This window comes from Dermacentor variabilis, chromosome 1 (assembly GCF_050947875.1).
Source record: "Dermacentor variabilis isolate Ectoservices chromosome 1, ASM5094787v1, whole genome shotgun sequence".
Lineage (NCBI taxonomy): Eukaryota > Metazoa > Arthropoda > Arachnida > Ixodida > Ixodidae > Dermacentor > Dermacentor variabilis.
The window spans coordinates 166,589,945-166,662,033 of NC_134568.1; the positions used below are offsets into that span (position 1 = coordinate 166,589,945).

Here is a 72,089-nt window from a genome sequence, read left to right on the forward strand (position 1 = left end):
TAGCAGGCATCAAACAAATGTCATGAAACAAAACGCCGACATCACATGCATTTAATCTTAAATCCTCTTAGACTTTAATAGTAAAACGGCGCAACAATAACTGAGCTCAAACCTTAAAATGATGTAATTTGATTGGCGCGGCTGTGCACAACCTCTGGGATCGGCCCACTAAAGAGGTTTGAAACATTCTCGGTATGAAATAGTGGTGGTAAATTCGCTAAGAAAGACGTTGGCATTTATTTTATTAATAAACATAGACGACATTGTCCGATGGCATGATTCAAACAGAAGACTCCTAGCACAACCGCTCGTTGTAACTTAGCTAACGTTTACTTCAATTCATACTGCCACTACAGTTGCGGGTCGTACACTTCATGTAATATTCTAACATGTTGCTATCGCATTCATTGCTTCGCCCGTATGGGGAAACTTTGCATTTTTATTTGCAAACTTCAAGACCGCATTTGTTGAACGAAATCTATAAACAACAGACGTCTAATTGTTTTTTACCATACTAATCGAATCATGCAGAACGACCATCTACCTTTTCACAACCCGCCGGATGTAGACAGTTCCTTTGTGATGGACACAGACACGGCGTTCTCCGACCTTGTGGGTGCAAGAGTAGCTTACGAAGCGTACACGTCGGTTGAGTCTGGACTGCAGAAGCTCTCCGTAGACCCGGAGAGGCTCAGTCCCGCCATGAAGCAATTCTTCGTAGGCAACTGCGTCAAGTGGTGCCTGGATGCAAATTCCAAGTTGGTGAACTACGCCGGGCCCTTTCGTTGTGTGCTTCCCCTGGTTAATATCGGAGGCTTCAGTGAAGCGTTGCGCTGCAAGCGTAGCAGTGGTTACGCCTCCATGCTCAAGTGCTCCTTGCTTTGAAGGAGCGAATCTGTGGGCTGCCGCTCTGGCTAGTGTCTTTGGACGTGCACTTGAGAGCGGCGAGGACGTTAAAAGAATGAGATGTGCCTTTGAGACAGCGTATAGGGGGTAAAATGAAATAGACGTCGTGCCAAACATTTGTTTCATGCCAAAGTGAGGGGAAAAAAGAGCGGTTGTGTACGAAATAGCTCTCACGAAAATCCCGTCATGAGTGCCTCAAGCGCTGCCTTGAGCTTGGATATTCTAGAACCCATCGTCTTTTTATCTCTCTACTCAGTGTAATTGGCGCAAACAATAAATGCATCTACTGATGTTGCGCTCTGCATACTTATAACAGTTTTCTAATTGCAAGACATGGCTTTGTTACTGCTGATTAAATATCTTGTGACATATTCTATAAAATAGCAAGGTAAAATAATTGTGTACTTTAAAAGGCACTTTGGTATCAAAAGAGTAAACATTATGGCACAGATGGAAATAAGTGAACTGAAGCATTCAAAGCAAGCAAATTTTCTTCTGTCACCGTTGCGTTGAGTGCTTTAAAAAACATTTCTGTCTTGATTGAACCCATATCGTAGACGGCAGTACGGTTTAAAGGAAATAAAAAAAATTAGCATCGTGTATATTGAAATGTCATATCACAAAGAAAGAAAAAGCGCTACAAGAAATCGCAAAATTGCGAGCGTTCACTAAAGAGTACAGCAGCTGTGAAGCCTGAGGGGTCAGAACGACTGGGAGTATTCAGGACTGTGAACAATCGTTTTTATGCGGTTTCATGGTGACAAGATTCATATCAATCAATGATGATGACGATTAATGAGTTTTCATGGTTCAAGGGCTAGTTCTGGCCAACAGCTTATTCCGTACTTGGTCTCTAGGCACGACAAGTTTGTGTGCTAAGCCTTCTCTCTTTCGTATACTTCGCTCAGTAGTTCACCTGATGTTGATGTTACTCACAAGAAGTATGCAGGGGAGCGGTATATAATTGGAAATAGTGCGTTTATCAAAACTACTGCGCTCGCGCGATCGCCTATCGCTGATGGCACAGTAGTGTCTACAGCTTACGCTAGCACAGACGCCTAGCTTTAGGAATAGGGGCGCTATAGGATCAACCCTTATAACATTATTTTGTTATAATGTGAACTGCACTTTTAGGTAGCCCTTGGGGAAAGCGAGAGGCTAAATAATGTCATATTCGTATCATAAAAATGTCGTAAAAGAACATAATCGGTACGCAGGCGTACGTAAGGTATCCACCGGTGCGAGGCCAACTTACCATCCGCAGGCTACGTTACCGACCGCCGGTTCGTCAGCACGCATCCGTTGTATCAGGTGGCTGTCTTCCTTTCGCACAAACACGGCAAGTACTCACGGGCGACAGGATAAGGGAAGACAATCGTGCAAAGAGATAATGGGCTCGTGTTACATCTACCGATGGCTCGGAAGCCCAACCGGAGATGCGGCGTCACGCGCCTTTGTCCTCTAGTCACCCGACCACGGAGTTGTATAAAAGGGTGGCCCTGAGTAGCCCACACTACTCGCCCACACTTGTCCGCCGCTCGTCTTCCTGCTTGAAGAGCGAAGAACATAGCCATGAAGGTGCTGCTGTGCTTGATCTTTGTGGGCCTGCTGGTCGCCACCGCCAGGAGCAGTGACGAACTCTGTGGTAAGCCTCGGCATGTTGCCTCCACTCTCTATAGACCTCGCAGCCGTCAAGATGTCAATGCAATGTTCGCATACCGCCACTGTTTCTCGCCAGGCCAAGTCCTAGTAAAAAACAGTACAGCTAGACGCTGCTCAAGCAGTGGCACTGGATGTGAGGATTAACCTTTGTGTATTCTTTTTTATACGCGACTCCAATTTTCTGTTCGAGCGAAAGCCGCAATTACAAGAGTGTTTTATCTTTCTGGCGTCATTACAGTCGTTCTATCTGGAACAAGACTTCTCATAATGCTCTGCTTTTGCTCGAGCCGTGTCATTTTTCTCTTCGTAAAGATGACCTCAATTCGTTGTGCGGCGTTATCGCAATGTAATCCGGTCGATGCGAGTCGCGTTATTACGGCCGCTTCCAATCAGACCGACGTATACGCTTAGAGGGAACGAGGATTTCTATTGGAGCACAGCTATGAACATGCGCGTGCACAGAGCACTCGAAATGGCGCTCATATCTGCACGGAGGCTTAACATCTTAAGTTGCAGAACTCAGAATCTGGGAGCGTGTTTCTTTGCCGCTAAAAAAGAAAACGACTTTTCGAAATGGTGCTCACGTGTTTGTCCTATAAAGGAATATTTTAATATAGAATGATATTGGACACATATGATCTTTCCCATTCCAGTGTTCAAAGTTGTTTTAGGTAATGTTCGAATTGAGATAGTCACTCTTTGTCTGTGTTTTAGCGGTGGGATTTTAGCGATGCGCTTTTGAATACCACTATAGCATTATTTTAAACAGAGGGTGCTTTGGAATACACTTTCGTTTGGACTGAGCTCAACAAAGTCTTGCTGATTGATTCGAATGTACACAGACATCGAAACCTCTGTGCAAGCAATTACAGTAAAATATAAATAAATAAATAAATAAATAAATCTTTATTTCATGTGCCCAGGAACAACCGGAGGTTTAAATACCGCTGCACAGGGAAACAAGATAAAAAAGCTAGAAAGTATTAGGGCTGTCACCATTCGTTACGGGGTTAGGGTTTTGCGACCTTCAACAACGTCTGCTTGAAGCTCGAACCAGATTAATCATCGGAGAGGATTCGGCAGGGGAGACGAGATGATGTAATACATCACTGCGGATGAGCGGTGCGCTCGAAGACAAAAAATACCGAAACGTGCGTGTACCTGCACGCAAGGGCAGAAAAGAAGCTTCTCCACGTGGCGGCTCGCTGGTTTTCTTATACCCTCCACCATCCGGGCAACCTCATTCTCTCTTGATCCCTGGTAGGGGACCTTGTGAGGATACGTCGGGTCAACCCACACAGAGCAACACGGAGGGAAACCACTCCTTGGCGTAGAGAGGTTGAACGTAGAACAGAGGAAAAGTGGGATTTGCACATTCCGTGCATAATCCCGTCGCACACACCCGACAGACCAGTCTTTTCATGTTGACGAGCTTGACAATTAGGCACGTCGTGCCTCAGGCGTTTGGCAGCCGTTTCATTCAATGCCGCACAAAGTGAACTTTAACAGACTGCCCCGCCGCCGAAGGAGATCCCGATGGGCAGGGGACGACATCCGCTGGACAGAGAGATGACGTAGGTCGGTGCTTGTAGTCGTCGTCGGTTGTCGTACGGCTCTCTTGAGCACAAAACACTGTGCGCGTTTTCCTACGTCGCTCAACGTCTCGGTCCGAGGCTAGATGCCTCAGAAGGGTCTGCAACAGTTTCCCGTTGATAGCATGTGTCGGCAGTACTACACAACAAGCGCGAGTCATATTCTCGGTGAGCTCCGCCACACTTATTTCCCACTCAAAAGTAACAGTTTTACAGAACACACAGTAGCACTAAATACATACATGAATTTGTTATACGCTTCACAAGACATGACAACCGAAATGCGTAAATCAAAATAAGACCCTTCCAATCCCTACGTCAGGAAGAAAAAAAAACGAGTTTCATGAAACGCTTGAGGCTGATTCTCGATCTAGGGGCTTCGTCTCAAGCCATCGCCATTGCCATTGCCATTGAGAGTCCCCTTTTTATAGCCTATCTCAAAAAAATATTGGTGGAAAGTGAGACTCCAGCACAAAGGACGGCCATTTTTGGAAGACGTTGTCTGAAACCATCTGACAAGACGATGATCCGTTTCGATGACGAACCTCGAGCCCGCAAGATATCAAGACAATTTTTGAACAGCCCATAAGAGACATGCGCATTCTTTCTCAGTAGCACTGTATGCCTGTTCTCGACTAGTGAGTTTCCGAGCGGCGTAAAGGACAGCGTGTTTCTATTCGCTCTCTCCCTCTTGGCACAGTACGACACCCATGCTTTGCTCTATCACTTCGCATTGAATGAGAAATCCCTTCGTGTAGTCCAGCAAACATAGCACGGGCTGACTCGTCAGTGCGCTCTTTAGGGCGTTGAAAGAGGATTCCTTTTTTTGGTCCCACAGGATTCCTTTTTTTCGTTCCGCAGAGCATCAGTTAGAGCGCTAGGTAGTTCAGAATACCTAGGGGTGTACCCAGGCACGTACCCAGGATTTTTTTTTCGGGAGGGGGGGGGGAGGCCCAACCCAAGGTAAATTTTCTATGCAAATGAGGGGAGGAGGAGGTACCTTTACTAGCACAAATGTGAATAATTCCCACAATTCGCCATAAAGACGCGTATACCCTCAAAAGAGAATTGAAATGAGGTGTATCTCCCAGGTGCGCCTGTGAGATACACCTCTCCTTTACTTGGCAAACAAGGAACCATATCAAATGGACTCCCGCATGAAAGAAGCGCAGGAAGAACACTGCCAAGAACAAGTAAACAAGCGAAAGTGTAAAATAAAGACGTCTAGTAGCGCTTTTTAATTAGCTCTGGAAGAATTATAGAGCAATATATATTTGTGGAACAATCACAGTTCTTTTGCACCCCTCGTTTACTGCTCTACCAAGTGGCAAAACCGACTCGCATTATTATTTGTGAAGTTACGTAATCATGATTGGTCAGCAGTCCCGTACAACCGCGTAAAGCGCAGGACGCTGCAGTTCTTAACGTACTGCGTCCGCCGCGGAAGGTTAGAAAAACACCCACATTAGCAAAGCAGAGAAGTGACTACATCAGGCGGCTCGATTGATAACTGTAGAAGCGTCATTCAAAACGCACGGAATCATCCTCCACTTCCGGCGGCCTTGTCTCTACTTTCTTTTTAAATAAAAAGATGTTGCTCGATAAATATTTTCACAAAGAACGGTTAAATTTGTTAATTTTCGCTTTTCCTTCCTGTTTAGCTGTTGCCTTGGCTCTCTCCTTTAGTAGATCGCTTAATTTCTCAACTCATTGCGACTCTTGTTTCCAGTTGTCAATTTTGCTCAAAAACTGCTGTACGATTAGGGAAAAGCCAGACGAGGTACGTAACGGGTGACAGTCATATTGTTTATGGGTTTAAAGTTATGTCAGGGCCTGATGAAGGACGCTGTTTCGCATTATTTTATTTTCCACCTTATCTCACCCATAGCGCGGGTATATGGCTCCAAGGATCTGCCATGGAGCGTCGCGGCGAGCCGTCACTCGAGAAAATAATGACTCAAAAGGAAAAGCTAAACGTATCTGGCGTTTTCTCCGGCCGCAACTCGTTCCACGATTATACAGTCCAGTTGACTACGAACCTCAGTCTAAACAAAGAAGATTGAACTAATCAAGCAACAGCGATGCGCGTGATCGTTGAATAGATGGTGACAACTGAACTCATCTTCAGTTAATCGCGCGGGCACCGAATCGATGAGAAAAGTGGCCGTCACACCCCAGAAGATGCCGGTAACTACCACCATCCAAAAGGAGTGAAAAAATTGAAAAACATTCCACTCTGTGAAGACGGAATGACAGCGAAAACTGACGAAAGTCAAAGCTCTCAAGCGAAAAGCAAAGTGCTTCGCCTCCGCCGCGGGTCGGCCCGAAGACAGCCTGCTTCACCCCCGGTGGCGGTGAAGCAGGCGTTAAGCGCTCCCCATACGTGGGTCCAGCCCGAAGGTAGTACGATGCCGGGCCTACACGCGGCGGAGGTGAAGCAGGCGTTAAGCACTCCCCATACGGGGCCCATCCCGAAGATTCCGAAGGACGTGCTGCAGGCTCCCGAGCCCACAAGTGTATGTGGCATTGAGCTTGAACCCTTAATGCACTATCACCAGGATTGGCCCACATGATCGTTTTTTCTGTTGACGGAGGGAGAGAAAACTACGGAAGGCTAGTCATACACAGCTTTCGATGTAAAAAGCAGCAAAATATTGACCGCCGAATAGATTGATTTGTCGGCGTTTTAGGAATGTGTGTGAGGAGTGGTGGCGTGACGGGGAGGAGTGGGGGGGGGTTGTATGCCACTTAATTTCGGGGGGGGGGGGGCGCTGGGAGGCCCGGGCCCCCTCTTGGTACGTGCCTGGGTGTACCCCTGATATTACCTTGCGGCCTCTAAGAAACATGGGAAATCGGTCTGCGTGCGAGGCTGCGGGAAATCTCGTATCGCAGCCGCCTTTAGCTGAGAATGACGGTGACGGCTCTGTCCGATTGCGTGACCGAGATAGATCATTTCCACTTGCACCATTTGACATTTTGATGCCTTGATGGTTAAGCCTGTTTCACGCAAGCAGGCCAACACTGCCCTTAGATGCTGCATATGCTCTGACAAGGATGTAGAATATATCGCGACATCATCTAAGACAAGTCGAACTCTTCCTGTCCTCGCAACACTTTACCCATAAGGCTTGAAGAACAGTGCGGTGTATTTTTCAAACCGAAGCTTAGGACGTTAGGGCGGAACGTTCCCAACGGAGATAGGAAGGCGGAATATTTGCTAGCCAGCTCTGTGAGGGGAACCTGCCAGTAGCCTTCAACTACATCCAGGGTAGCAATGAATCGGGCGCTACTAACTTTCTAGATGCGCTTTCCGATGCTTCATCATCATCACCATCATCAATATCATCATCATCATCATCATAATCATCATCATCATCATTAGCTTAGTTACGCCCACTGCAGGGCAAAGGCCTCTCCCATACTTCTCCAACTACCCCGGTCATGTACTAATTATGGCCATGTTGTCCCTGTAAACTTCTTAATCTCATCCGCCCACCTAACTTTCTGCCGCCCCCTGCTACGCTTCCCTTCCCTTAGAATCCAGTCCGTAACCCTTAATGACCATCGGTTATCTTCCCTCCTCATTACATGTCCTGCCCATGCCCCCATTTCTTTTTCTTTATTTCAACTAAGATGTCATTAACTCGCGTTTGTCCCCTCACCCAATCTGCTCTTTTTTTATCCCTTAACGTTACACCTATCATTCTTCTTTCCATAGCTCGTTGCGTCGTCCTCAATTTAAGTAGAACCCTTTTCGTAAACCTCCAGGTTTCTGCCCCGTACGTGAGTACTGGTAAGACACAGCTGTTATACATTTTTCTCTTGAGGGATGATGGCAATCTGCTGTTCATGATTTGAGAATGCCTGCCAAACGCACCCCAGCCCATTCTTATTCTTCTGATTATTTCAGCCTCATGAACCGGATCTGCGGTCACTAGCTGTCCTAAGTAGATGTATTCCCTTACCACTTCCAGCACCACGCTACCTATCGTAAACTGCTGTTCTCTTCCGTGACTGTTAAACATTACTTCAGTTTTCTGCAGATTAATTTTTAGACCCACCCTTCTGCTTTGCCTCTCCAGGTCAGTGAGCATACACTGCAATTGGTCCCCTGAGTTACTAAGCAAGGCAATATGATCAGCGAATCGCAAGTTACTAAGGTATTCTCCATTAACTTTTATCCCCAATTCTTCCCAATCCAGGTCTCTGAATACTTCCTGTAAACACGCTGTGAATAGCATTGGAGAGATCGTATCTCCCTGCCTGACGCCTTTCTTTATTTGGATTTTGTTGCTTGCTTTGTGGAGGACTATGGTGGCTGTGGACCCGCTATAGATATCTTTCAGTCTTTTTGCATACGGCTCGTCTACACCCTGATTCGATGCTTGATATAAGATAAATTTTATCTTTAGTGACCGCGTTTAGCCTGCGTTTAGTGACCGCGTTGAGTGACCGCGTTTAGCCACCTCAATTAAGATCAACGGCGAGGTGTTATCGCTCTCGAAACACTCGATCACACCTAGATTCAATATTTTTTCCATCTCCGCATCCATAATCTCACGTTGGCGCGGTGACACTCGATAAGCCTTTCAACGTACCGGTTCGTAAGAAGTGAGCTCGATGTCGTGTGTAAGAACCGATGTCCTTCCTGCCCTATTTATGAACAAGCCCTGACATTCTTGCAGGATTTCCTGCAACTCCGTCATTTGTTCAGGCTCCGGCTGCGCTTTAGAGACTACTGCTTTTCCCACTCAACTAATCCAAGCGCCAGTCAGTTTAATCCACCTGCCACACATCAAATAATAGCGCCAAAAATTTTATGTACGCGCCACGTACTTTAATCCTAACGCCAGTGAATCTAATCCAAAGTAAAGATGTATTTGCGGGGTTGTTCTAGGAAGTTCAAAATAACGACGAAATGTTATAATTTTGCGCCGACCAAACATAACTAAAGAGTCTTCTGGAAGACCATTGTCATGTCACAGAAAATTGCCTTTCCTGCGCAATACATCATCGAAATAATGCACTGTTAAGGACATTATATTATTGCCATGGTCAGGTCATGCAAAACGTAGCTATTTGATGGATTTGATAACAGGCGTTGAAACAAAGGGGCATCCGGCAACAAACCATTGATTTATAAAGCTGATAAAAACACGCTGAAAAGAGCGTCACTTGACATCTGATCATTTTAGTTTCTACAAGCCCCGTTGACATGGATTATTAAATGAACGAGCTTCGAACAAGCTCTGCTATGGTACGCAGGTCGCGCACGTGAGACCACGAGGAAGGCGTGTTACGTGACTTCATGTAACTTTTGCCATCCCAATGGGTCATTCCCGACCACACTAACGTGGATGTTAAACGAATGAAAATCGCAAAAGCTATGCGATGGTACACACGTAGCGAACGTCAAACCAAGTGGGAAAGGCTGTCACGTGACCTGAGGTATCTTTCGCTAGCCCATGTGTGATGCCCATCCATAGGGACATGGATATCTAACGATCGGGTTTTGAACAAGCTGACCACATGAAATAGATTCAAGTGAAACCATCTAACTTTCGCAAGCCCATGGGCAATTAGAAGCCATGCTGACATGGATACCAAACGAACGGGAAACTCAAAAGCTGAGCGATGCTAGCCATGTAACGAACGACAAATCACATGGGAAAGGTTGTCACGTGACCTCACGTATCTTTCGTTCGCTCATGCCTGATTCTCGACCAAACAAACATGGATCTAAAACGAATGGGAATAAAAGCTTTGCGATGGCACGCACGCCATGCACTTCAGACCACATTAAAAATAGTCGTGTAACAACTTTCGCAAGCCCATGGGTAATTCCCAACCATGCCGACATGGATATCATACGAACTGGCTTCGAAAAAACACTGCGAAAGCACCTACGAAGAGCACGTCAGACCGTCTGAAAATGAGTGTCCCGTGAGCTCATTGTCAGTGGGACTGTTGCCACGCAAAGCAAGGGGAATGGAGGAGGAAAGTGCGTCACGTGGCTTCACGTGACTCTGCATTGAACGTGACTGATTGCTGAACCATTTGGCGTGGATATCATGGCGAGAGGAATTCACCTTGAAAGCGATGTGGTTTTGATAGAACTGAATTGGTAAAACTTGCCAGAATTCTTTTCTTCCCTTGCACGCGCGCAGGAAGACTGATATATTTGCAAATCTTGGCTTTAGTAGCTGCTCTTCCCACATTAACGATGCTATCGAATTGTTGTAATGATCTAGTTTCTCGGGATGATGTGCCGCTTTGTGCGTAATTAGTGCACAACATTCCTTTCTATGTGAAAAGAGGTACGTGCGTTTCCGAACCCTGGATGAGCAGTAACATCAGTAGGTGTAAGATATAATAACTGTAATTTCTACTTTGTTAAAAATATTCGCCGTGTTACTTTGGCTCTAACAAGTCAGCGGCCGCTTTCATCGGAATTGCCCACTTGACAGAACCTAAGATGTGAACAGAGTAAAATTCGGTGAGAATAATCCTGGTGCAATTTCTTTGCTTCAAACACCGCAGTGCTTGAACTCTTGCAGTGTTATAATATACATTTCCTAATTTGATCTAGTACTTCAACTCGCCATTTTCATCTACATGAGCGCTTCGCGATAGACTCGAGGCGCAGAAATAGCAAGAGTGTGTCATATCATAGTGTACTGTGCTGTACAAAGGATACAAGTTACAGAACCTTCTCATCCGCATCGCTGGCTTTCTAGTGACAAACTTCTTTCGAAGTTTCTCTACAGTACATGCGGCTCATTTGGGGCAGCTTGCCCTGTTAACCTACATGCGCACGAGAAAAATAAATAGAGTGCCATTTCTGCAACCATCAACCTGGCAGACATCACCAAAATTTAAGAAACATGTTTACCTAATATGTCTATATCAAGTTATTATCCCTTACCACGTCTGTCTAAGCTTCCTAGCAGCTTCATTTATTACCAATGAAATGCTGTTTCTGGGGTGCGGGTGTTGTTTCTGAGTGGAAGTGAAAGGAAAGGATTTCATAAATTTGTTAACACGCAGTGCTTCCGCGATCATTGGAAACATTATCCCGGTGATCCTGACTCGGTTACAAAAAAAAGTGAAACTTTTTCTAGTTTAGTCAGTGTGCAGTAATTATGCACAAAGCAGCACAGCATCCTGAGCAACGAGAGCAAAACAACAATTCAATAGCACCGTTAATGCTTGACGAACAACTACCGAACCCAGAATTTGCAAGTATTTCAGCCGTCTTATGCATGCGCGAGCAAAGAAAAAAATTATGGCAAGTTTTACGATTTCTTCTCTTCTATCAGTGCCACATCGCTTTCAAGGTAAATTCCTCTCGCCGCAATATACACGTCAATAGGTCCAGCAGTCATTCCTGTTGAATTCAGAGTTACATGAAGTCACGTGACGCGCTTTCCTTCTCCGCTTCCGTCGTATTGCGTGGCAACAGTCGCACTGGCTGTTCGACTACCGTTAGTTTAGTAAGCACTTCAGTATGTTCGTGAATCACCCAATGCTTTCAAATTGTCCTGTGATGTCACGTGACACTCATTTTCACGTAGTCTGACGTGCTCTTCGTGGGTGCCATGGTAGAGCTTCTTCGAAGCCAGTTCGTATGCTATCCATGACAATATGGTTGGGAAGCACCCATGGGAATGCGGAAGTTACGTGAGGTCTCGTGACACCCTTTGCCACCTAGTCTGATGTTAGCTTGCTCGGTACCACCACATAGCTTCTTCGATTCCCGTTAGTTAGATATCCATGTCAGCATGGTTGGTAATTACCCATGGGTATGCGAAAGTATCTAATGTCCCGTGGCTCTTTTGCACGTGGTCTGAAGTATGCGACGTGCATACCATAGCAGAGCTTGTTCGGAGCCCGATCGTTTGATATCCATGTAAGTAAGGTGTGGGATCCCCCATAGGCTAGCGAAATATGCGGGAAGTCACGTGACAGCCTCTCTCACGTGGTTCGACGTTCGCTGTGTCTACCATCGCGTAACTTTTGCGATTGCCGTTCGTTTGACACTTATGTCAGTTCGTATCGTACTCACATGTGGGCTTCCGAAAGTTACGCTAGGTCACGGGACATCTTTACCACGTGGTCTAATGTGTCCCGCGTGGGCACTATCACAGAGCTCCTTCGAAGCCCGATCGTTTCTTTTTTTTATTATTCACAAATTCACCAGTTTGCTTGCAGGTGATATGCATGTCAGTATCTTTGGGAAGAAAGCATAAAGAAAGCAACAAAATCCCAATAAAGAAGGGCGTCAGGCAGGGAGATACGATCTCTCCATTGCTATTCACAGCGTGTTTACAGGAAGTATTTAGAGAACTGGATTGGGAAGAATTGGGGATAAGAGTTAATGGAGAATACCTTAGTAACTTGCGATTCGCTGATGATATTACCTTGCTTAGTAACTTAGGGGACCAATTGCAATGCATGCTCACTGACCTGGACAGGCAAAGCAGAAGGGTGGGTCTAAAAATTAATCTCCAGAAAACTAAACTAATGTTTAACAGTCTCGGAAGAGAACAGCAGTTTACGATAGGTAGCGAGGAACAGGAAGTGGTAAGGGAATGCATCTACTTAGGGCAGGTAGTGACCAGGGATCCGGATCATGAGACTGAAATAATCAGAAGAATAAGAATGGGCTGGAGTGTGTTTGGCAGGCATTCTCAGATCATGAACAGCAGGTTGCCATTATGCCTCAAGAGAAAAGTGTATAACAGCTGTGTCTTACCAGTACTCACGTACGGGGCAGAAACCTGGAGGCTTACGAAAAGGGTTCTACCTAAATTGAGGACGACACAACGAGCTATGTAAAGAAGAATGATGGGTGTAACGTTAAGGGATAAGAAGAGAGCAGATTGGGTGAGGGAACAAACGAGAGTTAATGACATCTTAGTTGAAATCAAGAAAAATAAATGGGCATGGGCAGGGCATCTAATCAGGAGGGAAGATAACCGATGGTCATTAAGGTTTACTGACTGGATTCCAAAGAAGGGAAGCGTAGCAGGGGGCGGCGGGAAGTTTGGTGGCCAGATGAGATTAAGAAGTTTGCAGGGACAGCATTGCCACAATTAGCACATGACCGGGGCAGTTGGAGAAGTATGGGAGAGGCCTTAGCCCTGCAGTGGGCGTAGCCAGGCTGATGATGAAGATGAAGATCGTTCGGAATCAGGAATAGGCTGGCGAATATTACGTAAGATCCCATGACGCCCTTTTCCACGTGATCTGAGATGCGCTACGTGGTTGTAATCGCAGAGATTGTTCGAAGCTCGTACATTTGATAGATATGCATGTCAACGGGGCTTGAAGAAAACAGTATAATGAGGTGTGACGTGACACTCTAATGGCCTATTTTTATCAGCTTTAGAAATGAATGATTTGTTGCTGTATTTGTTGCTGATCAGCAAAGCCATCAAATAGCTGCGTTTTACATGACCTATTCATGCAAATAACATAACGTCTGTAACAATGCATTATTTCGATAATGTGTGGCACAGGGAAAGCGTTTTTTTGTTTGCACATGACAACGCTCTTCAAGAAGTCTCTTCAGGCATGTTTCGTCGGCGCAGAATTATAATATTTAGTCGTTATTTTGAACTTCCCCGAACACCTCCGCAGATGCATCTTTACTTTGTATTAAATTTACTAGCGTTAGGATTAAAATACGTGGCGCGTAGATTAAATTATTTGGCACTAGGGTTAAATATGTGGCAGCTGGATTAAAGTGTCTGGCACTTGGACTAATATAGCTGGTGCGTGGATTAATTTGAACGGGAAAACTTGTGGTGCCCTAATTAGTAGTTCTCTAGCCTCTCGCTTACTGACTGACACGAGCCGCGGAAATCCTACCGGAATGTGTTCGGGAACGTTTACCATCACGTATACAACCGCTTTCCGTTCCCTGTAAGGCTTCAGCAGATTGCAGTGATAAGCCTGCTGTATCTTCCACTTTCCTCACAAGCTCATAACGTAGTTCGTGTGAGACAGCTTCTGAACGACGTTTGCGGGAGCTTCCCACTGCACCTCGACTTTGGTTTTCTGCGATGGGCGCAGAATCATTACTGTATCGCCGACTTCAAATCGACGGTTCGTGGCTGTGCGGTCGTAATACTCCTTGTACATATGCTGGGCTTCAGACACGGCCTCTTCTAACAACCTCTGCGCCTTCCTTAAGCGTTCTGTAGCTTAAGTACGCACTCGAGCACAGCTGGGTCTTCCCCGCGTCCTTCTCGTGATTCGCGCAGCATGCGCAGCAGTGATCGCAGCGAGCGGCCGTATACGAGCTTCTGCTGGCGAAAAACCAGTTGCTTTATGCGGCGCAATCCTTAAGGCAAACATGGTAGCAGGCAAGCACCTCTCCCAGTCTGTCTTCCTATCGAAGCATGACGCCCTTAACGCGCGCTTCATAATATAGTGTAGCTTCTCTACGAAATTGGATTGCGGACGGTACACTGAGCTGTGAATGAACCTTACCCCACATCGTTCTAGAAAGGTCTTGGTTAGGGCACTATAAACACGGCGCCTTGGTCGGACTATACTTCAGTGGCAAAACCAACTCGCGCGAATATCCAGAAGAGCACATGAACTATTTCCACCGAACTAAGTTCTTTAAGTGGGACCGCTTCGGAGAATTTAGTAGCGGGGCAAATCGCTGCCACAATGTGAAGGTAACCCGAAGTAGTTACTGGAAGTAGGCCTTTTGTGTTGACTACGAGCCGATGAAGGGGCTCATTCATGGTCGGCACTAGCTTCATCAGCGCTCTTGCCTTTTCACTCGGCTTCGCCACGCGCTGACATGTGTCGCAAGTCCTTACAAATTGCGCTGCGTCGCGGAAGCAATCAGGCGAAAAATACTCTTGTAATCGTCGATGTTTAGTTTTCTTGACACCGAAGTGACTAGCCCAAGGGATTCCGTGCCACCTCTCACCGTGCCACACGTTCGTTTGGATTGCTTCAGGTGTTTCGCAGGCTGGGGCCCTTCTTTTGCTCGAGCGTCAAGGCTGATCACTAACAGCCGCTGTAGGCCTTCCGACGTAGGCGCTACAGACAAATCTGGTGAATGCTCTGCTAAATCGGCTGATGTCACTACCGGGACCTCTGCCTGCGCCGATCCAAACACCTGCGGTTCCAACGGGGGGCATTCTCGATCTCCACTTTCTGAAATTCCAAATAGCCATCCACCTCACATAGCCCCGTTTCCGCGACTGCTTTGCAGTTAACTCACGAGCTTTCGGTATCGTTGTGCCATCATGCTAGCCTCCCCGAACATTAGCCCTTTCTCGCTCAGAATCTGATCCGACCTATTTGAGAACAGGTAAGGGTACTGCGGAGGAAGTGTGGGCGATACGGCAGCTTCCGTCTCAAATTGCCGAAAGGACCTTTAATAGACACCTTTGCGACTGGAAGACATGCATTGTGAGCTTCTACAGATTGCTTGCTTCAGGCGAATTCACCCATGAGCATCACAGGTTCCACATAAGAGCTGTAAACCACTTCCATAGTTGCCGCGGCATCGCGCAGTACGCGACGTGGTTTCCCCACCGAACACGTTTCCCGTTTTGCTCAAGGTTGCGCATGTGCGGTTCGAGCAGCTTCATGTTTTCGTCATTGCAACCGACCCATAAAAACACTACCTTTGCCTTGTTACATTGCGCAGCAATGTGCGCTGGTTTGTGACAGTTGTAGGAAAGAAAAGGTTTCCTCACTTCCAGTTCGTTTTGCTGCTCTGCCTTAAAGGGCCCCTAACGAAGCCACATAGAAAATTTTGGTTATACGCTGAAACTTGTTACGTGCCCTCTAGGGAGCGTTCTGCCGCAAAAATTTCCAAATCGGCTCATTAATAGACGAGATAGAAATATTTCAGTGCCGGGAACCCATGATTTCAGCAGGCGGGCTCCACTGCCAAGCAAGACGCTCTCTCCACTGGCCCCGTCTAGCCTACGCAAGCGCAATTGCTTCCCTGCGTTCGCCCATACCAGACCTCGAGGATCGCGTGACGCATACGTCACAGGCCCCGCCTTCATTTTTTTTTCTCCTCGCTTCTTTTTTTCGGCACTGCGCACTTCCGCTGACAGCGTCGCGCGCGAGCTGTTGTTTCGTTCGCGCAGCGCACGATTTTGTGCGCTGTGTACAAGGAAACATGACTAGCGGTATAAGTTAGTACTACACGAATACTGAGGCAGAACAAGCGGATCGCAGTGCATGATCACGGCGCTGGAGCACGGTAGAAAATGGCATAGCTTCGGTACCAACGGACGTGACCACACCACCGTGGGAACAAGCAGACGAAGTGGAAGTGCATCTCTCTTGCTTCGATGTGAAGTAAAACAAAAAAAAACCACACAGACATTCCGTTTGTGTGTTTTATTATTTCTTTAAACTTCAAATCGTTAATTCAAGCAACAAATCGCACAGATAACGGATGTTGTCTTGAATAATTCTAGAAGTCCCGTGTCGCTACGAGCGACGTCACACTGCGGACACCAGTACCCCCCCCCCCCCCCCCTGGGTACGTGCCTGGTGCGTAGGCTTGCTCAGGAGCAGTGAGTGGCAGACTACATCAAAGGCTTTGCTCAGGTCACAGTAAACGGTGTCGGCTTGCCCCTTTTGAAGTACCGGCGCGGAGATCCGTGTTTGAAACTTGCGAGTTTTCTGATAGTGGAGCGGCTGGTGAGAAATGCAGTCTGATTCGGAATGAGTGAGTTCATCACAGTAAAAGACAACATGTTGTGAAAACCAAGCTCAATAATCTTAGACGAGGCACAGAGAACAGAAATTGTGGTATAATTCGAGACATCAGTTTTACAACTTAAGTACAGAAAAACGCGAGCAGTTTTCCACATGTGAGGGAACGTGGAAGTAGTCAGAGTTGTTAAATATGGATGTCAATACTGGAGCAAATATACTGCCGCAAGCTTTTAGAATGGCGGAGGGGATGCCATCAGGGCCACAGGATAGGGAAGGCTCCAAGCGCGTAAGGCATTCGAGGATGAGCTTTTCATCAAACAACACAGCACTAGATGTAGGAACCGTCGTGTGCTGCTGACTTCAGCGTTGAGACCTGCAGCTTTATAGAATGGTGATAAATGCGCAGCACCCGCCTTGGTTGCTCAGTGGCTATGGTGTTGGGCTGCTGAGCACGAGGTCGCGGGATCGAATCCCGGCCACGGCGGCCGCATTTCGATGGGGGCGAAATGCGAAAACACCCGTGTGCTTAGATTTAGGTGCACGTTAAAGAACCCCAGGTGGTCGAAATTTCCGGAGTCCTCCACTACGGCGTGCCTCATAATCAGAAAGTGGTTTTGGCACGTAAGACCCGAAATATTATATAAATGCGCAGCAAAACAATCTGCGACTGCTTGAACTTTTACTCCTCTAGAGTCAAGCAGGCGAAAACACTTTCCCTGTATATTAGAGCGCTTACGGATGCACTTCCAAAATTCTGCCGGCCGGTCGGAGGCGCTCTTTTCCAAGAATGCAACATATGAGTGTTGGGGCGCTATAACGTAAAGCTATTCCACTTTTCTATTCCAATTCTGCAATAAACCCTCCGCGATCGCACAAAAAGCTTTTTTGAACCACCCCCACTTCGCCTGTTTGTCACGCGACGTCACGAAAACCGCGATAGCTCCCCATCTGATATGACGCGTACACACTGATTATTCACGATTGGACCGAACAAAAGAGAAATAGTTATTTCTCATTCAACGCCTTTTCGCCATTAGCCCTCGGCTATTGGTGAAAAGTTTTCGGGCTGCACCCGCTTCACCCCCCTGTCACGCGACGTCACAAAAGCGCGAAAACTCACCGCGACAAAGGGACGTGTACGTGTTAAAGATGCATTAATATGCCGAACAAAACTGAATTTTTTTTCTGAATAGCCGCACGCTGCCCCGTTCCGAAAAGAATAAAAGGTGGCTGCCACCGATCGCCCAGGCACTGGCTACTCGCACATGCCGGAGAGCATGGGTTTATTTGCGTACAATAAAACTTTTTGCGTGGCTGTGTAACGTTTTCGAGTACTTTCGGCACGTTTACGACCTCGCTCTGGGAACTATTCTTTGCTGAGGATCTGTTTGAGCGGCATTCTTAACGTTCCGTTGCATACCTATGCGATTTTCGACCAGCCATCTCAAGTAAGGGAAAAGGGACCAATCGCAGGCACCGGCACCAGCTTCTTCATCCGGTTATCGATTTTCAATCCACTGGCTAGGCCCCATCAAATCCCTCTCCACTTTTGCGTGCTGCTCGCCTCATGCCAAACAATTAGATAAGACAATCCCGCTCACTGTAGGCAATGTTATTCGTTCTTAAAGCAAACAAAAGTGACCGCTCATAAACGAGGGGAGCGTTTGATTGGTTTGTTCAGACAACCCTGCGGGACACCACCCGATGCTTGCGTCGGCGATCACGCATGTTTGACATCAGGAGATTGGAATAAAAACGTACTGGAATAGTTTTACGTTATAAGGCCCTTGATCCCGCTTATAGAGACGTTTACAGAGAGCCCGGAAAAAGCGGAATTTTTCTCGCCACTCTTTAGTCCCAGGAATGCCGCATTTTTGGTGCGCGTGGTGTTTATGTTTTAGGGTAATTATGAGTCTAGACGAAAACCAGTGGGGATATTTAGAGCATTTGGGTGTGTACTGAGAAATGTATTTGCGCATACTGCTCAAAATAAGCTCCGTAAGCTGATCCACTTGGTCATCAACATTGGCTTTGTCTGTAACCAATGACCTATCAGTGGTGGACAAGAAATAATATAAACGAAAATAATCACCACGCTTGAAAGCAAAGCGAGAGGATTCATTTATGCCACAGGAGGAGCTCTGCCTCAGGGCTGACACAGAGGCAGTTATCTTAATAGACGGATGAAACTTCTCCGGACGCACAAGCGACATGCCAGAAGGAGAGACATGTAAAGCTTTAGAGATGCAAACGTCTAAAACGTTGCCCCGTGAATTGCCTTTAAAGTTATGCCGCTGAAGGGAACAGAAGGACAGAAACTCCAACAACAGGCTGCATTTCTTCTCTATGTAATGATTGTAATTATAATATCTAAGCATGTTCCAATCAATTCCACATGTTTAAATCAGCAAGAAGGATTACAATGTGCTAAATGCGGGAAGATATCATTTTTTCAATAGAAGAGATTACCTCATAAAAGAAAACAGGTGAAATATTCTACTAAGGAAGATCCGATCAACAATTTTTCACAGCGCGCTAGGCTGATTTATAGCCAAATCGACTCCTGCACACATTCAATGTCGTTGCGCCGAACACATCTGAGTGAGTTTTCAACGACTACAAGTACGCCACCACCTTTTTGTTGAGATCCACTGAAGTCCCGGTCACTGCGGAAGACGTTGTAGTGCGGCGGAAACAAGTCTGAAGAGGAAATTTCACTGAAGAGGCTAGTTTAAGAATGAAGTAAAATAGGAAGACGAAATGACATTGCAGAAAAAATCACGCGCTTTGGTGCGAAGTGCACCAGCGTTTTGGTAAAATATGTCCAAATTACACGTCACTTTGATCCTTGCGGGTTATCTCGGAAGCATGAAGCATGTCGTTGTGTAGCACCCCACGGAACGGCTTGAACAGGCATCCCATTTGCCACATTGTCGGGTCGGTCCGGCGCTTAAGGGCTTCATCATCGACGGCTACATAAAAATAAGAATACGACTGATATCATGTCCTAAGACGGCGGCAGGAGAGGGCAGAAATATCGAAGGCCATCAAGTGCTTCGCCAGGTCGGAAGAGATTGTTTCAGTGCGTAACTTATAAACAAAAATAGCCTTAGGTCGTTGTGGCTGTTGAGCTACAGACAATGTCGAACTCTTTAGGGCTCCAACTGAGGCAACACACTTGTTCTTTTTTGTTTAGTCTCGGAGGGAATTTTCAGTGGTAGAAGCGAAACTACGGGGGGAAACGACGACACGTTGTTCTGCAGTGCGTAGGAACACAGGTAGATAATGTTGCATTGAGGCAGGAGTAGCAGTAGAAGACCTTCTGAAGTCGACAAGTGACTTCCAAGGCGTGGCAGTTGCACGACGAAAGAGGTTGTCGCCCAGGCAACGAACCTCCGCTCGAAGGGAGGCGACGACCTGGCTCTGTTGCTCCACGCCACGGGAGTGGTCCTTACGAAGGCGTTCACTCTCTCGCAGTTGGGAAACTTCGCCGTTCAGGAATAAGATTCCCTCTAGCGCGTCGAGAAGGAGGCGACGAAGACAGGCCATGCCGCCGTCAAGGTCAGCCAGTGATGTACTAGATGGGGAAATGGCTTGGGAAAGGGAAAGCTGCAGGGAGCACGCCATCGACGGGTCGTTGTCGAGTGACACAAATTGCAGCAAAAGGAGCGCCATCCAGACTTTGAAGGCTCCAGTTCATCGTCTGGCCAGGTCACACACTTCGCATGCACCCATTTTTCACTTTTCACAGCAATAAAACGGCGGCTTTCCAAAAAAGGGCACGAGCAGAGCAAGCATGCGTCCTGACTACTACCACTACTACTACTACTACTATTACTACTACTACTACTACTACTACTACTACTACTACTACTACTACTAATAATAATAATATTAATAGCCTTTGTTGCGAGTTATTATATACATGCATTTTTTGTTAGGTCTGTCGAAACCTTCCGAGGGCTTGTATGCCAGAGACCTGGCAGTCGCGGCAAAATCACATTGACAGGGTCTCGAGCATAACTAATGCTCTAAAATATTGCCACATCCAATATGCGGCACGTAGAGAAAGACGAAGATCTCGCGCACTGCAGAAGAGAAGACGAGGTCCCTGCGCGATCGTTTTTCAGTTTTGCGCCATTGTTTAGGTGACAAGACAATACAAGACAAGACAGTTTGCCTGCAATTAAAGTGTCCTGCTTTGTTTTATAAATTCCTGCTGTTTGTGAATCGTGACACTGGTGGAGGCACTGGTAAATGTTTAGGACGCCTGTCAACAGCCCCACATCAAGCCCAGGACGTTTTCCGTGTGTCGAAACACCCGTTCACCGCGCCAGCCGTCGCCTACTAGGCCTAAGCCTAGAATTTGGTCCCGTGCTATGAAGTCTGCCTGTTACCACGAATGCCCAAGCCATGGCAGACCCAGGCCCTGCACAGGGGACTCTTTTGACTCCTTGATCTCCCGTGAGCTTCAACGGCAACGCCTACGAGGATGCAGAAGACTGGCTTGAGGAGTACGAGCGTGTAGCCAAGTATGATGAGTGGCATACTGGTTCGGCATGCCACTCGGCATACCATGTTGGCATGACGACGTCATAGTTTTTCAGAAACTATCGAGGAACACTTGAGACGGCTTCTGGCGGTTCTACAAACGATACGGTCCGCCGGCTTAACACTGAGAGCAGAAAAAATGTCACTTTGGTTTCGAGGAACTCCTGTTCTTAGGTCATATTTTCACTCATCAAGGCGTCCGCTCTGACCCTGACAATATCACGGCCGTCGCAATGTTTCCAACGCCAACGAACAAGATGGCAGTGAGGCGTTTCCTAGGTCTCTGCTCGTATTACAGAAGTTTTATTGCCAATTTTTCACATATAACTTCACCGTTAACGCACCTTACAAGAGAAGACGTTGACTTCGTATGGGGCGAAGAAGAAAAAGCAGCGTTTAATGATCTCCGACATCGCCTCTAAACACCTCCTGTACTGGCTCCCTTTGACGGGCGCGCCCATACCATGATTCATAGGGACGCTAGCAACTTAAGTCTAGGCGCTGTGCTCGTGCAGCGGCAAGACTCAGCCGAGAAAGTTACTGCATACGCAAGCAGGACGCTCTTGCGTGCTGAGTCTAATTAGTCAACCATAGAAAAGGAATGCCTTACCGTGGTATGGGCAGTTATGAAGTTTCGCCCATGTCTCTATGGCCGTTCCTTCAGTGTTGTCAGCGATCATCACTCACTTTGCTTGCTGACGAAGGATCCGTCCGGTCAACTAGCGCTTTGGAGTCTAAGGCTTCAAGAATTCGATATGACAGTGGTGTACAAGTCCGGACGAAAGCATTCCGACGCCGACTGCCTTTCAAGGTCACGTATTGAGCAGGAAGTCACAGAGGACGACGAACACATGGCTTTTATAGGTGTTCTAGACACTGCCACCATTGCTCGTCAGCAGCGGGAAGACAGCGAACTGATTCCGCTTATTGATTTTTTAGAAGGCCGGGTTACAAGCGCGCCCAAAACATTTGCAAGAAGCTTGCCATCCTTCTGCTTCCGTAACGATGTTCTCTACAAGAACTTCTTTGCAAGCGGAAGCAGCCGCCTACTTGTCTTCCCAACGTCACTCCGCCATGAGGTCTTGCAAGCCTGCCATGATGAACCGACATCTGGCCACCTCGGCTACACGCCAACACTGGCACGAGTCAAAGAGAAATATTACTGGCCAAGGATTGCCACCTTTGTGAAACATTACATGCGCATGTGCCTCGATTGTCAACGACGCAAACCACCGCACGTGAAACCCGCTGGGCTACTTCAACCAGTCCAAGTGCCCATGACCCCATTTGCCAAAATCGGGATAGACCTTGCCCGACCATTCCCGACTTCCAATACTGGCAATAAGTGGGTAATAGTTGCCACCGATTACCTGACACGCTATGCAGAAATCAAGGCTCTTCCAAGCGGCATCGCAGTCGAAGCAGCGCGATTCTTTATTGAAAACGTGGTTCTGAGGCACGGTGGGCCAACCGGGATAATAATGGACAGAGGGACTGCCTTTACGGCTACACTCCTAAAGACAGTGCTTAGCCTCAGCGGCACGGCTCACCGAAAGACCACAGCCTATCACCCGCAAACGAACGCCTAACAGAACGCTTGAACAAGAATATCGCCCACATGCTGAGTATGTACGTAGACGTGGAACACAAAAATTGGGATGACATTCTACCGTACATCCCATTCGCTTACAACTCTGCTCAACAGGAAACAACGCGAAAGACCCCATTCAGCCTTATTCATGGCCGTGAAGTGACGACGATGCTCGATGCGATGTTGCCATGTGACTGCGGTCATACAGGCACGGACGCTGAAGCTTTCGCTCAACGCGCTGAAGAAGCGAGACAACCCGCCCGCGTCATAATCACCCGAAAATAGGACTACGACGCTCGACGCTACAATCTATGGCACCGATACATCACCTATCAGCCAGGCGACAACGTCTGGGTTTGGAGTCCCATCCGTCGGTGAGGGCGTTCAGAAAGCTCCTCAGGCGGTACTTCGGTCCGTATAAGACTGTACGGCGCCTCAGCGATCTGAACTATGAGGTTATCCCTGACAGTCCTCCTTCCTCCAGGGCGAGGCAGCGTCCAAAAGAAGTCGTGCACATTTGCGCATGAAGCCCGATTGTTTGGAATGAAGTGCCCACACCTCGTCTGACAAATCTTCCTGCCGCTAGGGGAGCATCGGGACGATGCTCTCTCTGGAGGGAGGCAAAGGCCACATCCAATATGCGGCACCTAGAGAAAGACGAAGAGATCTCGCGCATTGCAGAAGAGAAGACGAGGTTCCTGCGCGATAGTTTTTCAGTTTGCCTGCAATTAAAGTGTCCTGCCCTGTTTTATCAGTTCCTTATGCTTGTGAATCACGACAATATAATCTAAACTCTTCATATTCAGTTACACGCTGAAAACAAATTAACAAGAAAGACACAAACTAGACCAACAAAGGTTCTACATGTCATCATCAAAGAAAATGGCTCAGACTATTTCATGAATATGCACTGAATCAGCAAATGTGATAGAGGAAAGCCGGTAAATGGATATAAGTAACACGTTCAAAGCAAGTTCAATGCTCACATACACACAAATAAAGGTTAGCGTCGTACGAGGGACATTTTCTTAATTATCCCTTCCTTTAAGGCGCCCCTTAAGAGGAAGCTTTAGCTCGGGCCCAACTCCGACGTGGCCTATTCAAATACATGTAAAACGCAACAACGTTTTTACGAGATAACCCTTGGACCATTTTTAATGAAATTTGTTGCATTTGAGAGAGGAAGCTAAATTCTAGTGACTGCCGGCAACGAAATTTCGATATAGGGCCTGAATTTTGTTAAACGAATTTTGAAAAATGAGAAAGCTCGAAAAAAATAGAAGCACGAAGTTTACAAATGAATAGCTTTGCATCAAGAACAGGTATCGCAGTTCTGTAAACGGCATCCATTAGATCATTCAAAGCGAACAAATTCTACATGTCAATTTATATCTTACGTGAATTTGTACGTTGAACACAAGGGTTCTACAGAAGTTTCATTTACATATTACTAAATGTTTTGAAATACATGTGTAACATATCAATTTTGTCCGCTTTAGATGTACTATTAGATGCAGTTAACATAATTGCGATATGTTTATTGCCGAGTTACCCATTTGTAAACTTGATAGTTCGTATTTTAAAAATTTGCGATTTTTCCCAATTTTTAATAAAGAATTGACTATCTAAATAAAAAATTTGAAACCAACAGTCACTAGGTTTTCGGTTTTCTTTTGAATTCAACAAACCTCGTCAATTTTCGTGCAGCGGTTGCCGAGAAAAACGATTTCTCCTTTTGCATGTATTTACGAGCACCCGAGCTAAAGCTTCCCCTTAAGCCGGATAATCTTTGTTGCTCCACTACTGAGGTGGGGAGTTCATTATGCAAATTCAGAATATAATATTATATTTGCCTTTTGCCATAATTAGTTTTTGGGCGAGGAACAGCATATCTGGAGAGATTGTGTAGATTCATGTGCTTTGTAGCGAGTACGCGAAAATCTTCGTTCCAAAAATATCTCGCCAAAACAACAGAGACAAACACTGAATCAAAGTTTGGCATTCTCAGAGATCTGAATGAGTTCTCCAATCAATGTTTGTGTTGTAGGGTACACTTTTAAAAATATTTATAATAAACTGTTCCCTTTGGAATTCCATAAGCTCCTGCAATTAAAGAAAAGAGAGCAGATGCCATGCAGATGAAAAACAGCAGTGAACGTTGCATGATAAATTACTGTCCAAATGAACGCCTGGATATTTAACGCTGTCTACATATTCAGTCGGTGTACAGTCACAATTCAAACAATCGGAGCCATGCAAGAGGCTAGGCAGAGTGGCATCAATAACTTTTATGGGATTTCTGAAACATACTAATTGCGTCTCTTGCGCATTAACTTTTACTTGTTTCCATGACGTTTACTGTATCGATTTAAAGCGGAGCAACAATCCTATCATATTCCATGTATCCTGAAGCAAGCAACGTGTAGTCCACACATTAAAAACAGTGTTTGCGTCAATTATCTGTCCCAAGTCACACGCGTTTAAGTTAAAAGCCGTGACAGCACTGAACCCGGCGGCACTCCTGTTGTGAGGTACCGAAGTGTGCTGTGTACCTTATTCAAGGAAACAATTTGAGACCTATTCAAAAGACAACTATTACGGAAACCTAGAAAATATCCTCGAACGCCATAGCTTACAATAAGTTTACAATAAACTTTTCTGCATAGAATACGGTGGTTAACTGAGTCAAACGCCTTTGATGTATCCAAAAATTGTCCTCAGGGCCCTTGATATCGTTCCAATGTTTCATGTAAAAATCTGGCCAAGTTTAAAAAAAGCTTCTGCGTGCCGCTGCCTTGAACAAGGCCGTACTCCGAAAGCGATAAAATGTGCTTACGAACAAGCCTTTTGAGCTCCAGGAAGAAGCCTTTCCAGCAGTTGTGCTAAGCAAGGAAGTACGGACATAGGGCGGTAGTTTTCTGGTTTTGACTCATCTCCGCCGTTAAATATCGGAATGACACGTTCTATTTTCAAGACATAGGGTACAACACACGTGTCTAGAATACCATTCAAACTCAAAAGAATCGGCCCAGCAGCTAGCGGCCGATCTAGCAAACCACGCTGCTTTACGAGCAGTAGGAAAAGTTGAAGTTGAAGTTTATTCATATGAAAAAAAAACATAGGTACATAAATGTAATATACAGACGAGGGTCCCAAAGTAATGATACTGGAAACGGGACCCTCGGTTAGTCACTACAACAGAATTGTGACATAGTACAAGACTTTAGAGAACTGTTAAGGACGAGCGTAACAAAAGGGACAAGTATGTTCCCGTACGTCTTAAGCGATGAGGGATAAGTATCATCAGCGCAACAAGAAAGTGAAGCTTTGAGGTGCTTAGTACACTTGAAAACGAGTATTTCATGGACGGATAGTGTACATACCGTACCAGCCTGACTGAGAAAGGTTACTTGAGGGTGAATACATTTTTCATACCAAATACAGAACAAGAACATTCTGCGAAGGCATCAGCAGTGTTGGAAATAGGGTCGCAGTTTTCAGCAACAAGACATTCATGTTTTGAACTACGTGTGATGATGGCGTCAAGAAGTTCAGTATGGTTTTAGTTATTATGGTTTCGAGAGAACCTGAAAGAGAATGATCGTGCTTAAATTGAACTTTCCCTTTAAGTTTCTACTGCTTTTCTGTGTGCACAGTCTTTCAATTTTATGGCTGTTTTGTACTCTTTCGAAAACCTGTGAAGAAAATGTGATTTGACTGTTTTCGTAAGATGAATATGTACGTACCATGTTCATTGACTTTTTAATTAAATTAACCTGTCCGTCAACTTCAGCTGTCGCGTCCGCGAACGACCATTCCACGCTTTCACATTTCAATTTTCGAGGCACCGATATAAGCCTACGTAGTCCCCACGGGAAAAGTTGATGCTGTGCCGCTTCGTGCTATCATCGGAACCGATGCAGCTGTTTTGTGCTGCCAAAGTTAAGGAAAGCGTAGAGGAAGGGTGTAACTGGTCGGTTGCAACGAGATGAACATTTTCACGAGATATAGAAACATTATGAAAAATTTGTAAGACAGATATAAAACCTTAAAATTAAAATTCTTGGGTTTTATGGGCCCAAACCACGGTACGATTATTAAGCCCACCATAGTGGGGCACTCCGGACAATTTTTTTGACCACCTGGGGTTCTTTAACGTGCATCTGAACCAAAGCACACGAAATTCTCTTGCATTTCGTCCCCATCGAAGTGCGGCTGCCACGTTCTGAAATCGAACCCGTGATCTCGTGCTTAGCAGCGTAGTGCGATAGACACTAAGTCACCGCGGCGAGTGTAATGAACGTCGCCGCAGCAGTTCTCAGTAAAGTTTAGCTGCTGCAAGTAAGTAAAGTCAAGCAAGGAGTGACATTTCTGAGAAATCTAAATTCAGAGGAGCGACAGGTTGGTCCAAAAAATTCCGGACACAATAACGTCGCCAATAATTCGTGCTTTGTTGTTACTCTGAGAAATCGTGGAGGTTTCAATTTACTGTAGAACATGAGCAAATGCTGCAGGACTTACGTTCGGTGATACATACCGTGTATCCCAGCCAACTTGTAGCAAACATTAAAAATAGCTAGGTACACGTTGCGGAAGTGAGACCGATGGCATATTGTTTGTAGTCGTTTCGAGCTACTCAGCCTGTTAGCTGAAGTGCGACTAGTTACTTACGTTTATTTACACGAAATAAAAATAAATACTGTTTCCTAGGCGAAGCATTGACAGCGATAGCAAGGTTTACAGTGGCACTTGGACTCCTCCAACGGTGCTTCGACTGTATGTGGGTGCAGAACGTCGGCGCGAAGCAGCACGCAAGGGCAACTGCTGCTGGGCAGAAGGAACAACGCCCTGGCAACTATGCGAGGCGTCTGAGAACGCTAGCTTCATGACCGCCGCCAGAGGAGTTGCAGGCGTGTTGCACCTCGGCGCAGCACGAGATGAGGTCAAAGCTCCTTGGATGAGACCGACGGGAAACCATCGCTGTTAGTTAGTGCCCAGTGAAATATTGGATTCTCAAAAAGCAATGGCGCCGGTACTAGTGAAATGATATCGCCTTTATATTGCGAGCCCTAATGTTGTTTTGTAATCTTTAATAATGCAAGGTAAAAGGCGTACGTTGTCAACGAGATGTTTTGTGGCTGTTCGTTGCGCGCTGCAATCGCCACCATTCTGACGTCAGTCGAGGCCATAGAACTAGGTCAGGGTAAATTTAGTGTTTTAATAATGTGGCGTCTATCTAGCATAGTCAAGCATCCATAAGCACCGCCACACCGACATAGATGAAACAAATTCGCTTGGAGTGTCCATATAATCGCTATTGCAATCACATTTATTTTAAGGCATAGGTCGCATTTGAGAAGTAATGAAAATTTGCCTCTATGCGCAAACACAAAGGGAATAATCGGCGATTCCCCAAGCCCTTGTAGATGCGCGCATTCTACTAATTCCGAGAACGCATCGGGCAGTTCTTGTGCCATCATTCCAGCGTTCCGTTGATGAAAATGCGACATACTTTGCGGGACACATAGTTTAACTCGATAGAAAGGTGTATCAACGAACACAGTTTTATGTACCGGAAATCGAGCGCACTAATAAGCTGGTGCCCTATGACGTATTCCTAAGTGTATCTCAGTTATGAAAAGAAAACGAACTACTGTATTGTAATGACACCAAGAATAGTTAATCATACGGCCGCCATTACAGCTTATTCTCTCTTCTTCTTTCTAGGCTTTTGAAAGCCGTCCTCTCGCGTCATCTTTCTATTCCACCTTACTTATATTTCACGTACCTTGAGGACAATAATAATGTACGGGACGGTTACAAAAAAAAAAAAAAACAGAAATGTTCATACCAACCAAATAAAAAAAAAGCGTAGCCAACTATTATTCCTATTTTAATAGCTACTACAGTGACCAGGGCTTTGCCTACTTTCTTATTATTGCAGACCTGGCTGACAACATGAAAGTACAGGCGGTGCAATGTATAACAAGCCACGTTTCAGCACAGGTAAGCAAAATAGTGGCCAGGCGCGATGCCTTAGACCACAAAATCCAAAAATTCATCGTTATTATTATTATTATTATTATTATTATTATTATTATTAATATACAAACATAAATACCAGGGAGAGAGGGAAATGGGGGAGGGACAAGGCTGGGCCACTGTCACCGAATTAATGGGGCACACGGTGCCGCTTGGCGGCGTCATTTGTCCATCCTGCAAGCTAAATTGCATCGTCGCCGAGTAAAGGACGACATACTGTTTAAAGACCTTTCATTCTTGCATTTTGGTCACCAAGGAACATGAAGAAATGAGAATGGATTTCTACACGCTCGTCTGAGAGGATATTTGCTGTAGACTGCTAAATCAGGCGTGATGTCGCTGCAAATATTGCACTGCAGTGCCCGAATGCTTAACATTGCTTGGTGCCCACACGAAAACTACAAATGCACTCTTTCTCCCTCTGTCTGAGCTGGCGAACTATAACTTTCAATAATATCGTACCACTGCAGGGATGAAATTCTACATGGCATTCTTTGCATTGTGATAAATGGTTTAATTTTATCTCCTATATAATAGGATAACACTCAGTTTAAATGCAACACGATACATTACTTTGTTTTCTAATCCTCGCGTGAGTTTGGTGTCGAGAAATTTAGACGCATTCTGTTAAGCGTGGCTCGGACCGTAAGCGACACTTCAGGAACTACGGCATAACGTACCATAAAACAAGACACCCACTTAAAAAAAAAAACCGAGTGAGCTAAAGTAGTTTCACGTTGTTTTCGTTATATGCACGGTGCCGGAGTAATTTATCTGCTCATGAAACTGTTCACCATCGTTAGGAAGCATACTGCTCTGCGTTACCAGGAAGCAAGTAATTGTTGAAGTTGTTGGTCTTTGAAATAATTAGGCCACGGAAAGCTTTCTTGGTGCGCAGATGAAAAGCAAGTGGGAGGCCCTGAAGCAGACGTTTGGCAGCCAGGATGACCTGCTCGCAACGAACAAGCTGTGCGAACTTCGCAAAGGGGTGAGCCAGGGCAAGAGCGGCAAGAAGTGCATTTTTCTTCCATTTCATTTTCTCTTTTCTTTATTTTTCATTAGTGAGCAATCGTCGCGTTAAGGCGTTCTATTGTCATTTTATGTTTTCGTCACAAATAAGTTTTCTCGTTATTCCTAAGCGTGCAGAAGTGCGCACATCGATCAATCTGTCAACGCTGAGGTTTCAAAGCTTAATGCGCCAGATGAACTACATGCGTGCGCTCGGCCGACAGGACCACGCTGTCTTCCTTATAATTAAGTATTTCTTTCGTGGCATTGTGTGCCTACATCAGCTGACGAACGCTTTCACAATCTTTTTGAGTACGCACACTGCAGAGTATGCGCAAAATACAAACTATAGGAATATGTAATACAAATAAAGTGCGTTGTTGTTAGACAACGTCAGCCATTTTGCGTGTATATTTCTTTCGTAGGATTGCAATGTATTGCATTCATCAGTTTGGTACTTTCTTCCAGGCCGCGGAATCGGGTGCAAAGACGGCCATTTTCACGGTAAGTTAAAATACTTTAGTCTGAGTTAACCAAGAGCATCAAAATACAAACAAGAACACCATATACTTTACCCAAGCTTAGACTTCCCTTTCTGCATTTTTTTCTTGGCTTCAGCAAGCATGTTAGCATTTATTACTATGGTGATTTAGCCCGATTAAACATCTACTGTGCATAGCTCGAGCTAGCCCATTCGAAGGTGAGCAAAATTTCAGCGAGGTCTCAAGCAATCGCAAGCTAAGATGACCAGACAGAACTGAAGCTACCCCGGTGAATTACAAAATTTTAAACTGCCTGTCATAAAGATAACGTAAAACTTGTTCAGAGATTACGTCATTGTCCTTTAGATAAAGTCCAGGCACGTGTGTTCTTGCGCCATGCGTTCACGTCACCGTTATAGACGGCATCAAAACAAAGAATCTTGACTGTGATCAAGCTGTACTTGTTCGTCCGAAAAGGCATGGATAGTTTCTGTGGAACATCTAATTTGCACCTCTAATGCACCTCTAATTTATAGCCGTAGTTTCTATGCGACACTCCCACAGCGTAAAATCCGCAATGAAATTCACGCATTAAAACACAAACACACAACACTCACAAACACACACATGCACACACACACACGCGCACACATACATAAACACACCATAGATGTCATCACTGTTCCAAAAATTTACGCCGTAATATTTTCTTGTGCCTCGTTCGCAGAGTTTTGAGAAAACACGGGAGAAATCTAGCCACCGATATATATAAGTACGTGCCTACAACGGTTTGCTTCTCTGATTCTCCTACAGAAAGCCGAGGAGGACGAAATCAAGTCTGCTTTCGAGGCTTGCAAAGCACAGGCTCAGCCGAAGACCAACTAAAGTGGTCATTGCGGGTCAACAAACCCCCTTCGCCGAGGGTCAGCGACACCTGAACGTGACCGTCGTGGCTCGGGACCGTTCAGCCTGTCGGCTGGCTCGTCATCCTTCATAAAAGCAATAAAATGTTCATATGAGCGTTTGTACGGCTCAGCGTTCATTTGTGTTCATACCTAGGGTCAAAAGGCCAAAAGATGAAAACAGGGGAGTGGAAAGGGCCGACTAACACTCGCTGGCACAGTGTGATGACGATGAATATTATTATTATTTTCGGCAAGCTTTTTCAGCATCTGGAACTAAGCGACTTTTTCTCCTGCTCCGTGAGCACGACAGTGGCAATGAACGCTCCTCTGGGATTCACGGCTGCAGCGTTCGATTTCTTAGCACGCTGTCTTCCGTCATGTTGGCTGCGGCGGCCATACCCTGATGTGGGGGAATTCCCACACGGACTGTGATATCGTTACGTACTTTTACGGGCTGTGATATATCGTTGCATGCTGCCCCAGGTAATCCAAATTACATTGGAGCACTCCCCTGCTGTGCCCCTCACAACCCGATCATGTCACGGGGACATAAATATCTGACTATTGACCACTCCTTCAGCACTCTGAAAAATGCAGTTATAATTTCGCAATTAATGATAGCGGTTAGAACAGAAATAATTTCTAATGGATCTGTGGTACGAAAAGCTGGCGTGCATTCGCCCATACGGCTTGTGGGAACTTCTTCTGCTGTTCTTTCCGTGCACGTTGGCGGGCATGTCTTTCTAAATTTATTGCCAGCCGCAATCAAAACGTTGGCACCGTATCCACACTCCACAAACCTGTCTGTATGACAAACACTAAATGTAAGGAATACAAACAACTCTTTTTTTTTCTTATCCTAAATACTTTCTGCAAACACGTGTCAACTGGAGGACAGGAGGTATCTTTTCAAGCTTTCAATTTAAAGATTATGTGGTTTTACGTGCCAAAACCATATTCTGATTATCAGGCGCGCCATAGTGAGGGACTACGAAAATTTGGACCAGCTGGGGTTCTTTAACGTGCACCTAAATCTAAGTACATGGGTGTTTTCGCAATTTGCCCACATCGAAATGCGGCCGCCATGGCTGGGATTCCATCCCGCGACCTCGTGCTTAGCAGCCCAACACCATAGTAATTAAGCAACCACAGCGGGTTTTCAAGCTTTCAGTGACAGCGATACGGCAACACGAGAACACCTCCTATAAACCCGTAATCCGCATACAAAAGCTGATTCTCCTCTTGTCCACACATGACTTCGCCCCCGAGGGAGGATTTACGGCACGACATATATATTCCGTGTATTTAAAATGCCAGAACGCTTGGAAAAAAGTTCAGCAAAGGATTCGATGATCTCATACAGCATTGCCAACACACACGATCCTCCAGAAAAGTAAAGGAAATGTATAAATTAGATGCTTTTTTGGTAGTAAGCAATTTTTTTAGTGAACCTTAACCTCGCTCCTTTTACTTTAAGTTATACAGCAGTCACAGAAGCAATGACACTGTCAAAATGATCACTAAAACATAAGAACATACAACTGTCCACGTATCGGAAGATTTTGAGGACACGGCCACCTAGGGAATGGCCTAACTCACGGTGAACGTTGCTTAAGTATACATCACTAATGATAGGGGCAATCTTAGAACCGATGAAAATTCCCGACCTGTGTGGAAACACGCCGCCCTCTCACCCGACTAGCGTCGACTTTAACTACACGGACAAGAAAGATTTCCATAAAACCTGCGGTAGACACACCAAATTTTCCATTAACATTATTTCCGGAACTTGTTCACTAATAGATCTTTTAGCAGAGTTTAGTATCTCTTCATGCGCAGAAAGAAATCAGATCTTTAATATCTATACTGAAAGCGAAACAATTACATTGCTTATCTTTCTGCAAAAAACTGGGAGTTGGGCATTCGGAATGGATGTTGAAAGCTTAGCTAAATTATGGGGTCTTATGTGCCAAAACCATGATATTATTATGAGGCACGCAGTAGTGGGGAATTCCGGATTAATTTTGACTACTTGGCTTTCTGTAGCGTGCACTTCAATCTATGTACACGAGCGTTTTTTTTGTTTGCATTCAGCCACCATCGACATGCGGCCGCCACGGCCGGTATTGAACTCGCGACCTCGAGCTTCAGCAGCGCAACTCCATAGAGCCACTAAGCTACCACGGCGGGTCATAGCAAGTCTAATGACACCAAACAATTCTACAGGCAACTAGGTGCAACAGACTGTCAAGTGCCTTCGTTGTTAGCTGGTGTTTGCGCCTCTCTCCTTGTAATAGTGTTCCTGTCTGCAAGCCTGCCTTTCAATACCATGCATTCCTAAAAAAGCTTGTTCAAATTTCAGTGATTTTAATGGACCTGATAACTCAGTGTAAGATGGGACGGCTTCCAATAATAACATGATGGTTTCATTCATTGGTCCGGTTCACCTGTCTGTGTCGCTGACTGAAAATTAGACAAATGCAATGCAGAAAAAAATATACATAGCTTCTGTGCAGCTGTGTCATAACAGTGTGTAACAAAAAAAAGCAAGTGATACGTGGAATACAGAATACGAGTGCACTCATGCGAAGTAAATTAAAAAAGTAGAATCGACGCCAGGGGCACTAAAATTCAATATTTTTTTTTCCAATTACACACCAACACGCCTTTCCACGCTCTTTCACTTTTGCGTGTGTCCATTAATGACCTTCTGTGCAAGTCCTTCCAAATACTTTTTGAAACAACATCGCGTAGCGTAAATACACATTCTTCGTAATGCCTAAAGTAACATGAAGCGAGTAGATAATGCAGCCAACGAAAGGATAGGGGAAATTATGTGTGGTTTTAACTAGACTAAATAGCTACGTACCACAACTGGTACATCGGGGAAAAGAATAAGATTAACACGCTCACCGGGAAAACGTACAAGAAGGCCCTGGGCCTCCCGGAATCGTCGAGCACCGAGCACCGACGAGCACACCATACCCTGGAAGAAATAGCCAAAGCACGACGCATCTCGCAGCTCGAACGCCTGTCGACCACCACGACGGGAAGGCACATTATAAACAAGCTCGAAATAACCTACCATAACTAGCACAGGCAGAAAATGCAAATCCCCAACGAAATCAGGGACACCATTACGGTGGCAAACAACCCAAGGAACGTGCACCCCGATTACAACCGATGCAAAAGAAAGGCATGAGCTGAGGCTCTGCTCCGTTCACTCGGCAGGGAGAGAAACGCGAGCTTTTCGACGCAACCGAATATCCAAACGACCATAAATGCACCGCCGTAGTCATGGACACAGACTCCAAAATCAGAATCGCATGCAGTGTATCTCTCGGAAATAGCGGAGGAAGTAGCGATCCCGCTAGCCCTCACAGATCAGGAATGCGAAGTCATACTAAGCGACTCGCAAACGGCAGTAAGGAACTACGCCATAGGCAGAATTTCCAAGGAAGGCCAGTAAGCCATTCCTGCGCACTTAGGCCATTCTGGCCTAAGTGGGCATATCCGAAATCACGAGCTCGAGTATTCTATGGTTCCCCGCGCACGTCACCACGGAAGGCGACGCGCTCCCGAACCTAAACGAGACGGCGCACCGGAAGGCCCTAGACATGACCCGCCGCGCCGAACAGGGCAACGCCTCTCGCGCGATAGCGAACACTACTCGCGCAGAACGGGACAGGCTCGCTAGATAAGATGACATAACCAGTGCATATCTAAACGCCAGAAGGATAAACCCACCGCCGAGTGCCAAATTGAACAGGAGTCAGGCCGTCGCCTGGAGACAGCTCCAGACGAACACCTTCCCTAACACATTCCATCTGAAACGTATCTTCCCAGATAAGCATCAAGACAAGTGAAAATTGTGCCACGAAGGACCAGCAACACTTAACATGTTGTGGGAGTGCAATGTAACTATAGGAAGGATGGCAGTTGCTCCAGAGAACCTGTCATCGAGGTGGGCCACCACTCTGCGCAGCTCAGACCTCGGAATCCAGACGTGGGCAGTCCAGCAGGCTCGTGAAGCGGCCGTGAGGCAGGGCCTTGACGTTCCCCCGTGGGAGACCTAAGCATGGGTCGCGTTAAGCCTTGCCGGAGGTTCACTAAAGTTGTATCCATCCCCTATCCATCCGTTAACTGGAATGTAGAAATCATACGACAAGGCGAAAGGAAAGTGAACTGAAAAACAACTTTCCGCCAATGGGAGCCGAGCCCACATTTTCCACACCTTCCACATCTCCGCAACAAGAGGATGCACGCGTCTTCTGCAGCTTAAATCCGGAAAGAACTCTGCACATCGTAATAGAATACCAAGATGGTGATCCTGCAAGACAAGTAGTGAACGTCCACCTTCCAGAAGCACTGAGATTCAAAGCGGATGGAATCGTTAACTGGTCAGCAGTCGTAACAAGCAGAGGACGTTTAGAGCATTGGTGGAAAACAAGCAGGGAACATATTGATAGAGTCGTTAGAGGGATCGGTAACTAAGATATAGAGATAGTGGTTTGAACGAAGAGTGCAAAGGTCAAGGAGAGACATGCAAATTGCTGGACTGCTATGCATGTATAAAATACCTGAATAGCTCAAGCAGGCTAGGGGACTATTTGCGGCCGCCTTGCTTTGAAGGAGATGCCAATAAAGATGATGATGATCATCATCATCACTGCATTACATAAGCAGGCGTTATTCGGAGTTATTTTGTCGTCCTTTTTCATTTTACTTTACCTATGATATTTACGTTTCACTTCAAACTATAGGTAATATTCCCCATGCTGTCTTTTGCTTCCTGTGGTTGCGTCTGAAAAAGCAAGCCGCTAGGCTCCCCTTCTTTTCGTTCAATCAATCAATCACAAACGCACGCACGCACGCACGCGCACACACACACACACACACACACACACACACACACACACACACACACACACACACACACACACACACACACACACACACACACACACACACACACACACACACACACACACACACACACACACACACACACACACACACACACACACACACACACACGCACGCACGCACGCACGCACGCACGCACAAAATTTAGGCGATAGGCTAGCCCTGCCAAACTTGCAGAGTCCAATGATATGGGATCGTTACACAGCGTATGTAAAGCAGGATATATTAGCAGCTTCGTCATACTCGGCATCGCATTAAGTTAATCGAAAATGGCGGAAGTCGTGTTCGAACGTTATCTCTTCAAACTTACAGTGCAACCATGCAAGACTTAACAAGTTCCACTCTGCACACCTTTTTGCGCAATTTCGCAGCTACACGCGTTGTTCATTGCATTTTAGGACAGTCGGCTCGCTGAAAGAAATCATACACGACCGCCCACATTAGAGCTGTAGCATGTGCTCGAAATAGGAAGGCGCCAAGCTAAAAAGGTTCGCTGTATCAAGCCCTCCAAACACCGGACGCCTAGAATGCCAGCGGAATATATTCTCACCACACTTCTTTCTTTGCTTATCATCCCATCCACACTTGCATTTCCCCCTCGCACCGAAAAGATGGTCATAAGTTTAATGCGCCACATATCCCCTTGGCACGAGAAAGTAGTAGCTAAGAGTTACAGTAGGATAGAGAAAGTTTCGTGAATACGGCCCCTGGTTCCTCCTCCTTCAGCTTGCCTTAGAGCGACCATGCGTATGGGCTTGCTACTTATCCTCGTTCCGAAGAAGACCATGGTACTATGTCCTGCTGTAGCTCATCCCCCAACCCCCCCCCCCAACTCCCTCGTTACCCCCCCCCCCCCCTCCGCGTAGAATAAACGCTGACGCCTGCGGAACAACTAACAGCAAGAACGACGGGCTCAACATTGTGAAAACGCTTGGTGGTGAGCGTCTCGAATCCGATTTTCTACTTGTTCAGCAGAAACGAATGATAAATGCGGGAAGCGCTCTTTTCAGGTTAGGGAAGAGCTCTCAGCGAGCTCATTTAGGGGCGCTACCGCAGAAAGCCACGCCACCGACTAGAAAGAATGCGCCAGCCCGCGGCTCCTATCACGCGGGCTAAGAAAAAGAACAAGCTTTGCGCCGGATCAGAATGGCTTACCGTCACTTTCGCCACTTTTGGTACGACGGGGCGCCGTGTCGTAGCAGGTCGGGCACGCAAATAAATGCGGTGGAAGCCGTGAACCGGGCGCGTGCAGTCGCAGTTGGCACGGGTGCGCTGGGAACCACCGGCTTAGTACCACAGTGTCTGAACCACAGGTGCCACGGGTGATGCTCTTCGAGTTTAGTTTATTGAAATAAACTAAGGGTAGATGCTGGGGCTTGCTGGTATGGCATAATTCGCTGTGTAGTCTTATCAAACAGCTCAAGCTTATCATGCCGAGGCGACCAAACACGTGTAGAGAAGAAAATGTGAGAAAAAGCACAAGAATAAAGCTGTTGAGTCTGAGAAGAATACTGATACCTGACACTCCTTGCGGGAAATCTTATACCGGGCAGACCAGCCGCTGTCTTAAACGCATATTAAGAAAAAAATGACTAGAATGTCAAACGTACGTAGGAAGGCGGCTGTCAGCTGATTTCAGCACGCGTGAGTTCCCGCGTTTTTAAATCGACACAATTCTGTGCATACTTCGGGATCGCCCAACGCGAAAAGTTAGAAAGATTGCGTGCTAAGGAGGTTTGCATATCAGCAGCCCTTGGATTGCTTTATCACTGAATGATAACTGATAGAACTACGGTTTCTTAGGCATGGTGTAGACATAGCCCGCATCTTGGCTTTGGTACAGCGGTTTATTACGTGTAGCGGTTCGATGGTAGCTATAGTGTTCCCGTACATATATTTCGCGCGTTTTGATGAATAAAACTTGTTAATTTAGCCCTGTGTGTCATCCCTTGGCCAGTTTGTACTCTGTTTCCGGTGCTGTATAGTGAGTGAATTACTGCTTGAATATGTACATGCACACATGTAATTAAGGAATATCAGGAATGAAAGTGTTCGGGGCAACTCTTAACTAAAATAGGGAGTTAACGGGCAGGAAATGAAGGATTGCAAGTTACAGCAGAAACATATAAAACACGCACATAAAAACTGGAAAGATCTGTGCAACAGCAGTCCTCCGTACCGATATTTCAACATGTCCAACATTGGATCGACCCATGCCACCTCCTAAAGGTGCTAGTCGTGACCTTCCTTTCACGATGCCGAATTAGAAGCTGCACTTGATGCTTCGAGACGATCTTCTGCACCTGGACCTGATGGTATTTCATATACTGCTCTGTGTCACCTTGGTGTAGAAGGTCGGAAAGTCCTGCTGTCGTACTATAACGCCACGTGGTCATCCAGTACAGTCCCGAAGCAGTGAAAAACCAGCCGTTTGGGGGCCCTCCTAAAGCCAGAAAAATCGCCATACGAAATGTCATCTTACCGGCCAGTAGCTTTAGCTAGCTGTGTCGGTAAGGTGATGGAACGGATGGTGCTCACTAGATTAGAATGTTTCATGGAAAAGAATGAGCTTTATCCTGAAATGATGACCGGATTTAGACGGGGACGGTCTGCAGTAGATGAGGTCATTGATCTCGTGTCCACGATCGAACACGAAAAAAGGCGACACCGACTTGTAGGAGGAGTTTTCTTAGACATAAAAGGAGCCTATGACAATGTGCTGCACGAAGCCATTCTTGACGCCCTCAGTAATTTGGGCATCGGCGGCCGTCTCTACATGTGGATCGAAAATTACCTAGATAGTCGCACAGTCTTCATGTCCACGAATGATGGCGAAACGAGAAGACACGTTGTGGTCCGTGGAGTGCCTCAAGGAGGAGTGCTCAGCCCGACTCTTTTCGATGTTGCCCTTATTGGCCTTGCAGATATAATCCCTGATGCAGTACGTATAAGCACCTATACGCAGACGACATATGCATATGAGCCTCCGCAGTCACGCGACCGCAAATTCGTGCACGATTGCAGCGAGCTATTTCTTTAACGTCTCAGTACCTGTACTGCCAAGGACTGCAACTGGCCCCATATAAGTCCACTGCGATAGCGTTCACACAGGAGCTTATGTGTTGGTATCCAATTATAATCAATGGCAATGTCATCCCATATGTGACCCACCACGGATACCTCGGCATTGTCATTGACCGCGGCGTTTCATGGTCGAAGCCTGTGGCAATGTTAAAGAAAAAATGCACTGGGCTCGCTCAAGTTTTTCGCTTTCTGGCCGGTATAAAGTGGGGTCCATCTGAGCATTCGCTACTCCGGCTGTACCAAGCTCTCTACGTCGGTTACATTCGGTATAGCCTGTCAGTTTTATCAAGTATGAGCCGGTCATGTTTGCGTACGCTGAAAAGTACACAGGCTCAGATGCTGAAAACATATCTCGGCGTTCCACGTAGCACCTCAACCTACGGAACAATTGAGGAGGCTCGCGTCACCCCTTTACCTGTCTATCTACGATGCGAACCCCTTCGAGTATTCCTGCGTCTTGTTACGTTTCGCCTACGACGCGCGGTTTAGCCGGCGCGATTGCAACAAAGCGGCAGACATTTTGGCCCGTTCGGCGTCGCCGCTACGCTCCCCGCCAGGCGTTTCCAGGCGTTTCCAGGCATGTTCCGATGCCACGTGTCTTCATGTGCGTGTGTGAGTGTATGTGCCATTGTGCCCGACCGGCGGCGATGCGACAGCAGGGGGTCACCTTCTCCTCCCAGTCATTGTGCCCGACCAGAGGCGCTACGAGAGCCGAGGTTACCTTCTCCTTCCAGTCATTGTGCCCGACCAGAGGCGCTACGAGAGCCGAAGTTACCTTCTCCTCCCAGTCTTTGTGCCCGACCGGCGGCGCTACGACAGTGTGCGTCACCTTAGCCCATTGTACAATCACGTGCTCGTCTATTGAGGGGTTCCTTCTTGCCCTCAACTGCGAGAGTATAAAAACAGCTGCCCCCGGACGCCAAAAGGAGGGCTCCGATTTCTTCTGTTGAGTAAATTTAAGTGCTCTCCCGTCTCTCTACTTCGGTCAACCTGACCGCCAACTCTTTGCGATGTTAAAATAAACAAGTTGTTTTGTTGTTACCAGTCGACTCATGCTTTGCCGGGACCTTCGGATGCTTCCAGTTGTACCCCAGGCCGCCAGGCCAACGCTACCCTTGGGGCTTGCGACCCAGGTACAACCACGGGCGTCAGCGCCGAGTTCCCAACAAATCGTACCAGCGGGTACGACCACAACAACTCGTACCAGCGGTGCGATTCAAACAACTGTCTGCCAGCGGTGAGATCGCGACAACGGAGGCCAGCAGCGAAGAGATGCAGTTGACTGTATGCTGAGCAGCTCAACGACGATCCGGGAGCAGTGCAACGAGCCCTGTGTGATGACTGGTTGCCTGCAGCGGAACGACTGCGCTGAACTCTTGGCTGCGAGGTTTGGTGAGTGCGGGACTTTCTTCTTCTGAGCTATGCCAGGCTTTTGTTAGTGTTAGAAACAGAGCTGGTAATTGTGGTTGTCGTTGCTGCCGGGTTAGTTTGCGGCAAGACAATAGTAAGCAGTAGAGAAAGCAGCATTCAGAGCAGCCATGGATTTGAAGTCGTTGCGCAAACCGAAATTGCTGGAGCTTGCAAGAGAGTTGGGTCTGAATGTCTCGGACAAACTCAGAAAACCAGAACTGCTAAGGGCTATTCTTGAGTTAGAAGCTGAGGATGACGAGCTGTCGGAATGCCTTGAGACCATTGAGGAAAGGGAGACTGCAAAAAGACAGGAACGCGAACTTAAAGAACAAAAAGAGAAAGAAAAAGAAGAGCGCGACCGTCAACACGCTTTGGAAATGAAGCGTCTCGAGATAGAGATAGAACGCGCTCGTAATGGAAGTCAGGCACACGGTGCAGGAGAACGCGTATTGTTCAAAATGACTGACCTGATGCGGCCGTTTAAGCTTGGAGAGGACATTGGTTTGTTCCTGGTTAACTTTGAGCGAACGTGCGAGAAGCAGGGGTTCTCTCGGGAAACGTGGCCACAGCGCTTGCTCACTTTGTTACCCGGCGAGGCGGCCGACGTAGTCGCTCGCTTGGATAGAGAGGAGGCAGAGGATTTCGACACAGTGAAATCGAGTCTTCTAAAAAAGTACCGGCTGTCTGCGGAGGCGTTCCGTCGGAAGTTTCGGGAAAATGAGAAAGGCAAAAGTGAGTCATATACAGAGTTTGCGTATAGGCTTATGTCAAACATGCAGGAGTGGCTCAAAGAAGAGAAAGCGTTTGGTGACCACGATAAAGTTCTGCAGTGCTTCGGGCTAGAACAGTTTTATAGTCGGTTACCGGAGAACGTGCGATACTGGGTCTTGGATAGGCCAGACGTTTGTACGGTGGCTAAAGCCGCTGAGCTAGCCGAGGAGTTTGTGACGCGTCGGGCTCGCGGAGCTAAGGACGGTCAAAAGGGTGAATTTGGCTCGAAGTTTGAGAGGCCGAAGTTCACACCCATGAGAGTAAAGGGGAACACGCGTAGTGCGGATGCGAGTGGAAGCAGTGCGACCGAACCTAAGGAGACGGCGGCAGCCGAAGCCGAACGCAGAAAGCGGTTCGAGATGAGGCAAGCGCGCGTTTGTTATACGTGCCAGAAGCCGGGTCACTTTTCGGCGCAGTGTCCGGAAACAACACCAAAAGTTGTGTTTTTTTCAATAGGCAGCACTGACGAGAACATGAAGCTTCTCGAGCCTTACATGCGAGACCTCCTCGTGAACGGGAAAGAGTGCCGAGTGCTTCGCGATTCCGCAGCTACGATGGATGTAGTTCACCCCTCTTACGTAGAACCCCATATGTTCACGGGCGAGTGCGCATGGATCAAGCAAGCCGTGGAAGCTCATAGCGTGTGTCTGCCAGTAGCAAAGGTGCTTATTGAAGGACCTTTCGGAGCGCTTGAGACGGAGGCGGCAGTGTCATCTATGCTGCCCCCCCCCAGTACCCGTACCTATTTTCAAACAGGTCCGATCACCTCCTGCGCGAGAAGGGGCTTTTGTTTGGTGAGGCTAGCGTTCAGGCCTTAACCAGATCGAAGGTTCGGGAGCTCGCTGCAAAGGCGGTAGTTGCGGGGCCGATGTTATCAAACAACGAAAAAGGGTCAGAGGCGCAGCAAGCCGATATTCAGAGCACGCCCGAACTGAATAAAATTGAGCCTGTAGCGTTGAAGGCGCCAGATACTGGAGAGGAAACGCCCGACACGGGAAAGTTAGAAGAGCTATCTACTGATTTGCTCATCGCGCCTACGTCAGACGGACTTGATAGGTTGCTAAAAGTCAGCCGGTCGGCTTTGATAGCCGAGCAAAAGAAGGATGGTAGCCTAGAAAACATACGCTGCAATGTCAAGGAAGGTATCGCCAGGAAAAATGCGCGTTTTGTGGAAAGAGGTGGAGTCCTGTACCGGAAGTATCTAGACCGCAGAGGAGTGGAGTTCGATCAGCTGATCGTGCCTCAATGCTATCGTCAGGATCTGTTGCGCTTGACGCATGGGGGTTCGTGGTCCGGACACCTAGGAGTTAAGAAAACTAAGGACCGTCTCTTGCAAGAGTACTATTGGCCAGGGTGTTTTCGGGACGCAGACCACTTCGTGAGGTCATGTGACACCTGTCAGCGGGTGGGCAAACCAGGGGACAAATCGAGGGCGCCGTTGAAATTGGTACCTATCATTACGGAGCCTTTTAGACGGCTCGTTATTGATACAGTGGGACCTCTGCCGGTAACAGCCACGGGGTACAGACACATTTTGACTGTGATCTGCCCAGCGACAAAGTTCCCTGAAGCAGTGCCGCTTAAAGAACTCAGCTCAGTTGAGATAGTCAATGCACTACTGTCCATATTTGCGCGAGTTGGTTTTCCTGCAGAAATCCAATCAGATCAGGGCACAGTGTTTACTAGCGCTTTGACGACAACTTTTCTCGAAAGGTGTGGGGTAAAGCTGCTACACAGCTCAGTGTACCACCCACAGTCGAATTCCGTTGAGAAGCTCCACTCCGTCATGAAGCGCGTGTTGAGAGCCTTGTGTTTTGAACATCAAACTGACTGGGAGCTGTGTCTGCCTGGGGTGATGTTTGCATTAAGAACCGCGCCGCATGCAGCTACGGGGTTTTCGCCAGCTGAGCTGGTGTACGGTCGCTCGCTTCGGTCTCCGCTTCGCATGCTTCGAGAATCATGGGAAGGCAGGGGCGACGACCCAGTCGTGGTGGAGTACGTGCTTAAGCTCCTCGAACGCTTAAGAAGGGCACAGGAGTTGTCAGGTGAAGCAATGGCAAAGGCCCAGCAGAGGGCCAAGGTTTATTATGATCGGACAGCCAGGGCCCGTCGTTTTGAGGTGGGCGTTGAGGTCATGATATTGCGCACATCGCTAAACAACAAACTAGACGTGCAGTGGGAGGGCCCAGCACGAATTGCTCAGAAACTGTCGGATGTTAACTACGTGGTAAGTCTGCCAGGAAAGCGGAAAGCACAGCAAGTTTACCACTGTAATCTGCTCAAACCTTATAGACAAAGGGAAGCAGTGGTGTGCATGATGGTAAACGTTCCTGAAGAGCTTCCGGTCGAGCTTCCGGGACTAGGCTCAGTGACGAACAGGGAAGACACCGGTCAAGTCATTAGTGACCTTATCAGTAAAGCACCGCTGTCGCCTGAGCAGAAAACCGAACTACACCAGCTCTTACAAGAGTTTCAAGGTCTGTTCTCTGAGAGGCCTGGTAGGACTTCTGTACTTACTCATGATATAGAACTTACCTCCCCAGAGCCAGTACGATCCAAGGCGTATCGGGTGTCACCCCGCCAGAGCGATATTATGGAGGCTGAGGTAAAGAAAATGCTACAGCTCGGTGTTATTGATGCAGGTGAGAGTGATTATACCTCCCCTTTGATTTTAGTTGAGGTACCGGGCAAGGAACCTCGTCCTTTCGTCGACTACCGCAGGCTTAATTCCATCACTAAGGATCAAATTTATCCGATCCCTAACATCGAGGAGCGCCTTGAGAAAGTTAGTAGCGCTCAGTTTATTTCCACCCTAGATCTTGTCAGGGGTTATTGGCAGGTTCCACTCACAGAAGAGGCTAGTAGGTATGCGGCGTTCATTTCACCAATGGGAACATTCCGTCCTAAAGTGTTGAGTTTTGGTTTGAAGAACGCGCCATACTGTTTTTCAAGCCTCATGGATAAAGTGTTGCGGGGACAGCAAGAATTCGCTTTACCGTATCTAGACGACGTAGCGATATTCTCCGCATCCTGGTCTGAGCATATGGCACACTTGCGGGCAGTGCTAACCCGCCTGCGCGAAGCGGGCTTGACAGTAAAGGCTCCTAAGTGCCAGTTAGCACAGGCCGAGGTTGTCTACCTCGGTCACGTGATTGGTCAGGGTCGTCGCCGCCCCTCTGAAATAAAAGTGGCCGCTGTGCGAGACTTTCCGCAACCGCGCACAAAGACCGATATTCGGTCGTTCTTAGGTGTCGCCGGCTACTATCAGAGGTACATCCCCAGGTACTCTGATATCGCGGCTCCCCTGACGGATGCTCTAAGAAAGTCAGAGCCTCAAACAGTCGTCTGGGGCGAGACAAAGGAAAGAGCTTTTAGCGCCCTAAAGAGTGCCCTAACAAGCCAGCCTGTGCTACGATCGCCAGACTATACAAAAGGGTTCGTTGTTCAGTGCGATGCTAGTGAGCGAGGCATGGGCGTTGTACTGTGCCAACGGGAAAAGGGAGAAGTAGAACACCCCGTCCTGTATGCTAGTCGTAAGCTGACCAGTCGTGAGCAGGCGTATAGCGCCACCGAGAAAGAGTGTGCATGTCTCGTGTGGGCCGTTCAGAAATTGTCATGCTATCTAGCCGGCTCGAGGTTTATCATTGAGACGGATCACTGCCCTCTCCAATGGCTGCAGACCATCTCTCCCAAAAATGGCCGCCTCCTGCGCTGGAGCCTCGCTTTGCAACAATATTCCTTTGAGGTGCGTTACAAAAAGGGGAGTCTCAACGGTAACGCCGATGGCTTAAGTCGAAGCCCCTAACGTAGGAATCAGCCTCAAAATTGTTTGTTACTGATGTTTTTCTTCCTGAGGCAGGATTGTTTAACATATTGCTTTTGTTTAGTGTTTCAAAGTGATGATATGCTTTCTAGTGCAATTTTCCAATTTGTGGACGCGTTCTGAGTGATGCTAGACTACTGTAAGGAACTAGGCAGTGGTATAAAAAGGGGAAAGAGCCTGGCAGGGCTTAGTGAGGGTTGTGCCGTGCTTGCTGACTGAGCGGTTGAGTTTCAGCGTAGTTCTAACGCTTGCCGGGAACGAGAACAAGAATGTGAACTCTCCCGAAGTCACTTTGCAGTGTCCTGTGCGAACCTGAACGAGAGAACGAGGCCTTCTCTGTGCGCTGCGCTCAAGAAACGTCGAGGGACGCCCGACTTCTGTTATGAGCATCATCGAGCGACATCCCTCCGGACAGCGGATGCAGTCCCCTGTCCATCGGGATCTCCTTCCCCCGGCGGGGCGGTCTGTTACGTTTCGCCTACGACGCGCGGTTTAGCCGGCGCGATTGCAACAAAGCGGCAGACATTTTGGCCCGTTCGGCGTCGCCGCTACGCTCCCCGCCAGGCGTTTCCAGGCGTTTCCAGGCATGTTCCGATGCCACGTGTCTTCATGTGCGTGTGTGAGTGTATGTGCCATTGTGCCCGACCGGCGGCGATGCGACAGCAGGGGGTCACCTTCTCCTCCCAGTCATTGTGCCCGACCAGAGGCGCTACGAGAGCCGAGGTTACCTTCTCCTTCCAGTCATTGTGCCCGACCAGAGGCGCTACGAGAGCCGAAGTTACCTTCTCCTCCCAGTCTTTGTGCCCGACCGGCGGCGCTACGACAGTGTGCGTCACCTTAGCCCATTGTACAATCACGTGCTCGTCTATTGAGGGGTTCCTTCTTGCCCTCAACTGCGAGAGTATAAAAACAGCTGCCCCCGGACGCCAAAAGGAGGGCTCCGATTTCTTCTGTTGAGTAAATTTAAGTGCTCTCCCGTCTCTCTACTTCGGTCAACCTGACCGCCAACTCTTTGCGATGTTAAAATAAACAAGTTGTTTTGTTGTTACCAGTCGACTCATGCTTTGCCGGGACCTTCGGATGCTTCCAGTTGTACCCCAGGCCGCCAGGCCAACGCTACCCTTGGGGCTTGCGACCCAGGTACAACCACGGGCGTCAGCGCCGAGTTCCCAACAAATCGTACCAGCGGGTACGACCACAACAACTCGTACCAGCGGTGCGATTCAAACAGTCTGCTGTGCCGTCATGGACGCCACCCCTTACCGACACTTCCCGACATACGGCCGGACTACACTTTTTCAAGAGCCATTAAATGCCAAGAATCGGCCATACCATCATACTTTGCCCCTGCTGAGCTTCTACGTATGCCCCCAAAGGTAATGTCCAATATACGGGTACATCTATCTATTCCCAGAATTACTAAAAAATCGCGAATACCTACCGTCGGCCTCAGAGATTTAGCACTTGAATATATGTCGAAAGAATAGGACTCCTTGGTGAATGTGTATACAGACGGATAGGTCTCGTCGTATGCGTGTGGTGCGGCTTTCCTCGTGCCTGCGCATCAAGTCATTCGACGGTTTCGTCTGTGTAACAAGACGACTACATCTACGGAACTAGTGGCAATCAGAGAGGCCGTTCAATATATCTCGCGACAGCCTCCTCAAGTATGGACAGTCTTCAGTGGCGCAAAATCGGCTCTGCAACTACTTAGAGTGGTGTTGAAAGAAAGCGCTTACAGAGTGTTGGCTCTTCAAACTGCCGAGCTCTACACTTTAGCGCAAGAAAACGGCCACCACATCACATATCAGTGGATTCCCAGTCACTGTGGTATACACGGCAGCGAATAGGCCGATGCCGAAGCGAAGAAAGCACTCGAAGAACGAGAGTCACCGCTTGCAGTTCCTTCTTCACGTGCGGATGCCAACTGCCTCCTTTCCAGTTTCATCCGAAAATCGATAGGAAGAGCACTGGGACAATCCGGATAATCGCCACAGACGACTCCAGAGAGTGGACCCTACAATGAAATTTAGGCTATAAACCACCGAAAATTCAACGCAGCTGTGCCAGTCTTCTGCACAGCTGCGCAGCTACACCCTTCAAGGCTGGGTGTAGCGTTTACGCGCGGATACGTACACCTCATGCGACGCACTGAGTCTCCAGACTGTGAGTTGTGCAATGTGAATGAGACTATAGGTCATGTGCTTTGTGTCTGCCCTAAGTACGTGGAAGAGCGTCGAAAGTTGAACAATGACCTTACGCGTCTCGACAGCTCAGCATTGTCGAGGACGTTATTTTAGGCCCTTGGCCAGACGCTCAATCGAGTTTCAAAGCTGTCCAGGCGTTACTGAACTTTTAAAAAAGTACGGGCCTGGAGTGTAGGCTTTGAGCATGCCAAATTGCTTGCCATAAGTTTTACATCATCCTTCTCTTGTCATCGCCACCCATCATGCGCCTTTTTCTTCCATCTTTCTTTCCCTCTTTCCCTTCCCCCAACACAGGGTAGCTGACTAGAGGAATATACTGTCACGTGGTAGTGACGGTTAAGAAAGCAGCAAAACTGTGATTAACGAAACGAGCGTTTTATTGGGCGAACTTGTGCCTTCAAAAACAGGCTACACTCAAAGAACAACGGTAGCGGCGAACACACTCGGCGATCGTCGAAAATCTGATCAGCGGGTCAAGCGCGTCGGCTTTTATACAGTAGTCGTCGAATGTTCCAGACTAATCGCCGGGACCCGCGTGTCTTCCACAAAGTTCTACACCATTCGCGTCACGCGATGAAATCAGATGCCACAAGGTTCGGCGACAACAGACAGCGGATAGAAGCATCGACAACATTCCAGAAACTTCCTATACATGCAGGCGCGTCCTGCGTTGTGCGATAACATTTGTTAAGCGGTGAAACGTGGTCACCTGACAAAGATCAAGATGTACACGTGTCTATACCTCAGGCCGATCTCTCTGCATTTCGTATCATTAAACTTCTCTCTCTCTCTCTGTGCAACAGCAGCTACGCGTCATAGCGAGCAGCAGTCACGCCGTTCTCAGCACGGGTTTCGGAAGGACTTAATAATAATAATAATATTTGGGGTTTTACGTGCCAAAACCACTTTCTGATTATGAGGCACGCCGTAGTGGAGGACTCCGGAAATTTTGACGACCTGGGGTTCTTTAACGTGCGCCTAAATCTAAGCACACGGGTGTTTTCGCATTTCGCCCCCATCGAAATGCGGCCGCCGTGGCCGGCATTCGATCCCGCGACCTCGTGCTCAGCAGCCCAACACCATAGCCACTGAGCAACCACGGCGGGTTGTCGGAAGGACTTGTCCTACGAAAAGCAATTAGCCATTTTCATTCACGATCTGCGTATGAATCTTGATTCTAACGTTCAAAGGGACGCAATCTTTGTGTGCGTCACTCAGGCTTTTGACAAAGCACCTCACAAACGCTTACTGCTAAAACTTTCCCAGTTAAATTTACACCTAATGTACTACGATGGATAAAATAATTTTTAACACACCGCTCTCAGTTCCACTATGTTAATAACCAAACTTCTAGCCGCCGCAACTGACGTAGAAGAGAAGATGCGCACTTACAGACTTATCTTCCCCCTCTCTATTTTAGCGCGCGCACACCTCCCAGGTCCCACCCTTGAGCGCGCGAGAAGACGCCGCCGCACCAAGTTACCCTTCAAGGCTCACCCTCGCATGCCTTCCCTCGCACCTGCAGCATACGGCGCGTGGTCGCGATCTTATCGCACCTAGACTTTATACGAAACCTCACGGTGACGCCCACGTTAATGCCAACGGCGATAGCGTAAATTCGCCGGGAATATCCATATAATCTGCCTTTTGCGACGCCGAACTGCGCATTCGCAGCGCCCTAGCGGCTGAGGACCGAAGCAATTTCGCAGGCGCACTGCCGGACTCGACTCTCTCCCAGGGGCGAATCTCCGCTTTATATAGTGCCCTGAAGACCAAAGTGTAGAAGAGCTTCTGATATGTGCACTGAGAGCTTCTGATATACTCGCACTCGCCGAGATATTGAACAAAACTGAATGACGTGTGTAACATAGTCATGACAACTAAAGAAATGGCAATTTCACTGGTAATGGCAAAAACAGTGACACGCAAAATACCTAAAACATAGAATAAAATGCCGACTCTTTGATTGACAACCATACCAAAAAAAAAAAAAACAAGAGCTAATTTATACACCTGCATGGATGGATGGAAACAACTTTATTTAGAATCCGGCAAATTTGACGACCTGGGCTCAGGTCTCCCATCAGGGGACTTCGAGGCCTTGCCTCGTCGCCGCCTCTCGGTCTTGCTGGACAGACCACTCTTGTGTCTTCAGGTTGGAGCTGCGCAGAGCGGCGGCCCACTTCGACGCAAGAGCCTCCGGAGTTACTGCCATTGTAGCTGATGTAACACGACACTCCCACAACATGTGTGACAGCGTCGCTCTAGTTTCCTGACATAATTTGCAAAGAGTAGTCGGGTATATTGCACGGGGAAAATGCGCTGCATCCGCACCGGACTGGGGAAGGTTTGTGTTTGCAATTGTCGCCAGACGACTGCCTGACGACGTTTCAGCATGGGTTGAAGTGTCGGCAGCAACCACCTGCCTAGCTGGTAGTCATTGGTGATGTCATTGTACCTGACCAAGCGTTCTCGCGTGTTTTGAACTAGGAGTTCCGAACTCGAAGAGGTGGTCTCCGATTCTGCGCGGCGGGTCAGTTCTCGCGCAGAGCGGTGTGCTGCTTCGTTCAAGTTAGGGGGGCCCTCATCGGTGGGGGTGGCGACGTGCGCTGGAAAGCACATGATCGCGGTGCTTTCGAAGTGCTGTCGACCAGCTTTCCTTAGAATCTGGAGAGCCTCGGAGGAAATGCGCCCCCGCGCGTAGTTACGAACTGCGGATTGTGAGTCGCTAAAGACTACCTCGCAGAGGGTGTCGGTAAGTGCAAGCGCAATCGCTACCTCTTCCGCTGTTTCGGGGTATTCCGTTGCGACACTACACGCGTGCGTAAGCCGGGAGCTAACGTCTACGACTACCGCCGTGAAGCGGTGCTCTCGTGTGTATTCTGCGGAGTCCACAAAGCGCGTAGTCCTCTTTCCACCCAAGGAGCGCAGCAGTGCCTTGGCACGGGCCTGACGTCGGCCCCGATTAAATTCGGGGTGCATGTTTCGAGGGATAGGGGCGACAATCAGCGTGTCGCTGAGGTCGAGTGGAATGAACTGTTTCTGACCGTGTTGGACGTGGTAGTTGAAGCCGAGTTTCTGCAGGATGTACCGGCCCGTGGCTGTTAGAGACATGCGTTCGAGTTGAGAGGCTCTTTGCGCATCCACGATTTTCTCAAGTGTGTTGTATACCCCCAGCTGTAGCAGACGGACAGTGCTTGTGGACTCCGGTAGGCCAAGGGTGATCTTGTAAGTCTTGCGTATAAGGGTGTTGATTTTCTCCTTTTCGGTGGCATTCCAGTTGTGGAAGGCAGCCACATAAGTGATGTGACTGATTGCGAAAGAGTGTATGAGGCGCATGACGCTGTCCTCCTTCATGCCCGTCTGCTTGTTTGTAATGCGTTTGGTCAGGCGAGTAGCCGCTGTAACCTTGCTTTCGATTTTGCGAATAGCTTCTATGTTTGACCCGTTGGCTGTTATGTGCATGCCTAGGATGCGTATCTTCGGGGCTCGGGGAATGCAGGAGCCGTCTTGCGTATAGAGGATTATGTCGTCACATTCGCGCGATTCGGCTGTAGGCTTGGGCAGGCCGCGCGGGCGGTAGACGAGCAGCTCCCATTTGAGTGGAGATAGTCGGAGACCTGTGTCTTGGAGGTAGGTTTCGACTGCAGAGACCGCTGCTTGTAAGGTGCATTCTATCTGACCATCACTGCCCTTGTTGACCCACAGGGTGATGTTATCTGCATACAAGGCGTGATGGAGGCCATCGATCTCGTCGAGGTAGGACGGGAGACCCAGCATCACGAGGTTGAAAAGAAGCGGGGATATGACCGACCCTTCAGGAGTGCCGGTGCTTCCTAGTGCATGTTCGTCGTATGTCATGCTGCCGACCGCGAGGGTGACTGTGCGGCGCGACAGGAAGTCTCTGACGTAGTTGTAGCTTCGCTCACCCAAGTTGAGCTTGTTTATGCGGCTCAGGATTGCTGCATGTGTTACATTATCAAATGCCTTTTCCAGATTTAGGCCGAGGATGGCCCGGTTGGCTTTAGTTGGGTCATTGATAATCTGGTGGTAGAGCTGGAGCATGACGTCTTGAGTGGAGAGTTGTGACCGGAAGCCCACCATAGTGTGGGTGGGTAGGCTCCAGTGTCCTCGAGGTGGTGGTTGATGCGGAAGAGGAACGCGTGCTCCCTCACCTTGCCAACGCAGGATGTCAGGATGTGAGGCTGGACGGCTTGCCTGGCTTCGGTATCAGGGCTGCTTTAGAGCGTTTCCACGCCTCTGGGATGCGGCCTGCTCGCCAGCATTTGTTGATGTCTGCCTTAAGAGCGGTTATCGAGGCATCATCGAGGTTTCGTAGAGTTTTGTTCGTAACCTTGTCGGGACCAGGTGCTGATTTGCCATCAAGGTCGTGAAGAGCTGCGTGGATCTCTTACTCATGAAATTCTTCATCGAGTTTGACATTTGTCTCTCCAGTGTAATCTCCGTGTTGAACATCGGGCCGTTGAGGGAGGTACTTGGCTAGCAGGCGTGTCACGAGCTGGTGATCACTCGCGGTAGCCTGTTCCTTGTGCAAAAGGCGTTGCAGGTTTGCTCGCTGAGCAGACTTGCTCTGCGTTTCCCCGAAGAGGTGACGAAGGAGACGCCACGTGCTGCCATTGTGGAGCTGCCCATCGACTGCATTGCAGATATCATACCACACTGTTGGTGGCTTAAGGTCCGGCAATGTTCTTCCAGCTGGCGATTGATATGTGCGATCTTATTAAGAAGTTTTCGGTTGTGCCTTTGCTTCTTCTATCTTGCGTGCAGTGTCGTCTTGGTTTCCCAGAGATGGGCTAGTCGGCTGTCGATCTTGTCAACCTGGAATTCGGGTGCGAGCGTCTGCGTCGCCTTGTTCATGTCGTCGTTGAGTGCCTCCATCCATGCCTCGATGTCATCGATGTTCTCCTCACCTCTCTGTTCAACTCGCTGCTTTCGGAATTTGTCCCAGTCCGTCCATTTGAATAGCTTAGGAAAAGGGGGTGTACCCGCCTGAGGAATTTGTGTTTCTATGATCATGTGGTCACTACCGAAATCTTCAAAGGTACTGCACCACCTTGCTTGAGAGATGTTACTGACCGCCGTCAGGTCTGGTGTCGTGTCCCGTGCCGTAGATGTGCCTGTGCGGGTCGGCGCCGTGGGATCGGTAATAAGAGTTAATTCGGCATCATGCAAGTCCTATCCCAGGCGCCGACCTTTGGCAGTAGTGTAGCGATAGCCCCAGGCCTCGTTCGGGGCGTTAAAGTCTCCCCTCCACCAGAAATGGGCTTGCGGCGGCCAAGGTAAGCGCCCCTCGGAACAGAGAGAGGAAACGAGCCTGTGAGTGAGCCGGATTACTATATACGTTGAGGAGAAATACACTGTGGTTGCGTGTTCTATTGGGAAGGAGCTCTACAAGCATGTTTTTCGCATGTGTGCCGCTTACGCTGTGTTCTTGCACTACTATCCCTTTCCGAATTAAAATTGCAAGTCCACGATCAACGGGAATCGGCGAGGCATGCGCAGTGTAACCTGGAAGCTTTGGTACGGTACCTACTGTTTCTTGTATCATTATGACGTCGGGTTTGGGTTGCGCGTGTCGGACGTATTGTTGCAGCAGTGGTTGCTTCTTAGTGAAGCCCCGACAGTTCCACTGCCACACCACGATCTCGTTACTGGGGCTGGCCATCGTGGTGCTGTACTTATGCATCACCTGAGATAGGGCTAGGGTGAATGACTGTAGGGCCCATGATGGGCACCGTTTCCATGCCTGGGCGAAGGCCTATGTGAGTCTCGATTTTGTCTATATGGGTTTCAACCCTGTCTGTTCGAGCAGCGAGGTTATTTACCGCAACGCCGATGTTGCGGATCCCGGTTTGAATTTCAGAAAGCAGCCTCCTCACTTCTTGTTCTTTCCGCCAGTCATTTATCGTGACATGTGCTTTGCGCCAATCACTTACTGTTGATTCGAGGTGCTCGAGCTGTTGAGACTCGAAACTGGCCGCCGCGCGTTTCTTTGTGGGCAGCGCCGCACTGTCGTTACCGTTCGTGACGGAAGTCGGGACTAAAGCAGGTTTAGGTATAGATGTCTGCACCATCGACTGTTTAATCTCTCGAATTTCTTGGGTTAATTGTAGCACGACCGTGCGTAACTGTGCGTTTTCGCGCTGCAATGCTTCTAATGCCACATCCCTAGGGTCACTCTTATTACTGTGTTCTGAGGCAGTAGCTCCCTGAGCCTTGCGTCTCAGCGAGCCCTTAACCGCATCTGCCCAGCTCACCTTGTCATGTAGGTCCGAATCTTGCTGGCCGGCTTGCTTCGGACGCCGAGAGCTTGAACGGCCACGGCTCGGTCCGGGGGTTTTGCTGCGCGCCCTGCTCCGAGACCTGCTCTGCCGGCGGGATGGAGGCCGCGCAGCCGAGCGAGACCGGGCCCGGCCTCGAGAGCGGGAGCGGGGACCAGGTGGGAAATGTTAGTCGTAGTTCTGCTGCTGTAGCTCTAGGGCGGCGTCCGCCGCTGCCCTCTGTCGGTCCCCGCGTCGTTTCTTAACAAGATAGGGGGTCTTGAATCGAGCCTTGCAGATATTATCGGCAGTGGGATGCGTTCCCCCACAAAGATGACACCTTGGCGTGCATGTGTGATTGGGGTCTGGGTTCGAGGCTCCGCAGCCTCTACACACACGGTCTTGGGGGTTCGGGCAGACGTCCATGCGATGGCCGACGCGTCCGCACTGGTGGCACACGTCAATCTGCTTTCTATAATAGGTGCACCTGAGCATAGCACCCCCGTAGTACACCCACGTTGGTACCCGGCCACCATCGAAGGCGATGATGACCGAGGCGATGTAACCCTGCACAAAAGTGTATGGAATGTGTGACATGTTCATTACTACTGAAGAACATGAAAAAGACATGGCAGAACAAAAATAAAATTCTACTTAAAACGCAAATACACATTATCACATTAATTTGCACTTGGCCACAACTTGAGTAACGGTGGCAAGGGAAAACAGAAGGTAATAAGCTTTTGCAGCAGCACATAGAAAACATTCGTAGAAAGGCCTATTCCTCAATCAAAGACGAAGTAAAATAAGCCAACAACACGACTTTTCTTTCGCCCCGAATGCAATGCTTAGTAGTAAAATTACGTCACTTAAGGCACTAAGTCGTACCTACTGGACACGCCTTTGTGTAATAAATACGAACTGCAAGTATCTGCATTTAGGACACTTGCAATGCTCATGCTTTCCAGAAGAAAAAAAACGTATCATGCCTACACATGAAGGTTGTTCGCGCGGTTTCCCCATTTACGATTACTGAGATAATACACAACACGAACAGTAATTTTTCAGCTGTTAGTACGTTTGAAGAACGTGACACACAGAAAAAGCACTGCGGGTGGAATGAAAAGCTGGGCAAGTTACTGAAGTTGCAGAATGAGACTTGGCACAGAAAAACACAAGTCATAGACCAGGTGACAATGAGGAGGAACATCTATTTGTCAGCTTTCTCTACCGGTAAGAGGGAAGTGTAGCACAATCAAGGCACAACGGCGTCCGGAGACTAATGGAGCACACATATGGACAGGGCCGTGTTCGTGTGTCCTTGGGTCTGCGCGCTCACCTGTTGTCTTTAGGCACCCGGAACAACCTTTCAGGGCTTGTTTTCGAGCTATTCGTGTACCACTGCACGACGCACGAGCGGTGCGAGTCGTGAAAAGGGTGAAACATCGTGGAGCACAAGCACGCAGCTATCGAGGATCGCGAAACTGCCCAGGCAGGTCAAGGCACAGCCTCGCCCCTCCCCCCCCCCCTAGCACAGGCTTCCCGATAACAGCAGATAACGAAATATGAAACGTCATGGAGCGGGCTAAGCTGGCTCCGGGCCGGCGGGCGCGCGCGGAGACAGCCGAAGGTGAGGGAGTTGCGAGAGAGAGCAAGGGAAGAGGAGTTGGGAGGAGGGGCGACGGAGCACAGCGTCCTGAATCGGCGCGCGCGGGCGCGCGCCGATCTAGGAGGTCGTACAAGCGAAACGGATTTGCTTGCCCGTCCTCCTGATGGATGGCGCCAACCGGAGCGGCCGCGTTTCCGAGGCCGGACTCCCTCCTCCGACTGAGTGGAGTACGGCCGTGGCAGTCGCTGCACGTGCCAGTGGAATAGGGCGCCAGCCGTTTCTCTTGGACTCTTACAGACCGGCACTTATCCGTGTCTTGCCGTTCCACACGATTTACCGCGACGACGCCTGCCCGTCCAGCGGGCCGAACTCCACTCTAGCACACATGCTACGGAAGTGCGGGTCGAGGCATCCCAAGTTCAGCAAGGAGGAGCGGGACTCGCGCCTGCGTGGCCCCGCTCTAGACAAGCAAATCCGGGCTGTCCGGCGTGCCCGTGACCGGGCCGGTGGGCTAGACCTGCCCGTCCCGACGTGGGACTAGCCGGGTGCGCGACGAGTTCGCGTCCTCGCCCGAACTCTCATAAAGCTCCTTCACTCACTTGGCAGCCTTGCCATTCTCGTTGCCGCGCGCACGGAACGCCTTTCGAACATTGTTGCTATCGAAATTTGGCGCGATGCCAATGTCGTGTCTCGTTTACGGCTACAGCTCGCGTGATCATCCCAGCAGGGCTATGCGGATTTTCTGATTTCCGTCGGTAAAACGCGATCGACAGCGCCGTGAAGCTTAGATTAGGGCTGCACTTTATGACAGGTATGTATTGGCATATGCAGCTTACCTCTCTGTTTCTGTCATTACTGACTCATACGAATAATCTCGACGAAGATGCAAATGTACGTTTGAGCTAGCGAAACAAACAATCTCTGAGCTCGCGCGACCTGGTTGAGTGAAACGGGAAGTGTTTTTTTTTTGTATCGTCTCGCGTGCATCCGTCGCTAGAACCCCGTCATTTCGCAACTTCACACCGTGCACACTTGCAGCTTTATAAATGCTCAGCGAATGCTCGTGATGTCGGCGTAGTTATCTGTCGGCGCCCAGCTCACCTGCACTGCCGGGCTGACTTGGGAAACAGTGTGCACTGTGGAAGTAGCTAATAGTGCTAGTTAGCAATCGTTGCTAGTTGTCGTTTCGTCATTCTTTTCGGTACCAAGTAAAGTAATATTTACTTGCACAAGGCTTTTATGTTCGTTTAGCGAATCGGGATGTAGTACGGTATGTACTGAGGCTCATTTTCCTGTGCGGCATTTCTGGACGAGTGGCGCGCCTTATTGTGTAACTGACCAGCCGGCAATATCATTACTAATAACAGACAAAGCCGGCAATATGATTACTAATATGGATAAGATAGTTCAAGTGGCTGAGGAGTTCTATAGAGATTTATACAGTACCAGTGGCACCCACAACGATAATGGAAGAGAGAATAGTCTAGAGGAATTCGAAATCCCACAGGTAACGCCGGAAGAAGTAGAGAAAGCCTTGGAAGCTATGCAAAGTAGGAAGGCAGCTGGGGAGGATCAGGTAACAGCAGATTTGTTGAAGGATGGTGGGCAGATTGTTCTAGAGAAACTGGTCACCCTGTATATACAATGCCTCATGACCGCTAGCGTACCGGAATCTTGGAAGTACGCTAACATAACCCTAATCCATAAGAAAGGGGGACGCCAAAGACTTGAAAAAATTATAGACCGATCAGCTTACTGTCAGTTGCCTCCAAAGTTGCCTCCAAACTCCTAAGGTAATCGCAAATAGAATCAGGAACACCTTAGACTTCTGTCAACCAAAGGACCAGGCAGGATTCCGTAAAGGCTACTCAACAATACACCATATTCACACTATCAATCGGGTGATAGAGAAATGCGCGGAATAGAACCAACCCTTATATATAGCGTTCATTGATTACGAGAAAGCGTTTGATTCTGTCAATACCTCAGCAGTCATGGAGGCATTACGGAATCAGGGTGTAGACGAGCCGTATCTAAAAAATACTGAAAGATATCTATAGCGGCTCCACAGCCACCGTAGTCCTTCATAAAGAAAAGCAACAAAATCCCAATAAAGAAAGGCGTCAGGCAGGGAGATACGATCTCTGCAATGCTATTCACAGCGTGTTTACAGGAGGTATTCAGAGACCTGGATTGGGAAGAATTGGGGATAAGAGTTAATGGAGAATGCCTTAGTAACTTGCGATTCACTGATGATATTGCCTTGCTTAGTAACTCAGGGGACCAACTGCAATGCATGCTCACTGACCTGGAGAGGCAAACCGAAGGGTGGGTCTAAAAAATTTATCTGCAGAAAACTAAAGTGATGTTTAACAGTCTCGGAAGAGAACAGCAGTTTACGATAGGTAGCGAGGCACTGGAAGTGGTAAGGGAATACATCTACTTAGGGCACGTAGTGACGGCGGATCCGGATCATGAGACGGAAATAATCAGAAGAATAAGAATGGGCTGTGTTACGTTTCGCCTACGACGCGCGGTAAAGCCGGCGCGGATGCAACGGACGCCGGGGCTTCGTTCAAAGCGGCAGACATTTTGGCCCGTTCGGCGCCGCCGCTACGCCTCCCTGCCAAGCGCGTCCAGGCATGTTCCAATGCCACGTGTCTTCATGTGCGTGTGTGTGTGTATGTGCATATTGGTGCCCACGCTTGTCGAAGCGCGGCAGCCGGGGAGAGGAGCTCCCCCAACTGTGAAGCGAGGGGGTCTGACCGGCGCCGACACGACGTATGCGCCACCTTCTCTTCCCATTGTGCCCGAACGGCGCCGGCACGACGGCTGCTCCACCTTCTCATCCCATTGTGCCCGAGCGGCACAGTCACGTGCTCGTCTATAGAGGGGTTCCTTCTTGCCCTCAACTGCGAGAGTATAAAAGCAGCTGCCCCCGGACGCCAAGAGGAGGCTCCGATTTCTGCTGTTGAGTTACGTGCTCTCCCGTCTCTCTACTTCGGTCGACCTGACCGCCCACTCTTTGCGATGTTAGAATAAACAAGTTGTTTTGTTGTTACCAGTCGACTCATGCTTTGCCGGGACCTTCGGATGCTTCCAGTTGTGCCCCAGGCCGCCAGGCCAACGCTACCCTTGGGGCTTGCGACCCAGGTGCAACAACGGGCGTCAGCGCCGAGTTCCCAACAACTCGTGCCAGCGGTGCGATTCCAACAACTGTCTGCCAGCGGTGAGATCGCGACAACGGACGCCAGCAGCGAAGATATGCAGTTGACTGTATGCTGAGCAGCACAACGACCATCCGGGAGCAGTGCAACGAGCCCTGTGTGATGACTGGTTGCCTGCAGCGGAACGACTGCGCTGAATTCTTGGCTGCGAGGTTTGGTGAGTGCGGGACTTTCTTCTTCTGAGTTTTGCCAGGCTTTTGTTAGTGTCAGAAACAGAGCTGGTAATTGTGGTTGTCGTTGCTGCCGGGTCAGTTTGCGGCAAGACAATAATAGGCAGTAGAGAAAGCAGCATTCAGAGCAGCCATGGATTTGAAGTCGTTGCGCAAACCGAAATTGCTGGAGCTTGCAAGAGAGTTGGGTCTGGATGTCTCAGACAAACTCAGAAAACCAGAACTGCTAAAGGCTATTCTTGAGTTAGAAGCTGAGGATGACGAGCTGTCGGAATGCCTTGAGACCATTGAGGAGAGGGCAAAAAGACATGAGCGCGAACTTAAAGAGCAAAAAGAGAGACAGGAGCGCGAACTTAGAGAGCAAAAAGAGAGACAGGAGCGCGAACTTAAAGAGCAGAAAGAAAAAGAAGAGCGCGAACACGCTTTGGAAATGAAGCGTCTCGAGGTAGAGATGGAACGCGCTCGTAATGGAAGTCAGGCACACGGTGCAGGAGAACGCGTATTGTTCAAAATGACTGACCTGATGCGGCCGTTTAAGCTTGGAGAGGACATTGGTTTGTTCCTGGTTAACTTTGAGCGAACGTGCGAGAAGCAGGGGTTCTCTCGGGAAACGTGGCCACAGCGCTTGCTCACTTTGTTACCCGGCGAGGCGGCCGACGTAGTCGCTCGCTTGAATAGAGAGGAGGCAGAGGATTTCGACAAAGTGAAATCGAGTCTGCTAAAAAAGTACGGGCTGTCAGCGGAGGCGTTCCGTCGGAAGTTTCGGGAAAATGAGAAAGGCAGAAGTGAGTCATACACAGAGTTTGCGTACAGGCTTATGTCAAACATGCAGGAGTGGCTCAAAGAAGAGAAAGCGTTTGGTGACCACGAGAAAGTTCTGCAGTGTTTCGGGCTGGAACAGTTTTATAGTCGGTTACCTGAGAACGTGCGGTACTGGGTCTTGGATAGGCCAGACGTTTGTACGGTGGCTAAAGCCGCTGAGCTAGCCGAGGAGTTTGTGACGCGTCGGGCTCGCGGAGCTAAGGACGGTCAAAAGGGTGAGTTTGGCTCGAAGTTTGAGAGGCCGAAGTTCACACCCATGAGAGCAAAGGGAACACACGTAGTGCGGATGCGAGTGAAAGCAGTCCGACAGAACGTAAGGAGACGGCGGCAGCCGAAGCCGAACGCAGAAAGCGGTTCGAGATGAGGCAAGCGCGCGTGTGTTATACGTGCCAGAAGCCGGGTCACTTTTCGGCGCAGTGTCCGACCAAACGTAAGGAGACGGCGGCAGCCGAAGCCGAACGCAGAAAGCGGTTCGAGACGAGGCAAGCGCGCGTGTGTTATACGTGCCAGAAGCCGGGTCACTTTTCGGCGCAGTGTCCGGAAACAAAACCAAAAGTTGTGTTTTTGTCATTATGCAGCACTGACGAGAACATGAAGCTTCTCGAGCCTTACATGCGAGACCTCCTCGTGAACGGGAAAGAGTGCCGAGTGCTTCGCGATTCCGCAGCTACAATGGATGTAGTTCACCCCTCTTACGTAGAACCCCATATGTTCACGGGCGAGTGCGCATGGATCAAGCAAGCCGTGGAAGCTCATAGCGTGTGTCTGCCCGTAGCAAAAGTGCTTATTGAAGGACCATTCGGAGCGCTTGAGACGGAGGCCGCAGTGTCATCTATGCTGCCCCCCCAGTACCCGTACCTATTTTCGAACAGGTCCGATCACCTCCTGCGCGAGAAGGGGCTTTTGTTTGGTGAGGCTAGCGTTCAGGCACTAACCAGATCGAAGGTTCGGGAGCTCGCTGCAAAGGCGGTAGTTGCGGGGCCGACGTTATCAAACAATGAAAAAGGGTCAGAGGCGCAGCAAGCCGATATTCAGAGCACGCCCGAACTGAATAAAATTGAGTCTGTAACGTTAAAGGCACCAGATACTGGAGAGGAAAATCCCGATGCGGGAAAGTTAGAAGAGCTATCTGCAGATTTGCTCATCGCGCCTACGTCAGACGGACTTAATAGGTTGCTAAAAGTCAGCCGGTCGGCTTTGATAGCCGAGCAAAAAAAGGATGGCAGCCTAGAAAACGTACGCTGCATTGTCAAGGAAGGTATCGCCAAGAAAAATGCTGGCTTTGTGGAAAGAGGTGGAGTCCTGTACCGGAAGTATCTAGACCGCAGGGGAGTGGAGTTCGATCAGCTGATCGTGCCTCAGTGCTACCGTCAGGATCTGTTGCGCTTGTCGCACGGGGCGTCGTGGTCCGGACACCTAGGAGTTAAGAAAACTAAGGACCGTCTCTTGCAAGAGTACTATTGGCCAGGGTGTTTTCGGGACGCAGACCATTTCGTGAGGACATGTGACACCTGTCAGCGGGTGGGCAAACCAGGGGACAAATCGAGGGCGCCGTTGAGATTGGTACCTATCATTACGGAGCCTTTTAGACGGCTCGTTATTGATACAGTGGGACCTCTGCCGGTAACAGCCACGGGGTACAGACACATTTTGACTGTGATCTGCCCAGCGACAAAGTTCCCTGAAGCAGTGCCACTTAAAGAAATCAGCTCAGTTGAGATAGTCAATGCACTACTGTCCATATTTGCGCGAGTTGGTTTTCCTGCGGAAATCCAATCAGATCAGGGCACAGTGTTTACTAGCGCTTTGACGACAACTTTTCTCGAAAGGTGTGGGGTAAAGCTGTTACACAGCTCAGTGTACCACCCACAGTCGAATTCCGTTGAGAAGCTCCACTCCGTCATGAAGCGCGTGTTGAGAGCATTGTGTTTTGAACATCAAACTGACTGGGAGCTGTGTCTGCCTGGGGTGATGTTTGCATTACGGACCGCGCCGCATGCGGCTACGGGGTTTTCGCCAGCTGAGCTGGTGTACGGTCGCTCGCTGCGATCTCCGCTTCGCATGCTTCGAGAATCGTGGGAAGGCAGGGGCGACGACCCAGTCGTGGTGGAGTACGTGCTTAAGCTCCTCGAACGCTTAAGAAGGGCACAGGACTTGTCAGGTGAAGCAATGGCAAAGGCCCAGCAGAGGGCCAAGGTTTATTATGATCGGACAGCCAGGGCCCGTCGTTTTGAGGTGGGCGATGAGGTCATGATATTGCGCACATCGCTAAACAACAAACTAGACGTGCAGTGGGAGGGCCCAGCACGAATTGTTCAGAAACTGTCGGACGTTAACTACGTGGTGAGTCTGCCAGGAAAGCGGAAAGCACAGCAAGTTTACCACTGTAATCTGCTCAAACCTTATAGACAAAGGGAAGCAGTGGTGTGCATGATGGTAAACGTTCCTGAAGAGCTTCCGGTCGAGCTTCCGGGACTAGGCTCAGTGACGAACAGGGAAGACACCGGTCAAGTCATTAGTGACCTTATCAGTAAAGCACCGCTGTCGCCTGAGCAGAAAACCGAACTACACCAGCTCTTACAAGAGTTTCAAGGTCTGTTCTCTGAGAGGCCTGGTAGGACTTCTGTCCTTACTCATGATATAGAACTTACCTCCCCAGAGCCAGTACGATCCAAGGCGTACCGGGTGTCACCCCGCCAGAGCGATATTATGGAGGCTGAGGTAAAGAAAATGCTACAGCTCGGTGTTATTGAGGCAGGTGAGAGTGATTATACCTCCCCTTTGATTTTAGTTGAGGTACCGGGCAAGGAACCTCGTCTTTGCGTCGACTACCGCAGGCTTAATTCCATCACTAAGGATCAAATTTATCCGATCCCTAACATCGAGGAGCGCCTTGAGAAAGTTAGTAGCGCTCAGTTTATTTCCACCCTAGATCTTGTCAGGGGTTATTGGCAGGTTCCACTTACAGAAGAGGCTAGTAGGTATGCGGCGTTCATTTCACCAATGGGAACATTCCGTCCTAAAGTGTTGAGTTTTGGTTTGAAGAACGCGCCATACTGCTTTTCAAGCCTCATGGATAAAGTGTTGCGGGGACAGCAAGAATTCGCTTTACCGTATTTAGACGACGTAGCGATATTCTCCGCATCCTGGTCTGAGCATATGGCACACTTGCGGGCAGTGCTAACCCGCCTGCGCGAAGCGGGCTTGACAGTCAAGGCTCCTAAGTGCCAGTTAGCACAGGCCGAGGTTGTCTACCTCGGTCACGTGATTGGTCGGGGTCGTCGCCGCCCCTCTGAAATAAAGGTGGCCGCTGTGCGAGACTTCCCGCAACCGCGCACGAAGACCGATATTCGGTCATTCTTAGGTGTCGCCGGCTACTATCAGAGGTACATCCCCAGGTACTCTGATATCGCGGCTCCCCTGACGGATGCTCTAAGAAAGACAGAGCCGCAAACAGTCGTCTGGGACGAGACAAAGGAAAGAGCTTTTAGCGCCCTAAAGAGTGCCCTAACAAGCCAGCCTGTGCTACGATCGCCAGACTATACAAAAGGGTTCGTTGTTCAGTGCGATGCTAGTGAGCGAGGCATGGGCGTTGTACTGTGCCAACGGGAAAATGGAGAAGTAGAACACCCCGTCCTGTATGCTAGTCGTAAACTGACCAGTCGTGAGCAGGCGTATAGCGCCACCGAGAAAGAGTGTGCATGTCTCGTGTGGGCCGTTCAGAAATTGTCATGCTATCTAGCCGGCTCGAGGTTTATCATTGAGACGGATCACTACCCTCTCCAATGGCTGCAGACCATCTCTCCCAAAAATGGCCGCCTCCTGCGCTGGAGCCTCGCTTTGCAACAATATTCCTTTGAGGTGCGTTACAAAAAGGGGAGTCTCAACGGTAACGCCGATGGCTTAAGTCGAAGCCCCTAACGTAGGAATCAGCCTCAAAATTGTTTGTTACTGATGTTTTTCTTCCTGAGGCAGGATTTTTAACATATTGCTTTTGTTTAGTGTTTCAAAGTGATGATGTGCTTTCTAGTGCAATTTTCCAATTTGTGGACGCGTTCTGAGTGCTGCTAGACTACTGTAAGGAACTAGGCAGTGGTATAAAAGGGGAAAGAGCCTGGCAGGGCTTAGTGAGGGTTGTGCCGTGCTTGCTGACTGAGCGGTTGAGTTTCAGCGTAGTTCTAACGCTTGCCGGGAACGAGAACAAAAATGTGAACTCTCCCGAAGTCACTTTGCAGTGTCCTGTGCGAACCTGATCGAGAGAACGAGGCCTTCTCTGTGCGCTGCGCTCAAGAAACGTCGAGGGACGCCCGACTTCGGTTATGAGCATCATCGAGCGACATCCCTCCGGACAGCGGATGCAGTCCCCTGACCATCGGGATCTCCTTCCCCCGGCGGGGCGGTCTGTTACGTTTCGCCTACGACGCGCGGTAAAGCCGGCGCGGATGCAACGGACGCCGGGGCTTCGTTCAAAGCGGCAGACATTTTGGCCCGTTCGGCGCCGCCGCTATGCCTCCCTGCCAAGCGCGTCCAGGCATGTTCCAATGCCACGTGTCTTCATGTGCGTGTGTGTGTGTATGTGCATATTGGTGCCCACGCTTGTCGAAGCGCGGCAGCCGAGGAGAGGAGCTCCCCCAACTGTGAAGCGAGGGGGTCTGACCGGCGCCGACACGACGTATGCGCCACCTTCTCTTCCCATTGTGCCCGAACGGCGCCGGCACGACGGCTGCTCCACCTTCTCATCCCATTGTGCCCGAGCGGCACAGTCACGTGCTCGTCTATAGAGGGGTTCCTTCTTGCCCTCAACTGCGAGATTATAAAAGCAGCTGCCCCCGGACGCCAAGAGGAGGCTCCGATTTCTGCTGTTGAGTTACGTGCTCTCCCGTCTCTCTACTTCGGTCGACCTGACCGCCCACTCTTTGCGATGTTAGAATAAACAACTTATTTTGTTGTTACCAGTCGACTCATGCTTTGCCGGGACCTTCGGATGCTTCCAGTTGTGCCCCAGGCCGCCAGGCCAACGCTACCCTTGGGGCTTGCGACCCAGGTGCAACAACGGGCGTCAGCGCCGAGTTCCCAACAACTCGTGCCAGCGGTGCGATTCCAACAGCTGGGGTGCGTTTGGCAGGCATTCTCAGATCATGAACAGCAGGTTGCCATTATCCCTCAAGAGAAAAGTGTATAATAGCTGCGTCTTACCAGTACTCACCTACGGGGCAGAAACCTGGAGGGTTACGAAAAGGGTTCTACTTCAATTGAGGACTACGCAACGAGCTATGGAAAGAAGAATGATGGCTGCAACGTTAAGGGATAAGAAAAGAGCAGATTGGGTGAGGGAACAAACACGAGTTAATGACATCTCAGTTGAAATGAAGAAAAAGAAATGGGGGGGGGGCATGGGCAGGACATGTAATGAGTAGGGAAGATAACCGATGGTCATTAAGGGTTACGGACTGGATTCTAAGGGAAGGGAAGCGTAGCAGGGGGTGGCAGAAAGTGAGGTGGGCGGATGAGATTAAGAAGTTTGCTGGGACGACATGGCCACAATTAGTACATGACCGGGGTTGTTGGAGAAGTATGTGAGAGGCCTTTGCTCTGCAGTGGGCGTTACCAGGCTGATGATGATGATTGCGCGGGCGCATTACACCTGATTCGGCAATCCCAACACGTCACTGCCTTCTCGCTCCGAACCAGTTGTCTGCGGTGGCGCTCCAGTCGCGATGGTTCGCGGTGAGGGCGTAGCTACGACGTCACGAGGCGGCCCCTGGTGGCTACTGTCGTGACGGTAGCGTGTCTCTTTCTCCTTGGCACTGCGCCGGGTACGTTCATGCTTCCTCTCGTCCGTCAACACCTTTGTGACTAGGACTGAGCTCACGCACGTTGCCTTCGCCCGTGCGGGGAGCGCATACCACGTGTTGATCCTGTCCGGACGCTAAGCCGGGGAAAGGGTGCGTAGTGCTCGCGCGAGGTTGTACCCCGCCGAGCCGCACTTATCGGAGGCCCGAGCCTAAGGAGATTGCCCGAGCTCTCGCGAGTTCGCCCATCGGTTATCGCGAGAGCAAGTAGCATAGCCGCCGGGACTTTTCCTAGCGGCTTGTCCCAGCTTGAGCCTGTGCTCTCGCAGAGACGTGCTACAGGCGCCCATGACTGTATTTTCCGCCCTTGGTGCGGGACCCCTTTGGTTCCCCGCCGCCCCGGGACCGGGCTTTTGTGCAGTGTCGGCTGCCGCCGGATACAATAAACGGTTTCCGTCTACTTAGGGCAATAGTATGTTTTTGCATGCGTCGCTGGGTAGTCCCTTGTGGCCGGAGCTCGCGCGCAGCGGCGCTAGAGGCTGACGGCTAGCACGGCCCTGTGGCTCGCTAAGCTCGAAACCGCTGTGGTCGGTACTCCTATGAGACCTCAAGACCCCACAAGGTTCGGCCAATAAAAGTAAGTTTCGTCATTCACAGTATTGGTACTGTGTTCGCTGCCGTCACTACTACGTGCCAATACCGATGCTCTTTGTGTACAGGCACCAGTTCAAAAAAAGGACGCGGTCGACCGCTATGTTCGTACCATGGCGCGTTCTAAGAGGGAGACAGGCGCCCCACAAACAGGAGGTATATATCACCGATTTTAGTCATTTTAACCACTGTTTGGCATTTTTGTAGATGTACACACACTTTATGTGGGTAAATAACGTATGCAACTTGACATTGTGTGCCTCCCCACTGCCTGTGTATGTATGTATGTACACCTAGCACTATGGCACACCAAAAAGCAAGACATGCAGTGGTGAAACGTGACATTCGCCCTAAGAACTACACGTCATGCCCTATTCGATTCATGCATTCTTGTGCGTACTCATACTGTTTTATTACTTATTCACTTTACGCCACAGGTGCAGCAGTTTCAGGTCAAGAAGGAGCTTGTAAAGCATTGCCGAAGCTCTTCTTTCAGCCGTTCGTCACGCTAAGAAACCTCCGGGTACAAAACATTCACCAGCGGGCGCCATGGCTAGCTGACCATGACAAAATATGACGGCGCGTACACGTTGTTCCGGTCTTGTCTCACACGCTACTTGTTCGGCCGCGAGTTTCGCGTGGGGCGGCTGTCGGCGGCGTGCAGCGGCGCCTGCCAAATTGTCTTTCGTGGCCACCGCACGATGGCGCCACAATGCTTTGAAAAAAAAGGGGGGGGGGGTCCCTAAAGGCAGATGAGGAGACTGATGAGAGTGGAGAGGGAATCGAGTCAATCGGCACACACTGTGATGTCGATGCTTGGCTGAAGAAAATGGAGGCTTTCCAGGAAGAGCTTGTCAAACAGGTTGAAGAGCTCAAAAATCAGCTAAATAGGGAGCGTGATGCACGGAAGGTAGCGGACAAAAGACTTGAAGCAGCCGAGGAAAAGCTGAACAGGGCCGCCATTGTGAATGAGAATAGTCGTGACAATAGCACGCAGTCTCCCGACGTGTAAGGATAGGGAGTGCCAGCAAAGTAAGTGGAATGCGTTAGGGGTTAGCTGGTAAGAGCGGCACCTACCTTGAGGCCACCACTCGGAAAAAGCAGAAGCTCGGGTGTCAAAGAAATACCAAAGAGAAACAACGTTCTCGTTGGAAAGGAAAAAAAAAGAAACCGAAAAGCTGGTTGAACAGGGAGAAATGAGAAGTGATTGCCGAACGACAGAACGCATCCCGAGAGCACAGGCAGGCAAAAAAAGTGCAGCTGCCGCTGGAGGAAGTGGCCAGTAAATGGGAAGTAAACCAGGAGAAAAAGTCTTTGGTTCAAATACTGGCGCAAGCAAAGATAAAAGGTGAAAGTGAACGTTGCTTGTCAGAAATACGTGAGAAAAACAAGGCCCCACCTAGAATATTTTGTGACCACATAAAATTACAACAACTTATCCTAGAAGAAGATGGAAACAAACTGGAAGGGGAAGCGGCAATAAATTACATCCGAAAAGTAACAGCCGAATCATTCCAAGGCAATGATGAGGTTGTATTTGAAGAAAAAAAGGGCATGAAAGAGAACCAGGTGGAAAAGGAGCTGTTGCTGACAAATTTCAACTGGAACAAAGCCGAAGAGAAAACTCCTAAGCGCACAGCCACATCCCTAGACGAGGTTCCCGTTAGGCTGATTAATAAACTAGGGCGAAAAAGTAAGGAAGCTCTGGTGAAAACAGTGGAAAAACTTTAAAAGATAGACGAATACCAGGCAGTTGACGACAAAGTAGAATGAATATAATTTATAAAGGTAAGGGGGAGAAAGATAGAATTCACTCGTATAGACCGTTGACCATTACATCGGCAATATACAGGCCAGCAATGCAGGCAATCAAATTAAAGGTGCAAGCATGGGCAGAGAATAATGGCATTATGGGAGAACATCAGAATGGCTTCAGAATAGGTAGGCGTTTGGATGGTAACTTAGTTGTTCTTACTCAGTGTATTGAAATATCAATAGTAGAAAGCAAACCGTTACATGTGGCCTTTTTAGACATTAGAGGAGCCTATAACAACGTACAGCGCTGGAAGGGGAATGCTTAGGTGACGATTGTCTACAGCTTTTGAGAGAGATTTACCTAGAAAGTACCGTTTGCGTTGAATGGGAAGGGATGAGGAGCGAGGAGAATGTTGATATCAACAAGGGACTGAGGCAGGGGTGCCCTTCATCCCCACTGCTGTTTATGATGTACATGGTGAGGATGGAGAGGGCGCTAGAAGGAAGTAATATCGGGTTTAATCTCCCATACGAACAGGCGGGTACAGTAGTTGAGTAGGAGCTTCCAGGTTTATTTGATGCGGACGACATTGTGTTGCTAGCTAACAAGCAAAGTGATTTGCAACGTCTGGATAATATCTGTGGACAGGAAGGCAAGAATTTAGGTTTGAACTTTAGTGTTAGAAAATCAGGTGTTATGGTATTCAATGAAAACAGTGAACAGACAGTGGCAATGGAGGGCCAGGAAACACCTCAGGTAAGAGAATATAAATATCTTGGTATATGGATAAACGAAGGCAATAGATATATGGAAACACAGGAAAAAAAACTATAACAGTGAAGCGGAAGAGAAATGCAGTCATAATGAAGCACAGAGCGCTATGGGGATACAATAGGTACTAGGTGCTCCGGGGTATGTGGAAATGTGTAATGATTCCAGGACTTACTTTTGGAAATTCGGTTGTTTGCTTTGAATCAGAGGTACAATCACGACTCGATGGGAACCAAAGGTCAGTGGGACGCCTCGCATTGGGCGCTCACGGGAAGACTACAAATGAAGCTGTGCAGGGTGATATGGGCTGGGCTAGTTTTGAAGTGAGGGAATCTCACAGTAAAATTGGTCATGAAGAACGACTGAGGAATATGGAAGAAAGTAAACGGGCTGGGAGAGTGTTGAGGTATCTGTACAGGAAAAACATTGATTCATAGTGGAGGAAAAGAACTAGAAAGCTTACCAGCAAGTATGCGGCCTGCAGGGTGGGCAACACAGCAACAGAGAACTTCAAGCGGAAAGACATAGAGGCTTAAATAATCTCATGGCTGGCGTCAATGGAAAAGAAACCTGCCATGAGCAACTACTTAAGAGGAAAAAACAAAAACAGGAAAGAAACAATTTATGATAACTCAAAGGGAAGCTCATTACTTTTCAAGCGCGATCGGGATGCCTTAGTACACGCACCTATAAAGCGAGATATAAGAAAGAAGAAGAAGCATGTGCTTGCTGCGGTAAAGCTAGGGAAATGATGGAGCATGTCTTACTAAAATGTGAAGATATCTGCCCAGCGGTCGATTTAGGCACCACTGGCCTCCTTGAAGCCCCTGGGTTGAGCGAGAGCAGTTTAAAAGTAAACGTGTCCGCAATAGAAATTAGTAAGGGGCGATTGGAAGCCTGGTGGAAGAAAAGTAGGTTCCTCCTGGCTTTTGTAACTCCCTCTCCAGCTTATCGTACTGAGGAGGCCTCCCGTCCAACCATCTAAAGTGGGCGATGTAGACAAATAAATATATCGCTTTAAAAGAAAAACTATAATGTAATAACTAATTAAATCAGCCAGTCGAACATCGTTATAACAAAAGGGGATATAGCGATATAATGGATATAACGAAGTAAGTGAAAAAAAATTCTCCTTGCAATCCCTATAGAAATCAATGTATTTAAGACCTCGTTTTAAGAAAGTAAAATTGTCCTGCTAATGAATATAAAGAACTAGATTTGCCTCAGAAATAATAATAATAATAATAATAATAATAATAATAATAATAATAATAATAATAATAATAATAATAATAATAATAATATACTTGACCCTTGCAGACCGAATAATATGGCTTTCGGTGGGGTTCAGCCTACATTCGATTCCTACAGCGCGGACTGATTCATACCGGGCGTGGGAACTACAAATTTTTTTCTTGTGTTTACGGGGGTGTTGGAAGCGCCCTGCAGAATGCAAATGTTGGTTTGAATGCCGTATTACCATAGGAGGGTAACTCCTCATTAGGTGCGAAATTGTACGAAAAAGAAGGAAAACAGGAAATAAGATAATAAATTCAAGGGTACTGTTGAGAATAGCACATCAGAAACGCTCGCGCCCTTATTGGTATCCAGGCATGGGAGTGTGCACTCAATTCCGAAGAAAGGATCAATCAGCATCGCGCTCGGCTTGAATTATTCATGCCGGAACGACAGGATACGACCCCTCCCCCCCCCAACCTCCATTTAGTCTTTCTTGTTTTCTTTCACCCTTTTCTTTTACAGTTTAACTTTAACTTTTAACAAAATTATTACGTACAGATTTTAAATGAACAAGTTGAGATTTAATTATAGCTCTTACATATCGAGATTACCCGGCGAGCTCAGAATTCAGCCTTCGCGGCTGATGCAGGCGGCGTTGTTTACGACCTCGAGTTAACGTAAACATTGACCACAAAGAATCAGATCTGCAAGAGGAACAATGAAGTCAAGAAAGAGAAAAGGGCAGGCAGTGTCACTTGATCTGTTGCGCCGAAGAAAACTCGCACCTTAGTAGATATAGCCTAATAGAATTAACAGGGAGGACGCAGGCACACAAGGGCTAATTTTATTTGTCCCCGACTCCTTGTAAAGGACGAGGAATACACACTAGGCTCTAAAACGCTGCCGAGCAGTTAACGTTCTCCGATGAAAAGAAAAGCCTTAGGCAACATTTTTTCTCCCCAAGGCACAGGAGACAAAACTGCAGGGTGTAGTGAGGCTCTGATAAGTCCTCAGAAGAATGCGGCACCCTGTCTGAATTGTTTCTGGCCAGGCACCCATGGCCGTGTAAATCGTGTCAGACGGTATCGCTTCGTCCCGGGTGTCGGTAAACAAACTGCATGTGTGTTGATCTGGCGAGCAGAGATTGCCGGACACTTAGTGGAAACGCGACGCTGTCATCCAACATTTCTCGCGCATTGTGTTTTATTTAGTCATTTACTCTAAATACCCGCACAGGCATTACATAGGGGTGGGATGGATCACAAGTGAAACGTGATTACATAATAAACATCACTAAATGCCTTAAACAAAGATAAATATATATACAAAAACGAGAGAAGAAGGGAAAACGAGGAATCGATATTTCTTAATCAGGACAATATAAAGCCAAGAGACAACGAAATAGCAGAAAGCATCAGGGAAATTAGCTGTGGTTGAAATTGAAATGTATAAAATAAGAAAGAAAATGAAACTGAAAGTGGACGAAAAGATAACTTGCCGCCGGTGGTAGCTGAAGCCGCCATGGCTGTAAGTGTCGCTGGCGAACACTCCGAGGGCTAGATCTAGTAAACACAAATACCCAAGCTAGTGGACGGTTTGATAGCCGTCGTGGTATCACAATTGGTAGTGCCACACGCGCAATGCGGAAGTTGTGGGTTCGGCTCCCACCGGCGGCAAGTTGTGTTTTCGTCCACTTTCATTTCTGGACTATTTGGAGCCTCGCACAGACAAGTACGGGCAGCAATCAAACTGAGAACAGAACATGGAATCTTCAGCACCCCACCAAACAAGAAGCTCCTCCCAATCAGCGAACTCGTGAACACTTGGATAAATGACTTTTACGAAGATGATAGCGCTTCATATTGTTTCCCGGGGAAGAAATATGTAATAGCAGGCCTACAAAAGCGACTGTTTCTTTGAATTTAAAGAAGCTATACGCCGAGTGGAAAAGGAATCATAACATAAAGCGTGGATTTTTGATGTTTGCAAGTTTGCGACCCCCAAACTGCGTGGTAATAGGGGAAAGGGGCACACACTCCATTTGCGACTCCACAGATCACCAAAATTTTAAGTTGGTGATTCACAGTTCTGGATTAAACA

General features: G+C 48.4%; 1 protein-coding gene across 1 annotated transcript; it reads left to right on the plus strand.

Moving 5' to 3' along the window:
• The first annotated feature begins 2,391 nt into the window (after window positions 1-2,391).
• Window positions 2,392-31,569, plus strand: LOC142587836 (uncharacterized). The gene is made up of 5 exons (XM_075699131.1): window positions 2,392-2,551; window positions 28,958-29,019; window positions 29,954-30,043; window positions 30,532-30,567; window positions 31,359-31,569. Exons 1-5 carry the CDS (start codon window positions 2,479-2,481, stop codon window positions 31,428-31,430), a joined length of 333 nt encoding a protein of 110 aa, XP_075555246.1. The 5' UTR covers window positions 2,392-2,478; the 3' UTR covers window positions 31,431-31,569.
• Window positions 31,570-72,089: the final 40,520 nt, after the last annotated feature.

What these genes read in the sequence shown, in the direction of transcription:
- LOC142587836 (XM_075699131.1), top strand. Translation starts at nt 2,479, where the DNA reads ATGAAGGTGCTGCTGTGCTTGATCTTTGTGGGCCTGCTGGTCGCCACC. An exon ending in CAAGCCACGTTTCAGCACAG is followed by an intron (nt 29,020 to 29,953) that starts GTAAGCAAAATA and finishes CTTGGTGCGCAG; the next exon opens with ATGAAAAGCAAGTGGGAGGC. An exon ending in TGTGCGAACTTCGCAAAGGG is followed by an intron (nt 30,044 to 30,531) that starts GTGAGCCAGGGC and finishes ACTTTCTTCCAG; the next exon opens with GCCGCGGAATCGGGTGCAAA.